Source organism: Euwallacea fornicatus, unplaced genomic scaffold (assembly GCF_040115645.1).
Source record: "Euwallacea fornicatus isolate EFF26 unplaced genomic scaffold, ASM4011564v1 scaffold_47, whole genome shotgun sequence".
NCBI lineage: Eukaryota > Metazoa > Arthropoda > Insecta > Coleoptera > Curculionidae > Euwallacea > Euwallacea fornicatus.
The window spans coordinates 1,092,837-1,164,925 of record NW_027096015.1 but is presented as its reverse complement, the minus strand read 5'-3'; the positions used below and the strand labels follow the sequence as shown (position 1 = coordinate 1,164,925).

The window sequence follows — 72,089 nt, the reverse complement described above, 5'->3', positions numbered from 1 at the left end:
GTGAAAAGTCACAAAACTTGTATGTTTGAGCTCATAAAGTACTATTTTTCGTGGAAACTCAAGATGATACAATCATGATGTGTTACGTCATGTTAAAGATCTCGTCGAGATGGTTCATTTGAGTCTTTGATTAAGAAATTTGGTCCTCATTGACCGAAGTTATCGAGCTTCAACATGTGAAAAGTCACAAAAATTGTATGTTTGAGCTCATAAAGTACTATTTTTCTTTGAAACTCAAGATGATACAATCATGATGTGTTACGTCATGTTAAAGATCTCGTCGAGATGGTTCATTTGAGTCTTTGATTAAGAAATTTGGTCCTCATTGACCGAAGTTATCGAGCTTCAAAATGTGAAAAGTCACAAAACTTGTATGTTTGAGCTGATTAAGTACTATTTTTCGTGGAAACTCAAGATGATACAATCATGATGTGTATCATTATGTAAAAGATCTCGTCGAGATGGTTCATTTGAGTCTTTGATTAAGAAATTTGGTCCTCATGGACCGAAGTTATCGAGCTTCAAAATGTGAAAAGTCACAAAACTTGTATGTTTGAGCTCATTAAGTACTATTTTTCTTTGAAACTCAAGAAGATACAATCATGATGTGTAACGTCATGTTAAAAATCTCGTCGAGATGGTTCATTTGAGTATTTGATTAAGAAATTTGGTCCTCATTGACCGAAGTTATCTTGCTTCAATATGTGAAAAGTCACAAAACTTGTATGTTTGAGCTCATAAAGTACTATTTTTCGTGGAAACTCAAGATGATACAATCATGATATGTATCATTATGTTAAAGATCTCGTCGAGATGGTTCATTTGAGTCTTTGATTAAGAAATTTGGTCCTCATTGACCGAAGTTATAGAGCTTCAAAGTGTGAAAAGTCACAAAACTTGTATGTTTGAGCTCATAAAGTACTATTTTTCTTTGAAACTCAAGATGATACAATCATGATGTGTTACGTCATGTTAAAGATCTCGTCGAGATGGTTCATTTGAGTCTTTGATTAAGAAATTTGGTCCTCATTGACCGAAGTTATCGAGCTTCAAAGTGTGAAAAGTCACAAAACTTGTATGTTTGAGCTCATAAAGTACTATTTTTCGTGGAAACTCAAGATGATACAATCATGATGTGTATCATTATGTTAAAGATCTCGTCGAGATGGTTCATTTGAGTCTTTGATTAAGAAATTTGGTCCTCATTGACCGAAGTTATCGAGCTTCAAAGTGTGAAAAGTCACAAAACTTGTATGTTTGAGCTCATAAAGTACTATTTTTCGTGGAAACTCAAGATGATACAATCATGATGTGTTACGTCATGTTAAAGATCTCGTCGAGATGGTTCATTTGAGTCTTTGATTAAGAAATTTGGTCCTCATTGACCGAAGTTATCGAGCTTCAAAATGTGAAAAGTCACAAAACTTGTATGTTTGAGCTCATTAAGTACTTTTTTCTTTGAAACTCAAGAAGATACAATCATGATGTGTAACGTCATGTTAAAAATCTCGTCGAGATGGTTCATTTGAGTATTTGATTAAGAAATTTGGTCCTCATTGACCGAAGTTATAGAGCTTCAACATGTGAAAAGTCACACAACTTGTATGTTTGAGCTCATAAAGTACTATTTTTCGTGGAAACTCAAGATGATACAATCATGATGTGTTACGTCATGTTAAAGATCTCGTCGAGATGGTTCATTTGAGTCTTTGATTAAGAAATTTGGTCCTCATTGACCGAAGTTATCGAGCTTCAAAGTGTGAAAAGTCACACAACTTGTATGTTTGAGCTCATAAAGTACTATTTTTCGTGGAAACTCAAGATGATACAATCATGATGTGTTACGTCATGTTAAAGATCTCGTCGAGATGGTTCATTTGAGTCTTTGATTAAGAAATTTGGTCCTCATTGACCGAAGTTATCGAGCTTCAAAATATGAAAAGTCACAAAACTTGTATGTTTGAGCTGATTATGTACTATTTTTCGTGGAAACTCAAGATGATACAATCATGATGTGTTACGTCATGTTAAAGATCTCGTCGAGATGGTTCATTTGAGTCTTTGATTAAGAAATTTGGTCCTCATTGACCGAAGTTATCGAGCTTCAAAATGTGAAAAGTCACAAAACTTGTATGTTTGAGCTCATTAAGTACTATTTTTCTTTGAAACTCAAGAAGATACAATCATGATGTGTAACGTCATGTTAAAAATCTCGTCGAGATGGTTCATTTGAGTATTTGATTAAGAAATTTGGTCCTCATTGACCGAAGTTATCGAGCTTCAACATGTGAAAAGTCACAAAAATTTTATGTTTGAGCTCATAAAGTACTATTTTTCGTGAAACTCAAGATGATACAATCATGATATGTATCATTATGTTAAAGATCTCGTCGAGATGGTTCATTTGAGTCTTTGATTAAGAAATTTGGTCCTCATTGACCGAAGTTATCGAGCTTCAACATGTGAAAAGTCACAAAACTTGTATGTTTGAGCTCATAAAGTACTATTTTTCGTGGAAACTCGAGATGATACAATCATGATGTGTAACGTCATGTTAAAGATCTCGTCGAGATGGTTCATTTGAGTCTTTGATTAAGAAATTTGGTCCTCATTGACCGAAGTTATCGAGCTTCAAAATGTGAAAAGTCACAAAACTTGTATGTTTGAGCTCATTAAGTACTTTTTTCTTTGAAACTCAAGAAGATACAATCATGATGTGTAACGTCATGTTAAAAATCTCGTCGAGATGGTTCATTTGAGTATTTGATTAAGAAATTTGGTCCTCATTGACCGAAGTTATAGAGCTTCAACATGTGAAAAGTCACACAACTTGTATGTTTGAGCTCATAAAGTACTATTTTTCTTTGAAACTCAAGATGATACAATCATGATGTGTTACGTCATGTTAAAGATCTCGTCGAGATGGTTCATTTGAGTCTTTGATTAAGAAATTTGGTCCTCATTGACCGAAGTTATCGAGCTTCAAAATGTGAAAAGTCACAAAACTTGTATGTTTGAGCTCATTAAGTACTATTTTTCTTTGAAACTCAAGAAGATACAATCATGATGTGTAACGTCATGTTAAAGATCTCGTCGAGATGGTTCATTTGAGTATTTGATTAAGAAATTTGGTCCTCATTGACCGAAGTTATCGAGCTTCAACATGTGAAAAGTCACAAAAATTTTATGTTTGAGCTCATAAAGTACTATTTTTCGTGGAAACTCAAGATGATACAATCATGATGTGTATCATTATGTTAAAGATCTCGTCGAGATGGTTCATTTGAGTCTTTGATTAAGAAATTTGGTCCTCATTGACCGAAGTTATAGAGCTTCAAAGTGTGAAAAGTCACAAAACTTGTATGTTTGAGCTCATAAAGTACTATTTTTCGTGGAAACTCAAGATGATACAATCATGATGTGTATCATTATGTTAAAGATCTCGTCGAGATGGTTCATTTGAGTCTTTGATTAAGAAATTTGGTCCTCATTGACCGAAGTTATCGAGCTTCAAAGTGTGAAAAGTCACAAAACTTGTATGTTTGAGCTCATAAAGTACTATTTTTCTTTGAAACTCAAGATGATACAATCATGATGTGTTACGTCATGTTAAAGATCTCGTCGAGATGGTTCATTTGAGTCTTTGATTAAGAAATTTGGTCCTCATTGACCGAAGTTATCTTGCTTCAACATGTGAAAAGTCACAAAACTTGTATGTTTGAGCTCATAAAGTACTATTTTTCGTGGAAACTCAAGATGATACAATCATGATGTGTTACGTCATGTTAAAGATCTCGTCGAGATGGTTCATTTGAGTCTTTGATTAAGAAATTTGGTCCTCATTGACCGAAGTTATCGAGCTTCAAAATGTGAAAAGTCACAAAACTTGTATGTTTGAGCTCATTAAGTACTATTTTTCTTTGAATCTCAAGAAGATACAATCATGATGTGTAACGTCATGTTAAAAATCTCGTCGAGATGGTTCATTTGAGTCTTTGATTAAGAAATTTGGTCCTCATTGACCGAAGTTATCGAGCTTCAACATGTGAAAAGTCACAAAAATTGTATGTTTGAGCTCATAAAGTACTATTTTTCTTTGAAACTCAAGATGATACAATCATGATGTGTTACGTCATGTTAAAGATCTCGTCGAGATGGTTCATTTGAGTCTTTGATTAAGAAATTTGGTCCTCATTGACCGAAGTTATCTTGCTTCAACATGTGAAAAGTCACAAAACTTGTATGTTTGAGCTCATAAAGTACTATTTTTCGTGGAAACTCAAGATGATACAATCATGATGTGTTACGTCATGTTAAAGATCTCGTCGAGATGGTTCATTTGAGTCTTTGATTAAGAAATTTGGTCCTCATTGACCGAAGTTATCGAGCTTCAAAATGTGAAAAGTCACAAAACTTGTATGTTTGAGCTCATTAAGTACTATTTTTCTTTGAATCTCAAGAAGATACAATCATGATGTGTAACGTCATGTTAAAAATCTCGTCGAGATGGTTCATTTGAGTCTTTGATTAAAAAATTTGGTCCTCATTGACCGAAGTTATCGAGCTTCAACATGTGAAAAGTCACAAAAATTGTATGTTTGAGCTCATAAAGTACTATTTTTCTTTGAAACTCAAGATGATACAATCATGATGTGTTACGTCATGTTAAAGATCTCGTCGAGATGGTTCATTTGAGTCTTTGATTAAGAAATTTGGTCCTCATTGACCGAAGTTATCGAGCTTCAAAGTGTGAAAAGTCACAAAACTTGTATGTTTGAGCTCATAAAGTACTATTTTTCTTTGAAACTCAAGATGATACAATCATGATGTGTTACGTCATGTTAAAAATCTCTTCGAGATGGTTCATTTGAGTCTTTGATTAAGAAATTTGGTCCTCATTGACCGAAGTTATCTTGCTTCAACATGTGAAAAGTCACAAAACTTGTATGTTTGAGCTCATAAAGTACTATTTTTCGTGGAAACTCAAGATGATACAATCATGATGTGTTACGTCATGTTAAAGATCTCGTCGAGATGGTTCATTTGAGTCTTTGATTAAGAAATTTGGTCCTCATTGACCGAAGTTATCGAGCTTCAACATGTGAAAAGTCACAAAAATTGTATGTTTGAGCTCATAAAGTACTATTTTTCTTTGAAACTCAAGATGATACAATCATGATGTGTTACGTCATGTTAAAGATCTCGTCGAGATGGTTCATTTGAGTCTTTGATTAAGAAATTTGGTCCTCATTGACCGAAGTTATCGAGCTTCAAAATGTGAAAAGTCACAAAAATTTTATGTTTGAGCTCATAAAGTACTATTTTTCTTTGAAACTCAAGATGATACAATCATGATGTGTTACGTCATGTTAAAGATCTCGTCGAGATGGTTCATTTGAGTCTTTGATTAAGAAATTTGGTCCTCATTGACCGAAGTTATCGAGCTTCATCATGTGAAAAGTCACAAAAATTGTATGTTTGAGCTCATAAAGTACTATTTTTCTTTGAAACTCAAGATGATACAATCATGATGTGTTACGTCATGTTAAAGATCTCGTCGAGATGGTTCATTTGAGTCTTTGATTAAGAAATTTGGTCTTCATTGACCGAAGTTATCTTGCTTCAACATGTGAAAAGTCACAAAACTTGTATGTTTGAGCTGATTAAGTACTATTTTTCGTGGAAACCCAAGATGATACAATCATGATGTGTATCATTATGTTAAAGATCTCGTCGAGATGGTTCATTTGAGTCTTTGATTAAGAAATTTGGTCCTCATTGACCGAAGTTATCGAGCTTCAAAATGTGAAAAGTCACAAAACTTGTATGTTTGAGCTCATTAAGTACTATTTTTCTTTGAAACTCAAGAAGATACAATCATGATGTGTAACGTCATGTTAAAGATCTCGTCGAGATGGTTCATTTGAGTATTTGATTAAGAAATTTGGTCCTCATTGACCGAAGTTATCGAGCTTCAACATGTGAAAAGTCACAAAAATTTTATGTTTGAGCTCATAAAGTACTATTTTTCGTGGAAACTCAAGATGATACAATCATGATGTGTATCATTATGTTAAAGATCTCGTCGAGATGGTTCATTTGAGTCTTTGATTAAGAAATTTGGTCCTCATTGACCGAAGTTATAGAGCTTCACAGTGTGAAAAGTCACAAAACTTGTATGTTTGAGCTCATAAAGTACTATTTTTCGTGGAAACTCAAGATGATACAATCATGATGTGTATCATTATGTTAAAGATCTCGTCGAGATGGTTCATTTGAGTCTTTGATTAAGAAATTTGGTCCTCATTGACCGAAGTTATCGAGCTTCAAAGTGTGAAAAGTCACAAAACTTGTATGTTTGAGCTCATAAAGTACTATTTTTCTTTGAAACTCAAGATGACACAATCATGATGTGTTACGTCATGTTAAAGATCTCGTCGAGATGGTTCATTTGAGTCTTTGATTAAGAAATTTGGTCCTCATTGACCGAAGTTATCTTGCTTCAACATGTGAAAAGTCACAAAACTTGTATGTTTGAGCTCATAAAGTACTATTTTTCGTGGAAACTCAAGATGATACAATCATGATGTGTTACGGCATGTTAAAGATCTCGTCGAGATGGTTCATTTGAGTCTTTGATTAAGAAATTTGGTCCTCATTGACCGAAGTTATCGAGCTTCAAAATGTGAAAAGTCACAAAACTTGTATGTTTGAGCTCATTAAGTACTATTTTTCTTTGAAACTCAAGAAGATACAATCATGATGTGTAACGTCATGTTAAAAATCTCGTCGAGATGGTTCATTTGAGTATTTGATTAAGAAATTTGGTCCTCATTGACCGAAGTTATCGAGCTTCAACATGTGAAAAGTCACAAAAATTTTATGTTTGAGCTCATAAAGTACTATTTTTCGTGGAAACTCAAGATGATACAATCATGATATGTATCATTATGTTAAAGATCTCGTCGAGATGGTTCATTTGAGTCTTTGATTAAGAAATTTGGTCCTCATTGACCGAAGTTATCGAGCTTCAACAAGTGAAAAGTCACAAAAATTTTATGTTTGAGCTCATAAAGTACTATTTTTCGTGGAAACTCAAGATGATACAATCATGATGTGTATCATTGTGTTAAAGATCTCGTCGAGATGGTTCATTTGAGTCTTTGATTAAGAAATTTGGTCCTCATTGACCGAAGTTATCGAGCTTCAACATGTGAAAAGTCACAAAAATTGTATGTTTGAGCTCATAAAGTACTATTTTTCTTTGAAACTCAAGATGATACAATCATGATGTGTTACGTCATGTTAAAGATCTCGTCGAGATGGTTCATTTGAGTCTTTGATTAAGAAATTTGGTCCTCATTGACCGAAGTTATCGAGCTTCAAAGTGTGAAAAGTCACAAAACTTGTATGTTTGAGCTCATAAAGTACTATTTTTCTTTGAAACTCAAGATGATACAATCATGATGTGTTACGTCATGTTAAAAATCTCTTCGAGATGGTTCATTTGAGTCTTTGATTAAGAAATTTGGTCCTCATTGACCGAAGTTATCTTGCTTCAACATGTGAAAAGTCACAAAACTTGTATGTTTGAGCTCATAAAGTACTATTTTTCGTGGAAACTCAAGATGATACAATCATGATGTGTTACGTCATGTTAAAGATCTCGTCGAGATGGTTCATTTGAGTCTTTGATTAAGAAATTTGGTCCTCATTGACCGAAGTTATCGAGCTTCAACATGTGAAAAGTCACAAAAATTGTATGTTTGAGCTCATAAAGTACTATTTTTCTTTGAAACTCAAGATGATACAATCATGATGTGTTACGTCATGTTAAAGATCTCGTCGAGATGGTTCATTTGAGTCTTTGATTAAGAAATTTGGTCCTCATTGACCGAAGTTATCGAGCTTCAAAATGTGAAAAGTCACAAAAATTTTATGTTTGAGCTCATAAAGTACTATTTTTCTTTGAAACTCAAGATGATACAATCATGATGTGTTACGTCATGTTAAAGATCTCGTCGAGATGGTTCATTTGAGTTTTTGATTAAGAAATTTGGTCTTCATTGACCGAAGTTATCTTGCTTCAACATGTGAAAAGTCACAAAACTTGTATGTTTGAGCTGATTAAGTACTATTTTTCGTGGAAACCCAAGATGATACAATCATGATGTGTATCATTATGTTAAAGATCTCGTCGAGATGGTTCATTTGAGTCTTTGATTAAGAAATTTGGTCCTCATTGACCGAAGTTATCGAGCTTCAAAATGTGAAAAGTCACAAAACTTGTATGTTTGAGCTCATAAAGTACTATTTTTCGTGGAAACTCAAGAAGATACAATCATGATGTGTAACGTCATGTTAAAGATCTCGTCGAGATGGTTCATTTGAGTATTTGATTAAGAAATTTGGTCCTCATTGACCGAAGTTATCGAGCTTCAACATGTGAAAAGTCACAAAAATTTTATGTTTGAGCTCATAAAGTACTATTTTTCGTGGAAACTCAAGATGATACAATCATGATGTGTATCATTATGTTAAAGATCTCGTCGAGATGGTTCATTTGAGTCTTTGATTAAGAAATTTGGTCCTCATTGACCGAAGTTATAGAGCTTCACAGTGTGAAAAGTCACAAAACTTGTATGTTTGAGCTCATAAAGTACTATTTTTCGTGGAAACTCAAGATGATACAATCATGATGTGTATCATTATGTTAAAGATCTCGTCGAGATGGTTCATTTGAGTCTTTGATTAAGAAATTTGGTCCTCATTGACCGAAGTTATCGAGCTTCAAAGTGTGAAAAGTCACAAAACTTGTATGTTTGAGCTCATAAAGTACTATTTTTCTTTGAAACTCAAGATGATACAATCATGATGTGTTACGTCATGTTAAAGATCTCGTCGAGATGGTTCATTTGAGTCTTTGATTAAGAAATTTGGTCCTCATTGACCGAAGTTATCTTGCTTCAACATGTGAAAAGTCACAAAACTTGTATGTTTGAGCTGATTAAGTACTATTTTTCGTGGAAACCCAAGATGATACAATCATGATATGTATCATTATGTTAAAGATCTCGTCGAGATGGTTCATTTGAGTCTTTGATTAAGAAATTTGGTCCTCATTGACCGAAGTTATCGAGCTTCAAAATGTGAAAAGTCACAAAACTTGTATGTTTGAGCTCATTAAGTACTATTTTTCTTTGAAACTCAAGAAGATACAATCATGATGTGTAACGTCATGTTAAAGATCTCGTCGAGATGGTTCATTTGAGTATTTGATTAAGAAATTTGGTCCTCATTGACCGAAGTTATCGAGCTTCAACATGTGAAAAGTCACAAAAATTTTATGTTTGAGCTCATAAAGTACTATTTTTCGTGGAAACTCAAGATGATACAATCATGATGTGTATCATTATGTTAAAGATCTCGTCGAGATGGTTCATTTGAGTCTTTGATTAAGAAATTTGGTCCTCATTGACCGAAGTTATCGAGCTTCAACAAGTGAAAAGTCACAAAAATTTTATGTTTGAGCTCATAAAGTACTATTTTTCGTGGAAACTCAAGATGATACAATCATGATGTGTATCATTATGTTAAAGATCTCGTCGAGATGGTTCATTTGAGTCTTTGATTAAGAAATTTGGTCCTCATTGACCGAAGTTATCGAGCTTCAACATGTGAAAAGTCACAAAAATTGTATGTTTGAGCTCATAAAGTACTATTTTTCTTTGAAACTCAAGATGATACAATCATGATGTGTTACGTCATGTTAAAGATCTCGTCGAGATGGTTCATTTGAGTCTTTGATTAAGAAATTTGGTCCTCATTGACCGAAGTTATCGAGCTTCAAAGTGTGAAAAGTCACAAAACTTGTATGTTTGAGCTCATAAAGTACTATTTTTCTTTGAAACTCAAGATGATACAATCATGATGTGTTACGTCATGTTAAAGATCTCGTCGAGATGGTTCATTTGAGTCTTTGATTAAGAAATTTGGTCCTCATTGACCGAAGTTATCGAGCTTCAAAATGTGAAAAGTCACAAAACTTGTATGTTTGAGCTCATTAAGTACTTTTTTCTTTGAAACTCAAGAAGATACAATCATGATGTGTAACGTCATGTTAAAAATCTCGTCGAGATGGTTCATTTGAGTATTTGATTAAGAAATTTGGTCCTCATTGACCGAAGTTATAGAGCTTCAACATGTGAAAAGTCACACAACTTGTATGTTTGAGCTCATAAAGTACTATTTTTCTTTGAAACTCAAGATGATACAATCATGATGTGTTACGTCATGTTAAAGATCTCGTCGAGATGGTTCATTTGAGTCTTTGATTAAGAAATTTGGTCCTCATTGACCGAAGTTATCGAGCTTCAAAATGTGAAAAGTCACAAAACTTGTATGTTTGAGCTCATTAAGTACTATTTTTCTTTGAAACTCAAGAAGATACAATCATGATGTGTAACGTCATGTTAAAGATCTCGTCGAGATGGTTCATTTGAGTATTTGATTAAGAAATTTGGTCCTCATTGACCGAAGTTATCGAGCTTCAACATGTGAAAAGTCACAAAAATTTTATGTTTGAGCTCATAAAGTACTATTTTTCGTGGAAACTCAAGATGATACAATCATGATGTGTATCATTATGTTAAAGATCTCGTCGAGATGGTTCATTTGAGTCTTTGATTAAGAAATTTGGTCCTCATTGACCGAAGTTATAGAGCTTCAAAGTGTGAAAAGTCACAAAACTTGTATGTTTGAGCTCATAAAGTACTATTTTTCGTGGAAACTCAAGATGATACAATCATGATGTGTATCATTATGTTAAAGATCTCGTCGAGATGGTTCATTTGAGTCTTTGATTAAGAAATTTGGTCCTCATTGACCGAAGTTATCGAGCTTCAAAGTGTGAAAAGTCACAAAACTTGTATGTTTGAGCTCATAAAGTACTATTTTTCTTTGAAACTCAAGATGATACAATCATGATGTGTTACGTCATGTTAAAGATCTCGTCGAGATGGTTCATTTGAGTCTTTGATTAAGAAATTTGGTCCTCATTGACCGAAGTTATCTTGCTTCAACATGTGAAAAGTCACAAAACTTGTATGTTTGAGCTCATAAAGTACTATTTTTCGTGGAAACTCAAGATGATACAATCATGATGTGTTACGTCATGTTAAAGATCTCGTCGAGATGGTTCATTTGAGTCTTTGATTAAGAAATTTGGTCCTCATTGACCGAAGTTATCGAGCTTCAAAATGTGAAAAGTCACAAAACTTGTATGTTTGAGCTCATTAAGTACTATTTTTCTTTGAATCTCAAGAAGATACAATCATGATGTGTAACGTCATGTTAAAAATCTCGTCGAGATGGTTCATTTGAGTCTTTGATTAAGAAATTTGGTCCTCATTGACCGAAGTTATCGAGCTTCAACATGTGAAAAGTCACAAAAATTGTATGTTTGAGCTCATAAAGTACTATTTTTCTTTGAAACTCAAGATGATACAATCATGATGTGTTACGTCATGTTAAAGATCTCGTCGAGATGGTTCATTTGAGTCTTTGATTAAGAAATTTGGTCCTCATTGACCGAAGTTATCTTGCTTCAACATGTGAAAAGTCACAAAACTTGTATGTTTGAGCTCATAAAGTACTATTTTTCGTGGAAACTCAAGATGATACAATCATGATGTGTTACGTCATGTTAAAGATCTCGTCGAGATGGTTCATTTGAGTCTTTGATTAAGAAATTTGGTCCTCATTGACCGAAGTTATCGAGCTTCAAAATGTGAAAAGTCACAAAACTTGTATGTTTGAGCTCATTAAGTACTATTTTTCTTTGAATCTCAAGAAGATACAATCATGATGTGTAACGTCATGTTAAAAATCTCGTCGAGATGGTTCATTTGAGTCTTTGATTAAAAAATTTGGTCCTCATTGACCGAAGTTATCGAGCTTCAACATGTGAAAAGTCACAAAAATTGTATGTTTGAGCTCATAAAGTACTATTTTTCTTTGAAACTCAAGATGATACAATCATGATGTGTTACGTCATGTTAAAGATCTCGTCGAGATGGTTCATTTGAGTCTTTGATTAAGAAATTTGGTCCTCATTGACCGAAGTTATCGAGCTTCAAAGTGTGAAAAGTCACAAAACTTGTATGTTTGAGCTCATAAAGTACTATTTTTCTTTGAAACTCAAGATGATACAATCATGATGTGTTACGTCATGTTAAAAATCTCTTCGAGATGGTTCATTTGAGTCTTTGATTAAGAAATTTGGTCCTCATTGACCGAAGTTATCTTGCTTCAACATGTGAAAAGTCACAAAACTTGTATGTTTGAGCTCATAAAGTACTATTTTTCGTGGAAACTCAAGATGATACAATCATGATGTGTTACGTCATGTTAAAGATCTCGTCGAGATGGTTCATTTGAGTCTTTGATTAAGAAATTTGGTCCTCATTGACCGAAGTTATCGAGCTTCAACATGTGAAAAGTCACAAAAATTGTATGTTTGAGCTCATAAAGTACTATTTTTCTTTGAAACTCAAGATGATACAATCATGATGTGTTACGTCATGTTAAAGATCTCGTCGAGATGGTTCATTTGAGTCTTTGATTAAGAAATTTGGTCCTCATTGACCGAAGTTATCGAGCTTCAAAATGTGAAAAGTCACAAAAATTTTATGTTTGAGCTCATAAAGTACTATTTTTCTTTGAAACTCAAGATGATACAATCATGATGTGTTACGTCATGTTAAAGATCTCGTCGAGATGGTTCATTTGAGTCTTTGATTAAGAAATTTGGTCCTCATTGACCGAAGTTATCGAGCTTCATCATGTGAAAAGTCACAAAAATTGTATGTTTGAGCTCATAAAGTACTATTTTTCTTTGAAACTCAAGATGATACAATCATGATGTGTTACGTCATGTTAAAGATCTCGTCGAGATGGTTCATTTGAGTCTTTGATTAAGAAATTTGGTCTTCATTGACCGAAGTTATCTTGCTTCAACATGTGAAAAGTCACAAAACTTGTATGTTTGAGCTGATTAAGTACTATTTTTCGTGGAAACCCAAGATGATACAATCATGATGTGTATCATTATGTTAAAGATCTCGTCGAGATGGTTCATTTGAGTCTTTGATTAAGAAATTTGGTCCTCATTGACCGAAGTTATCGAGCTTCAAAATGTGAAAAGTCACAAAACTTGTATGTTTGAGCTCATTAAGTACTATTTTTCTTTGAAACTCAAGAAGATACAATCATGATGTGTAACGTCATGTTAAAGATCTCGTCGAGATGGTTCATTTGAGTATTTGATTAAGAAATTTGGTCCTCATTGACCGAAGTTATCGAGCTTCAACATGTGAAAAGTCACAAAAATTTTATGTTTGAGCTCATAAAGTACTATTTTTCGTGGAAACTCAAGATGATACAATCATGATGTGTATCATTATGTTAAAGATCTCGTCGAGATGGTTCATTTGAGTCTTTGATTAAGAAATTTGGTCCTCATTGACCGAAGTTATAGAGCTTCACAGTGTGAAAAGTCACAAAACTTGTATGTTTGAGCTCATAAAGTACTATTTTTCGTGGAAACTCAAGATGATACAATCATGATGTGTATCATTATGTTAAAGATCTCGTCGAGATGGTTCATTTGAGTCTTTGATTAAGAAATTTGGTCCTCATTGACCGAAGTTATCGAGCTTCAAAGTGTGAAAAGTCACAAAACTTGTATGTTTGAGCTCATAAAGTACTATTTTTCTTTGAAACTCAAGATGACACAATCATGATGTGTTACGTCATGTTAAAGATCTCGTCGAGATGGTTCATTTGAGTCTTTGATTAAGAAATTTGGTCCTCATTGACCGAAGTTATCTTGCTTCAACATGTGAAAAGTCACAAAACTTGTATGTTTGAGCTCATAAAGTACTATTTTTCGTGGAAACTCAAGATGATACAATCATGATGTGTTACGTCATGTTAAAGATCTCGTCGAGATGGTTCATTTGAGTCTTTGATTAAGAAATTTGGTCCTCATTGACCGAAGTTATCGAGCTTCAAAATGTGAAAAGTCACAAAACTTGTATGTTTGAGCTCATTAAGTACTATTTTTCTTTGAAACTCAAGAAGATACAATCATGATGTGTAACGTCATGTTAAAAATCTCGTCGAGATGGTTCATTTGAGTATTTGATTAAGAAATTTGGTCCTCATTGACCGAAGTTATCGAGCTTCAACATGTGAAAAGTCACAAAAATTTTATGTTTGAGCTCATAAAGTACTATTTTTCGTGGAAACTCAAGATGATACAATCATGATATGTATCATTATGTTAAAGATCTCGTCGAGATGGTTCATTTGAGTCTTTGATTAAGAAATTTGGTCCTCATTGACCGAAGTTATCGAGCTTCAACAAGTGAAAAGTCACAAAAATTTTATGTTTGAGCTCATAAAGTACTATTTTTCGTGGAAACTCAAGATGATACAATCATGATGTGTATCATTGTGTTAAAGATCTCGTCGAGATGGTTCATTTGAGTCTTTGATTAAGAAATTTGGTCCTCATTGACCGAAGTTATCGAGCTTCAACATGTGAAAAGTCACAAAAATTGTATGTTTGAGCTCATAAAGTACTATTTTTCTTTGAAACTCAAGATGATACAATCATGATGTGTTACGTCATGTTAAAGATCTCGTCGAGATGGTTCATTTGAGTCTTTGATTAAGAAATTTGGTCCTCATTGACCGAAGTTATCGAGCTTCAAAGTGTGAAAAGTCACAAAACTTGTATGTTTGAGCTCATAAAGTACTATTTTTCTTTGAAACTCAAGATGATACAATCATGATGTGTTACGTCATGTTAAAAATCTCTTCGAGATGGTTCATTTGAGTCTTTGATTAAGAAATTTGGTCCTCATTGACCGAAGTTATCTTGCTTCAACATGTGAAAAGTCACAAAACTTGTATGTTTGAGCTCATAAAGTACTATTTTTCGTGGAAACTCAAGATGATACAATCATGATGTGTTACGTCATGTTAAAGATCTCGTCGAGATGGTTCATTTGAGTCTTTGATTAAGAAATTTGGTCCTCATTGACCGAAGTTATCGAGCTTCAACATGTGAAAAGTCACAAAAATTGTATGTTTGAGCTCATAAAGTACTATTTTTCTTTGAAACTCAAGATGATACAATCATGATGTGTTACGTCATGTTAAAGATCTCGTCGAGATGGTTCATTTGAGTCTTTGATTAAGAAATTTGGTCCTCATTGACCGAAGTTATCGAGCTTCAAAATGTGAAAAGTCACAAAAATTTTATGTTTGAGCTCATAAAGTACTATTTTTCTTTGAAACTCAAGATGATACAATCATGATGTGTTACGTCATGTTAAAGATCTCGTCGAGATGGTTCATTTGAGTTTTTGATTAAGAAATTTGGTCTTCATTGACCGAAGTTATCTTGCTTCAACATGTGAAAAGTCACAAAACTTGTATGTTTGAGCTGATTAAGTACTATTTTTCGTGGAAACCCAAGATGATACAATCATGATGTGTATCATTATGTTAAAGATCTCGTCGAGATGGTTCATTTGAGTCTTTGATTAAGAAATTTGGTCCTCATTGACCGAAGTTATCGAGCTTCAAAATGTGAAAAGTCACAAAACTTGTATGTTTGAGCTCATAAAGTACTATTTTTCGTGGAAACTCAAGAAGATACAATCATGATGTGTAACGTCATGTTAAAGATCTCGTCGAGATGGTTCATTTGAGTATTTGATTAAGAAATTTGGTCCTCATTGACCGAAGTTATCGAGCTTCAACATGTGAAAAGTCACAAAAATTTTATGTTTGAGCTCATAAAGTACTATTTTTCGTGGAAACTCAAGATGATACAATCATGATGTGTATCATTATGTTAAAGATCTCGTCGAGATGGTTCATTTGAGTCTTTGATTAAGAAATTTGGTCCTCATTGACCGAAGTTATAGAGCTTCACAGTGTGAAAAGTCACAAAACTTGTATGTTTGAGCTCATAAAGTACTATTTTTCGTGGAAACTCAAGATGATACAATCATGATGTGTATCATTATGTTAAAGATCTCGTCGAGATGGTTCATTTGAGTCTTTGATTAAGAAATTTGGTCCTCATTGACCGAAGTTATCGAGCTTCAAAGTGTGAAAAGTCACAAAACTTGTATGTTTGAGCTCATAAAGTACTATTTTTCTTTGAAACTCAAGATGATACAATCATGATGTGTTACGTCATGTTAAAGATCTCGTCGAGATGGTTCATTTGAGTCTTTGATTAAGAAATTTGGTCCTCATTGACCGAAGTTATCTTGCTTCAACATGTGAAAAGTCACAAAACTTGTATGTTTGAGCTGATTAAGTACTATTTTTCGTGGAAACCCAAGATGATACAATCATGATATGTATCATTATGTTAAAGATCTCGTCGAGATGGTTCATTTGAGTCTTTGATTAAGAAATTTGGTCCTCATTGACCGAAGTTATCGAGCTTCAAAATGTGAAAAGTCACAAAACTTGTATGTTTGAGCTCATTAAGTACTATTTTTCTTTGAAACTCAAGAAGATACAATCATGATGTGTAACGTCATGTTAAAGATCTCGTCGAGATGGTTCATTTGAGTATTTGATTAAGAAATTTGGTCCTCATTGACCGAAGTTATCGAGCTTCAACATGTGAAAAGTCACAAAAATTTTATGTTTGAGCTCATAAAGTACTATTTTTCGTGGAAACTCAAGATGATACAATCATGATGTGTATCATTATGTTAAAGATCTCGTCGAGATGGTTCATTTGAGTCTTTGATTAAGAAATTTGGTCCTCATTGACCGAAGTTATCGAGCTTCAACAAGTGAAAAGTCACAAAAATTTTATGTTTGAGCTCATAAAGTACTATTTTTCGTGGAAACTCAAGATGATACAATCATGATGTGTATCATTATGTTAAAGATCTCGTCGAGATGGTTCATTTGAGTCTTTGATTAAGAAATTTGGTCCTCATTGACCGAAGTTATCGAGCTTCAACATGTGAAAAGTCACAAAAATTGTATGTTTGAGCTCATAAAGTACTATTTTTCTTTGAAACTCAAGATGATACAATCATGATGTGTTACGTCATGTTAAAGATCTCGTCGAGATGGTTCATTTGAGTCTTTGATTAAGAAATTTGGTCCTCATTGACCGAAGTTATCGAGCTTCAAAGTGTGAAAAGTCACAAAACTTGTATGTTTGAGCTCATAAAGTACTATTTTTCTTTGAAACTCAAGATAATACAATCATGATGTGTTACGTCATGTTAAAAATCTCTTCGAGATGGTTCATTTGAGTCTTTGATTAAGAAATTTGGTCCTCATTGACCGAAGTTATCTTGCTTCAACATGTGAAAAGTCACAAAACTTGTATGTTTGAGCTCATAAAGTACTATTTTTCGTGGAAACTCAAGATGATACAATCATGATGTGTTACGTCATGTTAAAGATCTCGTCGAGATGGTTCATTTGAGTCTTTGATTAAGAAATTTGGTCCTCATTGACCGAAGTTATCGAGCTTCAACATGTGAAAAGTCACAAAAATTGTATGTTTGAGCTCATAAAGTACTATTTTTCTTTGAAACTCAAGATGATACAATCATGATGTGTTACGTCATGTTAAAGATCTCGTCGAGATGGTTCATTTGAGTCTTTGATTAAGAAATTTGGTCCTCATTGACCGAAGGTATCGAGCTTCAAAATGTGAAAAGTCACAAAAATTTTATGTTTGAGCTCATAAAGTACTATTTTTCTTTGAAACTCAAGATGATACAATCATGATGTGTTACGTCATGTTAAAGATCTCGTCGAGATGGTTCATTTGAGTCTTTGATTAAGAAATTTGGTCCTCATTGACCGAAGTTATCGAGCTTCATCATGTGAAAAGTCACAAAAATTGTATGTTTGAGCTCATAAAGTACTATTTTTCTTTGAAACTCAAGATGATACAATCATGATGTGTTACGTCATGTTAAAGATCTCGTCGAGATGGTTCATTTGAGTCTTTGATTAAGAAATTTGGTCCTCATTGACCGAAGTTATCTTGCTTCAACATGTGAAAAGTCACAAAACTTGTATGTTTGAGCTGATTAAGTACTATTTTTCGTGGAAACCCAAGATGATACAATCATGATGTGTTACGTCATGTTAAAGATCTCGTCGAGATGGTTCATTTGAGTCTTTGATTAAGAAATTTGGTCCTCATTGACCGAAGTTATCGAGCTTCAACATGTGAAAAGTCACAAAAATTGTATGTTTGAGCTCATAAAGTACTATTTTTCTTTGAAACTCAAGTTGATACAATCATGATGTGTTACGTCATGTTAAAGATCTCGTCGAGATGGTTCATTTGAGTCTTTGATTAAGAAATTTGGTCCTCATTGACCGAAGTTATCTTGCTTCAACATGTGAAAAGTCACAAAACTTGTATGTTTGAGCTGATTAAGTACTATTTTTCGTGGAAACCCAAGATGATACAATCATGATGTGTATCATTATGTTAAAGATCTCGTCGAGATGGTTCATTTGAGTCTTTGATTAAGAAATTTGGTCCTCATTGACCGAAGTTATCGAGCTTCAAAATGTGAAAAGTCACAAAACTTGTATGTTTGAGCTCATTAAGTACTATTTTTCTTTGAAACTCAAGAAGATACAATCATGATGTGTAACGTCATGTTAAAGATCTCGTCGAGATGGTTCATTTGAGTATTTGATTAAGAAATTTGGTCCTCATTGACCGAAGTTATCGAGCTTCAACATGTGAAAAGTCACAAAAATTTTATGTTTGAGCTCATAAAGTACTATTTTTCGTGGAAACTCAAGATGATACAATCATGATGTGTATCATTATGTTAAAGATCTCGTCGAGATGGTTCATTTGAGTCTTTGATTAAGAAATTTGGTCCTCATTGACCGAAGTTATAGAGCTTCACAGTGTGAAAAGTCACAAAACTTGTATGTTTGAGCTCATAAAGTACTATTTTTCGTGGAAACTCAAGATGATACAATCATGATGTGTATCATTATGTTAAAGATCTCGTCGAGATGGTTCATTTGAGTCTTTGATTAAGAAATTTGGTCCTCATTGACCGAAGTTATCGAGCTTCAAATTGTGAAAAGTCACAAAACTTGTATGTTTGAGCTCATAAAGTACTATTTTTCTTTGAAACTCAAGATGACACAATCATGATGTGTTACGTCATGTTAAAGATCTCGTCGAGATGGTTCATTTGAGTCTTTGATTAAGAAATTTGGTCCTCATTGACCGAAGTTATCTTGCTTCAACATGTGAAAAGTCACAAAACTTGTATGTTTGAGCTCATAAAGTACTATTTTTCGTGGAAACTCAAGATGATACAATCATGATGTGTTACGTCATGTTAAAGATCTCGTCGAGATGGTTCATTTGAGTCTTTGATTAAGAAATTTGGTCTTCATTGACCGAAGTTATCGAGCTTCAAAATGTGAAAAGTCACAAAACTTGTATGTTTGAGCTCATTAAGTACTATTTTTCTTTGAAACTCAAGAAGATACAATCATGATGTGTAACGTCATGTTAAAAATCTCGTCGAGATGGTTCATTTGAGTATTTGATTAAGAAATTTGGTCCTCATTGACCGAAGTTATCGAGCTTCAACATGTGAAAAGTCACAAAAATTTTATGTTTGAGCTCATAAAGTACTATTTTTCGTGGAAACTCAAGATGATACAATCATGATGTGTATCATTATGTTAAAGATCTCGTCGAGATGGTTCATTTGAGTCTTTGATTAAGAAATTTGGTCCTCATTGACCGAAGTTATCGAGCTTCAACATGTGAAAAGTCACAAAAATTTTATGTTTGAGCTCATAAAGTACTATTTTTCGTGGAAACTCAAGATGATACAATCATGATGTGTATCATTATGTTAAAGATCTCGTCGAGATGGTTCATTTGAGTCTTTGATTAAGAAATTTGGTCCTCATTGACCGAAGTTATCGAGCTTCAAAATGTGAAAAGTCACAAAACTTGTATGTTTGAGCTCATTAAGTACTATTTTTCTTTGAAACTCAAGAAGATACAATCATGATGTGTAACGTCATGTTAAAAATCTCGACGAGATGGTTCATTTGAGTCTTTGATTAAGAAATTTGGTCCTCATCGACCGAAGTTATCGAGCTTCAACATGTGAAAAGTCACAAAAATTGTATGTTTGAGCTCATAAAGTACTATTTTTCTTTGAAACTCAAGATGATACAATCATGATGTGTTACGTCATGTTAAAGATCTCGTCGAGATGGTTCATTTGAGTCTTTGATTAAGAAATTTGGTCCTCATTGACCGAAGTTATCGAGCTTCAAAGTGTGAAAAGTCACAAAACTTGTATGTTTGAGCTCATAAAGTACTATTTTTCTTTGAAACTCAAGATGATACAATCATGATGTGTTACGTCATGTTAAAAATCTCTTCGAGATGGTTCATTTGAGTCTTTGATTAAGAAATTTGGTCCTCATTGACCGAAGTTATCTTGCTTCAACATGTGAAAAGTCACAAAACTTGTATGTTTGAGCTCATAAAGTACTATTTTTCGTGGAAACTCAAGATGATACAATCATGATGTGTTACGTCATGTTAAAGATCTCGTCGAGATGGTTCATTTGAGTCTTTGATTAAGAAATTTGGTCCTCATTGACCGAAGTTATCGAGCTTCAACATGTGAAAAGTCACAAAAATTGTATGTTTGAGCTCATAAAGTACTATTTTTCTTTGAAACTCAAGATGATACAATCATGATGTGTTACGTCATGTTAAAGATCTCGTCGAGATGGTTCATTTGAGTCTTTGATTAAGAAATTTGGTCCTCATTGACCGAAGTTATCGAGCTTCAACATGTGAAAAGTCACAAAAATTTTATGTTTGAGCTCATAAAGTACTATTTTTCGTGGAAACTCAAGATGATACAATCATGATATGTATCATTATGTTAAAGATCTCGTCGAGATGGTTCATTTGAGTCTTTGATTAAGAAATTTGGTCCTCATTGACCGAAGTTATCGAGCTTCAAATTGTGAAAAGTCACAAAACTTGTATGTTTGAGCTCATAAAGTACTATTTTTCTTTGAAACTCAAGATGACACAATCATGATGTGTTACGTCATGTTAAAGATCTCGTCGAGATGGTTCATTTGAGTCTTTGATTAAGAAATTTGGTCCTCATTGACCGAAGTTATCTTGCTTCAACATGTGAAAAGTCACAAAACTTGTATGTTTGAGCTCATAAAGTACTATTTTTCGTGGAAACTCAAGATGATACAATCATGATGTGTTACGTCATGTTAAAGATCTCGTCGAGATGGTTCATTTGAGTCTTTGATTAAGAAATTTGGTCCTCATTGACCGAAGTTATCGAGCTTCAAAATGTGAAAAGTCACAAAACTTGTATGTTTGAGCTCATTAAGTACTATTTTTCTTTGAAACTCAAGAAGATACAATCATGATGTGTAACGTCATGTTAAAAATCTCGTCGAGATGGTTCATTTGAGTATTTGATTAAGAAATTTGGTCCTCATTGACCGAAGTTATCGAGCTTCAACATGTGAAAAGTCACAAAAATTTTATGTTTGAGCTCATAAAGTACTATTTTTCGTGGAAACTCAAGATGATACAATCATGATGTGTATCATTATGTTAAAGATCTCGTCGAGATGGTTCATTTGAGTCTTTGATTAAGAAATTTGGTCCTCATTGACCGAAGTTATCGAGCTTCAACATGTGAAAAGTCACAAAAATTTTATGTTTGAGCTCATAAAGTACTATTTTTCGTGGAAACTCAAGATGATACAATCATGATGTGTATCATTATGTTAAAGATCTCGTCGAGATGGTTCATTTGAGTCTTTGATTAAGAAATTTGGTCCTCATTGACCGAAGTTATCGAGCTTCAAAATGTGAAAAGTCACAAAACTTGTATGTTTGAGCTCATTAAGTACTATTTTTCTTTGAAACTCAAGAAGATACAATCATGATGTGTAACGTCATGTTAAAAATCTCGACGAGATGGTTCATTTGAGTCTTTGATTAAGAAATTTGGTCCTCATCGACCGAAGTTATCGAGCTTCAACATGTGAAAAGTCACAAAAATTGTATGTTTGAGCTCATAAAGTACTATTTTTCTTTGAAACTCAAGATGATACAATCATGATGTGTTACGTCATGTTAAAGATCTCGTCGAGATGGTTCATTTGAGTCTTTGATTAAGAAATTTGGTCCTCATTGACCGAAGTTATCGAGCTTCAAAGTGTGAAAAGTCACAAAACTTGTATGTTTGAGCTCATAAAGTACTATTTTTCTTTGAAACTCAAGATGATACAATCATGATGTGTTACGTCATGTTAAAAATCTCTTCGAGATGGTTCATTTGAGTCTTTGATTAAGAAATTTGGTCCTCATTGACCGAAGTTATCTTGCTTCAACATGTGAAAAGTCACAAAACTTGTATGTTTGAGCTCATAAAGTACTATTTTTCGTGGAAACTCAAGATGATACAATCATGATGTGTTACGTCATGTTAAAGATCTCGTCGAGATGGTTCATTTGAGTCTTTGATTAAGAAATTTGGTCCTCATTGACCGAAGTTATCGAGCTTCAACATGTGAAAAGTCACAAAAATTGTATGTTTGAGCTCATAAAGTACTATTTTTCTTTGAAACTCAAGATGATACAATCATGATGTGTTACGTCATGTTAAAGATCTCGTCGAGATGGTTCATTTGAGTCTTTGATTAAGAAATTTGGTCCTCATTGACCGAAGTTATCGAGCTTCAACATGTGAAAAGTCACAAAAATTTTATGTTTGAGCTCATAAAGTACTATTTTTCGTGGAAACTCAAGATGATACAATCATGATATGTATCATTATGTTAAAGATCTCGTCGAGATGGTTCATTTGAGTCTTTGATTAAGAAATTTGGTCCTCATTGACCGAAGTTATCGAGCTTCAACATGTGAAAAGTCACAAAAATTGTATGTTTGAGCTCATAAAGTACTATTTTTCTTTGAAACTCAAGATGATACAATCATGATGTGTTACGTCATGTTAAAGATCTCGTCGAGATGGTTCATTTGAGTCTTTGATTAAGAAAGTTGGTCCTCATTGACCGAAGTTATCGAGCTTCAAAGTGTGAAAAGTCACAAAAATTGTATGTTTGAGCTCATAAAGTACTATTTTTCTTTGAAACTCAAGATGATACAATCATGATGTGTTACGTCATGTTAAAGATCTCGTCGAGATGGTTCATTTGAGTCTTTGATTAAGAAATTTGGTCCTCATTGACCGAAGTTATCGAGCTTCAAAATGTGAAAAGTCACAAAAATTTTATGTTTGAGCTCATAAAGTACTATTTTTCTTTGAAACTCAAGATGATACAATCATGATGTGTTACGTCATGTTAAAGATCTCGTCGAGATGGTTCATTTGAGTCTTTGATTAAGAAATTTGGTCCTCATTGACCGAAGTTATCTTGCTTCAACATGTGAAAAGTCACAAAACTTGTATGTTTGAGCTGATTAAGTACTATTTTTCGTGGAAACCCAAGATGATACAATCATGATGTGTATCATTATGTTAAAGATCTCGTCGAGATGGTTCATTTGAGTCTTTGATTAAGAAATTTGGTCCTCATTGACCGAAGTTATAGAGCTTCAAAGTGTGAAAAGTCACAAAACTTGTATGTTTGAGCTCATAAAGTACTATTTTTCTTTGAAACTCAAGATGATACAATCATGATGTGTTACGTCATGTTAAAGATCTCGTCGAGATGGTTCATTTGAGTCTTTAATTAAGAAATTTGGTCCTCATTGACCGAAGTTATCGAGCTTCAAAGTGTGAAAAGTCACAAAACTTGTATGTTTGAGCTCATAAAGTACTATTTTTCGTGGAAACTCAAGATGATACAATCATGATGTGTATCATTATGTTAAAGATCTCGTCGAGATGGTTCATTTGAGTCTTTGATTAAGAAATTTGGTCCTCATTGACCGAAGTTATCGAGCTTCAAAGTGTGAAAAGTCACAAAACTTGTATGTTTGAGCTCATAAAGTACTATTTTTCGTGGAAACTCAAGATGATACAATCATGATGTGTTACGTCATGTTAAAGATCTCGTCGAGATGGTTCATTTGAGTCTTTGATTAAGAAATTTGGTCCTCATTGACCGAAGTTATCGAGCTTCAACATGTGAAAAGTCACAAAAATTGTATGTTTGAGCTCATTAAGTACTATTTTTCTTTGAAACTCAAGAAGATACAATCATGATGTGTAACGTCATGTTAAAGATCTCGTCGAGATGGTTCATTTGAGTATTTGATTAAGAAATTTGGTCCTCATTGACCGAAGTTATCGAGCTTCAAAGTGTGAAAAGTCACAAAACTTGTATGTTTGAGCTGATTAAGTACTATTTTTCGTGGAAACTCAAGATGATACAATCATGATGTGTATCATTATGTTAAAGATCTCGTCGAGATGGTTCATTTGAGTCTTTGATTAAGAAATTTGGTCCTCATTGACCGAAGTTATCGAGCTTCAACATGTGAAAAGTCACAAAACTTGTATGTTTGAGCTCATTAAGTACTATTTTTCTTTGAAACTCAAGAAGATACAATCATGATGTGTAACGTCATGTTAAAAATCTCGTCGAGATGGTTCATTTGAGTATTTGATTAAGAAATTTGGTCCTCATTGACCGAAGTTATCGAGCTTCAACATGTGAAAAGTCACAAAAATTTTATGTTTGAGCTCATAAAGTACTATTTTTCGTGGAAACTCAAGATGATACAATCATGATGTGTATCATTATGTTAAAGATCTCGTCGAGATGGTTCATTTGAGTCTTTGATTAAGAAATTTGGTCCTCATTGACCGAAGTTATCGAGCTTCAACATGTGAAAAGTCACAAAAATTTTATGTTTGAGCTCATAAAGTACTATTTTTCGTGGAAACTCAAGATGATACAATCATGATGTGTATCATTATGTTAAAGATCTCGTCGAGATGGTTCATTTGAGTCTTTGATTAAGAAATTTGGTCCTCATTGACCGAAGTTATCGAGCTTCAAAATGTGAAAAGTCACAAAACTTGTATGTTTGAGCTCATTAAGTACTATTTTTCTTTGAAACTCAAGAAGATACAATCATGATGTGTAACGTCATGTTAAAAATCTCGACGAGATGGTTCATTTGAGTCTTTGATTAAGAAATTTGGTCCTCATCGACCGAAGTTATCGAGCTTCAACATGTGAAAAGTCACAAAAATTGTATGTTTGAGCTCATAAAGTACTATTTTTCTTTGAAACTCAAGATGATACAATCATGATGTGTTACGTCATGTTAAAGATCTCGTCGAGATGGTTCATTTGAGTCTTTGATTAAGAAATTTGGTCCTCATTGACCGAAGTTATCGAGCTTCAAAGTGTGAAAAGTCACAAAACTTGTATGTTTGAGCTCATAAAGTACTATTTTTCTTTGAAACTCAAGATGATACAATCATGATGTGTTACGTCATGTTAAAAATCTCTTCGAGATGGTTCATTTGAGTCTTTGATTAAGAAATTTGGTCCTCATTGACCGAAGTTATCTTGCTTCAACATGTGAAAAGTCACAAAACTTGTATGTTTGAGCTCATAAAGTACTATTTTTCGTGGAAACTCAAGATGATACAATCATGATGTGTTACGTCATGTTAAAGATCTCGTCGAGATGGTTCATTTGAGTCTTTGATTAAGAAATTTGGTCCTCATTGACCGAAGTTATCGAGCTTCAACATGTGAAAAGTCACAAAAATTGTATGTTTGAGCTCATAAAGTACTATTTTTCTTTGAAACTCAAGATGATACAATCATGATGTGTTACGTCATGTTAAAGATCTCGTCGAGATGGTTCATTTGAGTCTTTGATTAAGAAATTTGGTCCTCATTGACCGAAGTTATCGAGCTTCAACATGTGAAAAGTCACAAAAATTTTATGTTTGAGCTCATAAAGTACTATTTTTCGTGGAAACTCAAGATGATACAATCATGATATGTATCATTATGTTAAAGATCTCGTCGAGATGGTTCATTTGAGTCTTTGATTAAGAAATTTGGTCCTCATTGACCGAAGTTATCGAGCTTCAACATGTGAAAAGTCACAAAAATTTTATGTTTGAGCTCATAAAGTACTATTTTTCGTGGAAACTCAAGATGATACAATCATGATGTGTATCATTATGTTAAAGATCTCGTCGAGATGGTTCATTTGAGTCTTTGATTAAGAAATTTGGTCCTCATTGACCGAAGTTATCGAGCTTCAAAATGTGAAAAGTCACAAAACTTGTATGTTTGAGCTCATTAAGTACTATTTTTCTTTGAAACTCAAGAAGATACAATCATGATGTGTAACGTCATGTTAAAAATCTCGACGAGATGGTTCATTTGAGTCTTTGATTAAGAAATTTGGTCCTCATTGACCGAAGTTATCGAGCTTCAACATGTGAAAAGTCACAAAAATTGTATGTTTGAGCTCATAAAGTACTATTTTTCTTTGAAACTCAAGATGATACAATCATGATGTGTTACGTCATGTTAAAGATCTCGTCGAGATGGTTCATTTGAGTCTTTGATTAAGAAAGTTGGTCCTCATTGACCGAAGTTATCGAGCTTCAAAGTGTGAAAAGTCACAAAAATTGTATGTTTGAGCTCATAAAGTACTATTTTTCTTTGAAACTCAAGATGATACAATCATGATGTGTTACGTCATGTTAAAGATCTCGTCGAGATGGTTCATTTGAGTCTTTGATTAAGAAATTTGGTCCTCATTGACCGAAGTTATCGAGCTTCAAAATGTGAAAAGTCACAAAAATTTTATGTTTGAGCTCATAAAGTACTATTTTTCTTTGAAACTCAAGATGATACAATCATGATGTGTTACGTCATGTTAAAGATCTCGTCGAGATGGTTCATTTGAGTCTTTGATTAAGAAATTTGGTCCTCATTGACCGAAGTTATCTTGCTTCAACATGTGAAAAGTCACAAAACTTGTATGTTTGAGCTGATTAAGTACTATTTTTCGTGGAAACCCAAGATGATACAATCATGATGTGTATCATTATGTTAAAGATCTCGTCGAGATGGTTCATTTGAGTCTTTGATTAAGAAATTTGGTCCTCATTGACCGAAGTTATAGAGCTTCAAAGTGTGAAAAGTCACAAAACTTGTATGTTTGAGCTCATAAAGTACTATTTTTCTTTGAAACTCAAGATGATACAATCATGATGTGTTACGTCATGTTAAAGATCTCGTCGAGATGGTTCATTTGAGTCTTTAATTAAGAAATTTGGTCCTCATTGACCGAAGTTATCGAGCTTCAAAGTGTGAAAAGTCACAAAACTTGTATGTTTGAGCTCATAAAGTACTATTTTTCGTGGAAACTCAAGATGATACAATCATGATGTGTATCATTATGTTAAAGATCTCGTCGAGATGGTTCATTTGAGTCTTTGATTAAGAAATTTGGTCCTCATTGACCGAAGTTATCGAGCTTCAAAGTGTGAAAAGTCACAAAACTTGTATGTTTGAGCTCATAAAGTACTATTTTTCGTGGAAACTCAAGATGATACAATCATGATGTGTTACGTCATGTTAAAGATCTCGTCGAGATGGTTCATTTGAGTCTTTGATTAAGAAATTTGGTCCTCATTGACCGAAGTTATCGAGCTTCAACATGTGAAAAGTCACAAAAATTGTATGTTTGAGCTCATTAAGTACTATTTTTCTTTGAAACTCAAGAAGATACAATCATGATGTGTAACGTCATGTTAAAGATCTCGTCGAGATGGTTCATTTGAGTATTTGATTAAGAAATTTGGTCCTCATTGACCGAAGTTATCGAGCTTCAAAGTGTGAAAAGTCACAAAACTTGTATGTTTGAGCTGATTAAGTACTATTTTTCGTGGAAACTCAAGATGATACAATCATGATGTGTATCATTATGTTAAAGATCTCGTCGAGATGGTTCATTTGAGTCTTTGATTAAGAAATTTGGTCCTCATTGACCGAAGTTATCGAGCTTCAACATGTGAAAAGTCACAAAACTTGTATGTTTGAGCTCATTAAGTACTATTTTTCTTTGAAACTCAAGAAGATACAATCATGATGTGTAACGTCATGTTAAAGATCTCGTCGAGATGGTTCATTTGAGTATTTGATTAAGAAATTTGGTCCTCATTGACCGAAGTTATCGAGCTTCAACATGTGAAAAGTCACAAAAATTTTATGTTTGAGCTCATAAAGTACTATTTTTCGTGGAAACTCAAGATGATACAATCATGATATGTATCATTATGTTAAAGATCTCGTCGAGATGGTTCATTTGAGTCTTTGATTAAGAAATTTGGTCCTCATTGACCGAAGTTATCGAGCTTCAAAATGTGAAAAGTCACAAAACTTGTATGTTTGAGCTGATTAAGTACTATTTTTCGTGGAAACTCAAGATGATACAATCATGATGTGTATCATTATGTTAAAGATCTCGTCGAGATGGTTCATTTGAGTCTTTGATTAAGAAATTTGGTCCTCATTGACCGAAGTTATCGAGCTTCAAAATGTGAAAAGTCACAAAACTTGTATGTTTGAGCTCATTAAGTACTATTTTTCTTTGAAACTCAAGAAGATACAATCATGATGTGTTACGTCATGTTAAAGATCTCGTCGAGATGGTTCATTTGAGTCTTTGATTAAGAAATTTGGTCCTCATTGACCGAAGTTATCGAGCTTCAAAGTGTGAAAAGTCACAAAAATTGTATGTTTGAGCTGATTAAGTACTATTTTTCGTGGAAACCCAAGATGATACAATCATGATGTGTATCATTATGTTAAAGATCTCGTCGAGATGGTTCATTTGAGTCTTTGATTAAGAAATTTGGTCCTCATTGACCGAAGTTATAGAGCTTCAAAGTGTGAAAAGTCACAAAACTTGTATGTTTGAGCTCATAAAGTACTATTTTTCGTGGAAACTCAAGATGATACAATCATGATGTGTTACGTCATGTTAAAGATCTCGTCGAGATGGTTCATTTGAGTCTTTGATTAAGAAATTTGGTCCTCATTGACCGAAGTTATCGAGCTTCAACATGTGAAAAGTCACAAAAATTGTATGTTTGAGCTCATTAAGTACTATTTTTCTTTGAAACTCAAGAAGATACAATCATGATGTGTAACGTCATGTTAAAGATCTCGTCGAGATGGTTCATTTGAGTATTTGATTAAGAAATTTGGTCCTCATTGACCGAAGTTATCGAGCTTCAAAGTGTGAAAAGTCACAAAACTTGTATGTTTGAGCTGATTAAGTACTATTTTTCGTGGAAACTCAAGATGATACAATCATGATGTGTATCATTATGTTAAAGATCTCGTCGAGATGGTTCATTTGAGTCTTTGATTAAGAAATTTGGTCCTCATTGACCGAAGTTATCGAGCTTCAACATGTGAAAAGTCACAAAACTTGTATGTTTGAGCTCATTAAGTACTATTTTTCTTTGAAACTCAAGAAGATACAATCATGATGTGTAACGTCATGTTAAAGATCTCGTCGAGATGGTTCATTTGAGTATTTGATTAAGAAATTTGGTCCTCATTGACCGAAGTTATCGAGCTTCAACATGTGAAAAGTCACAAAAATTTTATGTTTGAGCTCATAAAGTACTATTTTTCGTGGAAACTCAAGATGATACAATCATGATATGTATCATTATGTTAAAGATCTCGTCGAGATGGTTCATTTGAGTCTTTGATTAAGAAATTTGGTCCTCATTGACCGAAGTTATCGAGCTTCAAAATGTGAAAAGTCACAAAACTTGTATGTTTGAGCTGATTAAGTACTATTTTTCGTGGAAACTCAAGATGATACAATCATGATGTGTATCATTATGTTAAAGATCTCGTCGAGATGGTTCATTTGAGTCTTTGATTAAGAAATTTGGTCCTCATTGACCGAAGTTATCGAGCTTCAAAATGTGAAAAGTCACAAAACTTGTATGTTTGAGCTCATTAAGTACTATTTTTCTTTGAAACTCAAGAAGATACAATCATGATGTGTATCATTATGTAAAAGATCTCGTTGAGATGGTTCATTTGAGTCTTTGATTAAGAAATTTGGTCCTCATTGACCGAAGTTATCGAGCTTCAAAATGTGAAAAGTCACAAAACTTGTATGTTTGAGCTCATTAAGTACTTTTTTCTTTGAAACTCAAGAAGATACAATCATGATGTGTTACGTCATGTTAAAGATCTCGTCGAGATGGTTCATTTGAGTCTTTGATTAAGAAATTTGGTCCTCATTGACCGAAGTTATCGAGCTTCAAAGTGTGAAAAGTCACAAAAATTGTATGTTTGAGCTCATAAAGTACTATTTTTCTTTGAAACTCAAGATGATACAATCATGATGTGTTACGTCATGTTAAAGATCTCGTCGAGATGGTTCATTTGAGTCTTTGATTAAGAAATTTGGTCCTCATTGACCGAAGTTATCGAGCTTCAAAATGTGAAAAGTCACAAAAATTTTATGTTTGAGCTCATAAAGTACTATTTTTCTTTGAAACTCAAGATGATACAATCATGATGTGTTACGTCATGTTAAAGATCTCGTCGAGATGGTTCATTTGAGTCTTTGATTAAGAAATTTGGTCCTCATTGACCGAAGTTATCTTGCTTCAACATGTGAAAAGTCACAAAACTTGTATGTTTGAGCTGATTAAGTACTATTTTTCGTGGAAACCCAAGATGATACAATCATGATGTGTATCATTATGTTAAAGATCTCGTCGAGATGGTTCATTTGAGTCTTTGATTAAGAAATTTGGTCCTCATTGACCGAAGTTATAGAGCTTCAAAGTGTGAAAAGTCACAAAACTTGTATGTTTGAGCTCATAAAGTACTATTTTTCTTTGAAACTCAAGATGATACAATCATGATGTGTTACGTCATGTTAAAGATCTCGTCGAGATGGTTCATTTGAGTCTTTAATTAAGAAATTTGGTCCTCATTGACCGAAGTTATCGAGCTTCAAAGTGTGAAAAGTCACAAAAATTTTATGTTTGAGCTCATAAAGTACTATTTTTCGTGGAAACTCAAGATGATACAATCATGATGTGTATCATTATGTTAAAGATCTCGTCGAGATGGTTCATTTGAGTCTTTGATTAAGAAATTTGGTCCTCATTGACCGAAGTTATCGAGCTTCAAAATGTGAAAAGTCACAAAACTTGTATGTTTGAGCTCATTAAGTACTATTTTTCTTTGAAACTCAAGAAGATACAATCATGATGTGTATCATTATGTAAAAGATCTCGTTGAGATGGTTCATTTGAGTCTTTGATTAAGAAATTTGGTCCTCATTGACCGAAGTTATCGAGCTTCAAAATGTGAAAAGTCACAAAACTTGTATGTTTGAGCTCATTAAGTACTTTTTTCTTTGAAACTCAAGAAGATACAATCATGATGTGTTACGTCATGTTAAAGATCTCGTCGAGATGGTTCATTTGAGTCTTTGATTAAGAAATTTGGTCCTCATTGACCGAAGTTATCGAGCTTCAAAGTGTGAAAAGTCACAAAAATTGTATGTTTGAGCTGATTAAGTACTATTTTTCGTGGAAACCCAAGATGATACAATCATGATGTGTATCATTATGTTAAAGATCTCGTCGAGATGGTTCATTTGAGTCTTTGATTAAGAAATTTGGTCCTCATTGACCGAAGTTATAGAGCTTCAAAGTGTGAAAAGTCACAAAACTTGTATGTTTGAGCTCATAAAGTACTATTTTTCTTTGAAACTCAAGATGATACAATCATGATGTGTTACGTCATGTTAAAGATCTCGTCGAGATGGTTCATTTGAGTCTTTAATTAAGAAATTTGGTCCTCATTGACCGAAGTTATCGAGCTTCAAAGTGTGAAAAGTCACAAAACTTGTATGTTTGAGCTCATAAAGTACTATTTTTCGTGGAAACTCAAGATGATACAATCATGATGTGTATCATTATGTTAAAGATCTCGTCGAGATGGTTCATTTGAGTCTTTGATTAAGAAATTTGGTCCTCATTGACCGAAGTTATCGAGCTTCAAAGTGTGAAAAGTCACAAAACTTGTATGTTTGAGCTCATAAAGTACTATTTTTCGTGGAAACTCAAGATGATACAATCATGATGTGTTACGTCATGTTAAAGATCTCGTCGAGATGGTTCATTTGAGTCTTTGATTAAGAAATTTGGTCCTCATTGACCGAAGTTATCGAGCTTCAACATGTGAAAAGTCACAAAAATTGTATGTTTGAGCTCATTAAGTACTATTTTTCTTTGAAACTCAAGAAGATACAATCATGATGTGTAACGTCATGTTAAAGATCTCGTCGAGATGGTTCATTTGAGTATTTGATTAAGAAATTTGGTCCTCATTGACCGAAGTTATCGAGCTTCAAAGTGTGAAAAGTCACAAAACTTGTATGTTTGAGCTGATTAAGTACTATTTTTCGTGGAAACTCAAGATGATACAATCATGATGTGTATCATTATGTTAAAGATCTCGTCGAGATGGTTCATTTGAGTCTTTGATTAAGAAATTTGGTCCTCATTGACCGAAGTTATCGAGCTTCAACATGTGAAAAGTCACAAAACTTGTATGTTTGAGCTCATTAAGTACTATTTTTCTTTGAAACTCAAGAAGATACAATCATGATGTGTAACGTCATGTTAAAGATCTCGTCGAGATGGTTCATTTGAGTATTTGATTAAGAAATTTGGTCCTCATTGACCGAAGTTATCGAGCTTCAACATGTGAAAAGTCACAAAAATTTTATGTTTGAGCTCATAAAGTACTATTTTTCGTGGAAACTCAAGATGATACAATCATGATATGTATCATTATGTTAAAGATCTCGTCGAGATGGTTCATTTGAGTCTTTGATTAAGAAATTTGGTCCTCATTGACCGAAGTTATCGAGCTTCAAAATGTGAAAAGTCACAAAACTTGTATGTTTGAGCTGATTAAGTACTATTTTTCGTGGAAACTCAAGATGATACAATCATGATGTGTATCATTATGTTAAAGATCTCGTCGAGATGGTTCATTTGAGTCTTTGATTAAGAAATTTGGTCCTCATTGACCGAAGTTATCGAGCTTCAAAATGTGAAAAGTCACAAAACTTGTATGTTTGAGCTCATTAAGTACTATTTTTCTTTGAAACTCAAGAAGATACAATCATGATGTGTATCATTATGTAAAAGATCTCGTTGAGATGGTTCATTTGAGTCTTTGATTAAGAAATTTGGTCCTCATTGACCGAAGTTATCGAGCTTCAAAATGTGAAAAGTCACAAAACTTGTATGTTTGAGCTCATTAAGTACTTTTTTCTTTGAAACTCAAGAAGATACAATCATGATGTGTTACGTCATGTTAAAGATCTCGTCGAGATGGTTCATTTGAGTCTTTGATTAAGAAATTTGGTCCTCATTGACCGAAGTTATCGAGCTTCAAAGTGTGAAAAGTCACAAAAATTGTATGTTTGAGCTCATAAAGTACTATTTTTCTTTGAAACTCAAGATGATACAATCATGATGTGTTACGTCATGTTAAAGATCTCGTCGAGATGGTTCATTTGAGTCTTTGATTAAGAAATTTGGTCCTCATTGACCGAAGTTATCGAGCTTCAAAATGTGAAAAGTCACAAAAATTTTATGTTTGAGCTCATAAAGTACTATTTTTCTTTGAAACTCAAGATGATACAATCATGATGTGTTACGTCATGTTAAAGATCTCGTCGAGATGGTTCATTTGAGTCTTTGATTAAGAAATTTGGTCCTCATTGACCGAAGTTATCTTGCTTCAACATGTGAAAAGTCACAAAACTTGTATGTTTGAGCTGATTAAGTACTATTTTTCGTGGAAACCCAAGATGATACAATCATGATGTGTATCATTATGTTAAAGATCTCGTCGAGATGGTTCATTTGAGTCTTTGATTAAGAAATTTGGTCCTCATTGACCGAAGTTATAGAGCTTCAAAGTGTGAAAAGTCACAAAACTTGTATGTTTGAGCTCATAAAGTACTATTTTTCTTTGAAACTCAAGATGATACAATCATGATGTGTTACGTCATGTTAAAGATCTCGTCGAGATGGTTCATTTGAGTCTTTAATTAAGAAATTTGGTCCTCATTGACCGAAGTTATCGAGCTTCAAAGTGTGAAAAGTCACAAAAATTTTATGTTTGAGCTCATAAAGTACTATTTTTCGTGGAAACTCAAGATGATACAATCATGATGTGTATCATTATGTTAAAGATCTCGTCGAGATGGTTCATTTGAGTCTTTGATTAAGAAATTTGGTCCTCATTGACCGAAGTTATCGAGCTTCAAAATGTGAAAAGTCACAAAACTTGTATGTTTGAGCTGATTAAGTACTATTTTTCGTGGAAACTCAAGATGATACAATCATGATGTGTATCATTATGTTAAAGATCTCGTCGAGATGGTTCATTTGAGTCTTTGATTAAGAAATTTGGTCCTCATTGACCGAAGTTATCGAGCTTCAAAATGTGAAAAGTCACAAAACTTGTATGTTTGAGCTCATTAAGTACTATTTTTCTTTGAAACTCAAGAAGATACAATCATGATGTGTAACGTCATGTTAAAGATCTCGTCGAGATGGTTCATTTGAGTATTTGATTAAGAAATTTGGTCCTCATTGACCGAAGTTATCGAGCTTCAACATGTGAAAAGTCACAAAAATTTTATGTTTGAGCTCATAAAGTACTATTTTTCGTGGAAACTCAAGATGATACAATCATGATATGTATCATTATGTTAAAGATCTCGTCGAGATGGTTCATTTGAGTCTTTGATTAAGAAATTTGGTCCTCATTGACCGAAGTTATAGAGCTTCAAAGTGTGAAAAGTCACAAAACTTGTATGTTTGAGCTCATAAAGTACTATTTTTCGTGGAAACTCAAGATGATACAATCATGATGTGTATCATTATGTTAAAGATCTCGTCGAGATGGTTCATTTGAGTCTTTGATTAAGAAATTTGGTCCTCATTGACCGAAGTTATAGAGCTTCAAAGTGTGAAAAGTCACAAAACTTGTATGTTTGAGCTCATAAAGTACTATTTTTCTTTGAAACTCAAGATGATACAATCATGATGTGTTACGTCATGTTAAAGATCTCGTCGAGATGGTTCATTTGAGTCTTCAATTAAGAAATTTGGTCCTCATTGACCGAAGTTATCGAGCTTCAAAGTGTGAAAAGTCACAAAACTTGTATGTTTGAGCTCATAAAGTACTATTTTTCGTGGAAACTCAAGATGATACAATCATGATGTGTATCATTATGTTAAAGATCTCGTCGAGATGGTTCATTTGAGTCTTTGATTAAGAAATTTGGTCCTCATTGACCGAAGTTATCGAGCTTCAAAGTGTGAAAAGTCACAAAACTTGTATGTTTGAGCTCATAAAGTACTATTTTTCTTTGAAACTCAAGATGATACAATCATGATGTGTTACGTCATGTTAAAGATCTCGTCGAGATAGTTCATTTGAGTCTTTGATTAAGAAATTTGGTCCTCATTGACCGAAGTTATCTTGCTTCAACATGTGAAAAGTCACAAAACTTGTAAGTTTGAGCTCATTAAGTACTATTTTTCTTTGAAACTCAAGAAGATACAATCATGATGTGTAACGTCATGTTAAAAATCTCGTCGAGATGGTTCATTTGAGTATTTGATTAAGAAATTTGGTCCTCATTGACCGAAGTTATCGAGCTTCAACATGTGAAAAGTCACAAAAATTTTATGTTTGAGCTCATAAAGTACTATTTTTCGTGGAAACTCAAGATGATACAATCATGATATGTATCATTATGTTAAAGATCTCGTCGAGATGGTTCATTTGAGTCTTTGATTAAGAAATTTGGTCCTCATTGACCGAAGTTATCGAGCTTCAAAGTGTGAAAAGTCACAAAACTTGTATGTTTGAGCTGATTAAGTACTATTTTTCGTGGAAACTCAAGACGATACAATCATGATGTGTATCATTATGTTAAAGATCTCGTCGAGATGGTTCATTTGAGTCTTTGATTAAGAAATTTGGTCCTCATTGACCGAAGTTATAGAGCTTCAAAGTGTGAAAAGTCACAAAACTTGTATGTTTGAGCTCATAAAGTACTATTTTTCTTTGAAACTCAAGATGATACAATCATGATGTGTTACGTCATGTTAAAGATCTCGTCGAGATGGTTCATTTGAGTCTTTAATTAAGAAATTTGGTCCTCATTGACCGAAGTTATCGAGCTTCAAAGTGTGAAAAGTCACAAAACTTGTATGTTTGAGCTCATAAAGTACTATTTTTCGTGGAAACTCAAGATGATACAATCATGATGTGTATCATTATGTTAAAGATCTCGTCGAGATGGTTCATTTGAGTCTTTGATTAAGAAATTTGGTCCTCATTGACCGAAGTTATCGAGCTTCAAAGTGTGAAAAGTCACAAAACTTGTATGTTTGAGCTCATAAAGTACTATTTTTCGTGGAAACTCAAGATGATACAATCATGATGTGTTTTTTTTTTTTTTTTTTTTTTTTTTTTTTGTGCCCGAGGAGGTGGAAATCTTCAAAAAGACACCCGACCGCTCGGGGTCGGGTAGTGTGGGATTCGAGCCTGAGCCCGCCTACCCACTAAAACCACCCCCTCTCTTCTTATGGCCCCGGTATCGCCTGGTAGGCATTCCTTCGGGGCGCCAAGTCGTAAGAGCTTCTCGCTATGCGTCCGTCCTTCTTCTTCTGTACCGTTCCCGCACAATCTTCTTCCGCATGATCTTCTTGACCATGCACTCAAACGCTCTCCACTTACATTCACTCTCTACGAGTTCAGCGCCGATCGTTCCACGGTCCAGGTTGAGCCCCGCCCCCCTGGCCTCAGTCCGATCGGTCTCCCACTCCGGACATCCCCAGATTGTGTGCTCTGGGGAGTCCGCAACTCCTGGCTCCTCGCAGAACCAGCAGCCGTCACTCTCTTCAACCTTTATTTTGTGCAAGTATTTCCCGAACACTCCGTGTCCGGTAAACACCTGCGTTAGTTCGTACCCGGTCCTCGTCCATTCGCATTCGACCCATCGTCTAATGCTCGGAACGAAGACCTTCACCCATCCATCATACACACCCCACTCACTCTCCCACTCACTCATCACTCTCTCTGCGGCCTCCCTCCTAAAACCTTTACCTCTCTCCCACACCATTCTCCTCTCTTCCACTCGCAGTCTGATGGGAGGAATCTTGGCCAGCGCCAAGACCGCTGCGCACGGGACCGTTCTGTATGCGCAGGCCACCCTGATCGCGAGCCTTCTGTTTGCCCGCTCCAGGACGGCCCTACACATCTTGGTCCTCAACACTCCGTGCCACACCGGCACAGCATACAGAAGCGCCGACGACGCCGCCATGACCATCACCCTTCTCCTCTCAAATCCCATGCCGTTGACTCTGGGTAGGATGCCCTCCAGCTTTTGGATTATTCCTCCCACTTTGTCGGCAGTCCTTCGAGCGTGTTCGGCGAACCTCGCGTCTTTGCCGAACCATACCCCCAGATATTTAATGCTTGTAGTCGTCTCGTACCTGAAACGATCTACAACTAAACTCATATTAGTGAGCTTACGTCTCCCAGCGAGTAGCACCATTTCGGTCTTCTCGGACGCCATACAGAGCCCTTTAGCTCTGAATGTGTCAATGACCATCTCCATGGCTTCCTTGGTCCTCAACTCCAGTGTGTTTCTGCACCCGGCAGTAACCACCAGCGCCAGATCATCCGCGTACGCCACTGGTGTGACGCCCCTCGGATAATCCAGCTTCAGCAGCTCGTCGTAATAGAGGTTCCACAATACGGGGCCTAACACCGACCCCTGCGGGACCCCACACGACATTTCCCTTACATCCCCGTTAGGCAGCTGCACTGTCCTTTCGTCCAGGTACGATTGCACCACACCTACAACATAGCTGCTAACCTGGGACCTCTTAAGTGTTTCAACTATGAGATCCCATGGCGCAGAATTGAACGCATTCTTAACGTCAATCGTTACCATCACACACAATCCTGCATGAGTGGTTCTCGTTTCCTTAATTCTCTCCACGACCTTCATTACGGCCCGCATTGCGTCGATAGTGCTCCTACCCTTCACGAAACCGAACTGGTTTTGATCAATCATTCCACGCTCAATGGCCTCCGCCATCAGCCTGGTTTTGATCACTTTCTCCGCGACCTTCCCGAGCCCGTCGATGAGACAGATGGGACGATACGACGCCTCCGCTGTCGGGTCTTTCTTCGGCTTCTCCGCCAGAACTAACCGGGCCCTCTTCCATATTTTCGGGAATTGCCCTGTCACCAGGATGTTCGTGACACAGTCTGCCATCCCTTGGGGCTTAATCTCAAGGTAGGTCTTAATGACCTCATTGGGAATTCCGTCCAACCCTGGGGCCTTTCGGCTCCCTAGTTCCCTGGCCGCCTGTCGAATCTCCTCTGCCGAGACCCGTTCCACGTCCTCGGCACCTACAACAATTCTGTCCCATCTTACTTTGTCTTTTCTCGGGAAGAGTTCGTCCACGCGCTTTAGCATGTCGGTCTCCGCCAAGTGGCTCGGTTTCAGGCGCCCGAGCTTCTCTGCCACAATCCTGTAGCCGAGACCCCAGACGTTCGTCTCCAAGTCATCGCACAGCTTTTTCCATGCGTTCCTCTTGGCATTCCGAATGGAATCCTTGAGGATCTTCTTGGCTCTTCCATATTCGTCTTCTGCTGCACTTCTCTCCTCGTTCGTTTCTCTGGCTCCCTTTATCCTCGTCATCCTTCGTCTGGCCTGCAAACATTCCTTCCTGTGCGTACCTACTGTTTCGTTCCACCAGTAGACCGCCTTTTTGCCCCCTGTTTTTGCACTCTTCTTGAGTAGGCACTGGTCGCAGGCTTCCCCAATTTCCTCGACTATTTGGTCAGGTTCGGTTCCGCCCCACCCTAAAACACGCTCGTTAACGTATTTAATCAACTTACCAATTCCTTTCTCGGTCACGATCCATCCTTTCTTATTTCTCTCATCTTTCACTCCTAGAGTTTCGGTTCCATTCCCTACAATTCTGTAGGTTATGTACCTGTGTCCACTTCCACTCAGCACGTCCCGCTCGACCTGCCATTGACTCACCATGCGCGCTACGATAGCGCCACTCATAGTTACGTCTATGACAGATCTTCCATTCTTGTTGCCGAACGTCCACTCTCCCCCGTTGTTGTGCGGGGTGAGCTCTCTCGCTTCAACGAACTCCTCCAGGACTCTCCCGTAGGCATTCCTGACGCCAGAACCAAATATCTGGCATTTCGCATTGAAGTCCCCAGCTATGAGGACTCTCCTGCCGTCCATGCCTCCTACAAAATTATCTAACCGATTAATCATGGCCTCGAACTCACCTGTGGTCTTATTCGGCGAGAAGTATACCGAGACCAGCGTAAATCGGCCCAGTTCCACCGCCACGAACCCCCGGTCCCTGTGGATCGACTTCGCTCTCATCCCGCTTTTAAGCCAAATGAACGCTCCATCGTCATTATCCCTGATGACATTCTTCAGGGCTTGGTTAGGCTCCTGCCCCAGAACGACATCAATGTCCTGTTCTCTGATCGTCTGGTACAGCAAGTCGGTAGCAACCCGCCTTCTGTCCAGATTGATCTGTAGACATCTGAGTTCCTTAAATACCGCCATCGTGCCATTTACACTCTCCACATTCACTCCCGCTCCTAAAACACGCATACCGATTATACTATTTAATCTACTTACTAGATTTGTTCCGTGCTCCTCTCCTCGGTAGCCTTCCCAATCTCGTCCTTATTTTTGGACATCCCTGGTTGCGGCTCAGTTGTTTTTTCCGGGTCAGTACCCCTACCGCCTGCAAATGCCTTTACTGGCCCCTTGCAGTTGGGTCCGCCCGCGCTGTGGCCCTCCGCTTTACAGAGGGGGCAGTAGCGAGGATCTTTACAATCCTTCGCCCTGTGCCCCTCCTTCCCACAACGGGCGCACAGTCGGGTCCTATCTACGCCTTTACATGCCTGTGCCCGATGTCCCAGTTCCCAGCACCGGTAGCATCTTCCCGAGTCCTTCCTCTCCTTAAGCCGGCACATATTAATGCCGACTCTCAAATCGGTGACTACTCGAAGATTCTCGGCGTCCCCCTCTCTAACGAGGAACGTGGCGGTTTGGCAGCTTCCATAGCTTGCCTTAAGCCCCTTGAGCCGGAGCTTCTTGGAGTCCAGACCGGTCGCGGTGGCCACCGTACTAGTGGCTTCTTCCCCTGTAGTGACTCCATCCAGTCCCGTAAGCTGGAACACTACAATTTTACTATTCGCCCCCGACCTTACGTTACCTTCCCCCATTCCTTTTCCCAGGATGTTTTTCAGCTCCTCTCCCTGTTCGCCTCCTTTAGGGAGCGTGATTAGCACCTCACCTTTTTTCGTCTCCCTGACTGTCCCGATGTCAACCTTGGTTTGGCTGTTGGCAACCAGTTGTCGGACTTTACGGAGGGTGTCGCTGTAACTTACCCCCTCCTGTTTAGCCACGAAGACTACCTCTTCTTCTGATCTTTTAGGACCAGGTCCCTGTGCTGCCTCCCTCCCGGAGGATGTCCCTCCAGGTAAGTACAGCTTTACCCTGATGTTCTCTTTCAGGGTCCAGCATGCTAGTTCGCAGACCTTCCGAAGTTGCCACGGGTTGGCATCCGGAACCAATGGGATGGACACGCTGTCTCTCCCCTCTTCCAGCATTGTTCCCGCGAGGACCTTGAGGGCTTCAAAAACCCCTACCGGCCCTGTACTCTCCAACTCCTGAAAGTAGACGTGCTTGGTTTTCGTAACTACCTTACCTCCTTTCCTAAGGTTGCACGTCTGCACGAGGCTGGCCATCCTCCCTTCTTCAGCCTCGAGCTCCCTCAGCTCTGGGAGAAGCTGCAGAAATCGCTCCTTCAGCGCGCTATCTCCCTTACCTACCAGGACCGCGAGGTCCATCCTAAAACCCTCACTGATAGGGTCTCCACGAGCTATCTCAGTAGCTTCAAAGATCCCATCGTCCCATCTCTCCTTGATGGCCTCCAAGATCTTTCCCTCCCTAGCTAAAGTTGTTAGCCTCATTTTAACCTCACCATTTTTTCTCTTCTCCTCAGTTTCCGTCTGGCATTCAACAGACACTCCCTCCCGCTTGCCAGCCCTTAGTCGAGCGACCTCGTCCCTTAGTCTTTTATTCTCCTCCTCGAGTTTCCTGTTCTCCTGCCCCTTCCCCTCTTTCTCCAGCACCATGCTCCTAATCGTGCTTTTCAGCACAGAGACAGCGTCCACTAGTTCCTGTTTGGGGTGGTAAGACTCCTTCAGGATTCTATCGACATCGCCTACCTGTTCCCTGGCTACTTCCAAGAGAGCCCTGGGACCTTCTTCCTCTCCTCCCACAATGGATTCATCCATCCTCTTCCTCTTCCCTTTTGGTGCACTGTTTGGCACCTCTTCTACGGAGAATACCGGACAATGCACTTCCACGTTTTGCCCACTTACCACATTTTCTTCTGTTTCCCCTCCTTTGTCCTTGGGCGGAGTCCTCTGCACCTTACCTCTCTTTGCGAATCCTATCTCAGCTCCTTCTACCTCCTCTTTCCTCATCAAGCTCTCCGGAACACTTCCCTTCCTTACGAGCGGCATAGTCACTCTCCCAGTTACATCCCTCCTTTCCTTCAAAATTGTTTTGGCTACAGCACCTTTTTTTCCCGAAGGAACCCCAAGTTTAGAGTCCTGGATCTCCATGGAGTTGCCGGGGGTTTCAGAGGCTCCGAGTGCCTCAGCGATGTTAACCACACCCCAGTAAGGCCTTACTCCGCACAACCTCACCTCTAACCGCTTAAAAAAAAAAAAGAAAAATTTAAATAACGCTAACGGTGTAAATTAACGTAACGTTGAAGACACGGCACGCGAAAAGACACCGATCTAATAATGTCCATGCAAAAAGTCACCGAAGTATCTTATCAATCACGTCGTCAGCGTGCAGGGCAAAAATTAGTTTTCGCACTGCCAAAACCGCTGTTTCTTCGGCTTAGCGTTGAAAAACACTGCTTTACGTCGACGATGCGAAAACTAAAACCGATTTATATCGGAGCACACTTCCACACGTCCGCCTTCGACCGTGGTCCGCCTTCTACTCAATCATGATGTGTTACGTCATGTTAAAGATCTCGTCGAGATGGTTCATTTGAGTATTTGATTAAGAAATTTGGTCCTCATTGACCGAAGTTATCGAGCTTCAAAGTGTGAAAAGTCACAAAACTTGTATGTTTGAGCTGATTAAGTACTATTTTTCGTGGAAACTCAAGATGATACAATCATGATGTGTATCATTATGTTAAAGATCTCGTCGAGATGGTTCATTTGAGTCTTTGATTAAGAAATTTGGTCCTCATTGACCGAAGTTATCGAGCTTCAACATGTGAAAAGTCACAAAACTTGTATGTTTGAGCTCATTAAGTACTATTTTTCTTTGAAACTCAAGAAGATACAATCATGATGTGTAACGTCATGTTAAAGATCTCGTCGAGATGGTTCATTTGAGTATTTGATTAAGAAATTTGGTCCTCATTGACCGAAGTTATCGAGCTTCAACATGTGAAAAGTCACAAAAATTTTATGTTTGAGCTCATAAAGTACTATTTTTCGTGGAAACTCAAGATGATACAATCATGATATGTATCATTATGTTAAAGATCTCGTCGAGATGGTTCATTTGAGTCTTTGATTAAGAAATTTGGTCCTCATTGACCGAAGTTATCGAGCTTCAAAATGTGAAAAGTTACAAAACTTGTATGTTTGAGCTGATTAAGTACTATTTTTCGTGGAAACTCAAGATGATACAATCATGATGTGTATCATTATGTTAAAGATCTCGTCGAGATGGTTCATTTGAGTCTTTGATTAAGAAATTTGGTCCTCATTGACCGAAGTTATCGAGCTTCAAAATGTGAAAAGTCACAAAACTTGTATGTTTGAGCTCATTAAGTACTATTTTTCTTTGAAACTCAAGAAGATACAATCATGATGTGTAACGTCATGTTAAAGATCTCGTCGAGATGGTTCATTTGAGTATTTGATTAAGAAATTTGGTCCTCATTGACCGAAGTTATCGAGCTTCAACATGTGAAAAGTCACAAAAATTTTATGTTTGAGCTCATAAAGTACTATTTTTCGTGGAAACTCAAGATGATACAATCATGATATGTATCATTATGTTAAAGATCTCGTCGAGATGGTTCATTTGAGTCTTTGATTAAGAAATTTGGTCCTCATTGACCGAAGTTATAGAGCTTCAAAGTGTGAAAAGTCACAAAACTTGTATGTTTGAGCTCATAAAGTACTATTTTTCGTGGAAACTCAAGATGATACAATCATGATGTGTTACGTCATGTTAAAGATCTCGTCGAGATGGTTCATTTGAGTCTTTGATTAAGAAATTTGGTCCTCATTGACCTAAGTTATCGAGCTTCAAAGTGTGAAAAGTCACAAAAATTTTATGTTTGAGCTCATAAAGTACTATTTTTCGTGGAAACTCAAGATGATACAATCATGATATGTATCATTATGTTAAAGATCTCGTCGAGATGGTTCATTTGAGTCTTTGATTAAGAAATTTGGTCCTCATTGACCGAAGTTATAGAGCTTCAAAGTGTGAAAAGTCACAAAACTTGTATGTTTGAGCTCATAAAGTACTATTTTTCGTGGAAACTCAAGATGATACAATCATGATGTGTATCATTATGTTAAAGATCTCGTCGAGATGGTTCATTTGAGTCTTTGATTAAGAAATTTGGTCCTCATTGACCGATGTTATCGAGCTTCAAAGTGTGAAAAGTCACAAAACTTGTATGTTTGAGCTCATAAAGTACTATTTTTCTTTGAAACTCAAGATGATACAATCATGATGTGTTACGTCATGTTAAAGATCTCGTCGAGATAGTTCATTTGAGTCTTTGATTAAGAAATTTGGTCCTCATTGACCGAAGTTATCTTGCTTCAACATGTGAAAAGTCACAAAACTTGTAAGTTTGAGCTCATTAAGTACTATTTTTCTTTGAAACTCAAGAAGATACAATCATGATGTGTAACGTCATGTTAAAAATCTCGTCGAGATGGTTCATTTGAGTATTTGATTAAGAAATTTGGTCCTCATTGACCGAAGTTATCGAGCTTCAACATGTGAAAAGTCACAAAAATTTTATGTTTGAGCTCATAAAGTACTATTTTTCGTGGAAACTCAAGATGATACAATCATGATATGTATCATTATGTTAAAGATCTCGTCGAGATGGTTCATTTGAGTCTTTGATTAAGAAATTTGGTCCTCATTGACCGAAGTTATCGAGCTTCAAAGTGTGAAAAGTCACAAAACTTGTATGTTTGAGCTGATTAAGTACTATTTTTCGTGGAAACTCAAGACGATACAATCATGATGTGTATCATTATGTTAAAGATCTCGTCGAGATGGTTCATTTGAGTCTTTGATTAAGAAATTTGGTCCTCATTGACCGAAGTTATAGAGCTTCAAAGTGTGAAAAGTCACAAAACTTGTATGTTTGAGCTCATAAAGTACTATTTTTCTTTGAAACTCAAGATGATACAATCATGATGTGTTACGTCATGTTAAAGATCTCGTCGAGATGGTTCATTTGAGTCTTTAATTAAGAAATTTGGTCCTCATTGACCGAAGTTATCGAGCTTCAAAGTGTGAAAAGTCACAAAACTTGTATGTTTGAGCTCATAAAGTACTATTTTTCGTGGAAACTCAAGATGATACAATCATGATGTGTATCATTATGTTAAAGATCTCGTCGAGATGGTTCATTTGAGTCTTTGATTAAGAAATTTGGTCCTCATTGACCGAAGTTATCGAGCTTCAAAGTGTGAAAAGTCACAAAACTTGTATGTTTGAGCTCATAAAGTACTATTTTTCGTGGAAACTCAAGATGATACAATCATGATGTGTTACGTCATGTTAAAGATCTCGTCGAGATGGTTCATTTGAGTATTTGATTAAGAAATTTGGTCCTCATTGACCGAAGTTATCGAGCTTCAAAGTGTGAAAAGTCACAAAACTTGTATGTTTGAGCTGATTAAGTACTATTTTTCGTGGAAACTCAAGATGATACAATCATGATGTGTATCATTATGTTAAAGATCTCGTCGAGATGGTTCATTTGAGTCTTTGATTAAGAAATTTGGTCCTCATTGACCGAAGTTATCGAGCTTCAACATGTGAAAAGTCACAAAACTTGTATGTTTGAGCTCATTAAGTACTATTTTTCTTTGAAACTCAAGAAGATACAATCATGATGTGTAACGTCATGTTAAAGATCTCGTCGAGATGGTTCATTTGAGTATTTGATTAAGAAATTTGGTCCTCATTGACCGAAGTTATCGAGCTTCAACATGTGAAAAGTCACAAAAATTTTATGTTTGAGCTCATAAAGTACTATTTTTCGTGGAAACTCAAGATGATACAATCATGATAAGTATCATTATGTTAAAGATCTCGTCGAGATGGTTCATTTGAGTCTTTGATTAAGAAATTTGGTCCTCATTGACCGAAGTTATCGAGCTTCAAAATGTGAAAAGTTACAAAACTTGTATGTTTGAGCTGATTAAGTACTATTTTTCGTGGAAACTCAAGATGATACAATCATGATGTGTATCATTATGTTAAAGATCTCGTCGAGATGGTTCATTTGAGTCTTTGATTAAGAAATTTGGTCCTCATTGACCGAAGTTATCGAGCTTCAAAATGTGAAAAGTCACAAAACTTGTATGTTTGAGCTCATTAAGTACTATTTTTCTTTGAAACTCAAGAAGATACAATCATGATGTGTAACGTCATGTTAAAGATCTCGTCGAGATGGTTCATTTGAGTATTTGATTAAGAAATTTGGTCCTCATTGACCGAAGTTATAGAGCTTCAAAGTGTGAAAAGTCACAAAACTTGTATGTTTGAGCTCATAAAGTACTATTTTTCGTGGAAACTCAAGATGATACAATCATGATATGTATCATTATGTTAAAGATCTCGTCGAGATGGTTCATTTGAGTCTTTGATTAAGAAATTTGGTCCTCATTGACCGAAGTTATAGAGCTTCAAAGTGTGAAAAGTCACAAAACTTGTATGTTTGAGCTCATAAAGTACTATTTTTCGTGGAAACTCAAGATGATACAATCATGATGTGTTACGTCATGTTAAAGATCTCGTCGAGATGGTTCATTTGAGTCTTTGATTAAGAAATTTGGTCCTCATTGACCTAAGTTATCGAGCTTCAAAGTGTGAAAAGTCACAAAACTTGTATGTTTGAGCTCATAAAGTACTATTTTTCTTTGAAACTCAAGATGATACAATCATGATGTGTTACGTCATGTTAAAGATCTCGTCGAGATGGTTCATTTGAGTCTTTGATTAAGAAATTTGGTCCTCATTGACCGAAGTTATCTTGCTTCAACATGTGAAAAGTCACAAAACTTGTATGTTTGAGCTCATAAAGTACTATTTTTCGTGGAAACTCAAGATGATACAATCATGATGTGTTACGTCATGTTAAAGATCTCGTCGAGATGGTTCATTTGAGTCTTTGATTAAGAAATTTGGTCCTCATTGACCGAAGTTATCGAGCTTCAACATGTGAAAAGTCACAAAAATTGTATGTTTGAGCTCATAAAGTACTATTTTTCTTTGAAACTCAAGATGATACAATCATGATGTGTTACGTCATGTTAAAGATCTCGTCGAGATGGTTCATTTGAGTCTTTGATTAAGAAATTTGGTCCTCATTGACCGAAGTTATCGAGCTTCAAAATGTGAAAAGTCACAAAAATTTTATGTTTGAGCTCATAAAGTACTATTTTTCTTTGAAACTCAAGATGATACAATCATGATGTGTTACGTCATGTTAAAGATCTCGTCGAGATGGTTCATTTGAGTCTTTGATTAAGAAATTTGGTCCTCATTGACCGAAGTTATCGAGCTTCAACATGTGAAAAGTCACAAAAATTTTATGTTTGAGCTCATAAAGTACTATTTTTCGTGGAAACTCAAGATGATACAATCATGATATGTATCATTATGTTAAAGATCTCGTCGAGATGGTTCATTTGAGTCTTTGATTAAGAAATTTGGTCCTCATTGACCGAAGTTATAGAGCTTCAAAGTGTGAAAAGTCACAAAACTTGTATGTTTGAGCTCATAAAGTACTATTTTTCGTGGAAACTCAAGATGATACAATCATGATGTGTATCATTATGTTAAAGATCTCGTCGAGATGGTTCATTTGAGTCTTTGATTAAGAAATTTGGTCCTCATTGACCGAAGTTATAGAGCTTCAAAGTGTGAAAAGTCACAAAACTTGTATGTTTGAGCTCATAAAGTACTATTTTTCTTTGAAACTCAAGATGATACAATCATGATGTGTTACGTCATGTTAAAGATCTCGTCGAGATGGTTCATTTGAGTCTTTAATTAAGAAATTTGGTCCTCATTGACCGAAGTTATCGAGCTTCAAAGTGTGAAAAGTCACAAAACTTGTATGTTTGAGCTCATAAAGTACTATTTTTCGTGGAAACTCAAGATGATACAATCATGATGTGTATCATTATGTTAAAGATCTCGTCGAGATGGTTCATTTGAGTCTTTGATTAAGAAATTTGGTCCTCATTGACCGAAGTTATCGAGCTTCAAAGTGTGAAAAGTCACAAAACTTGTATGTTTGAGCTCATAAAGTACTATTTTTCTTTGAAACTCAAGATGATACAATCATGATGTGTTACGTCATGTTAAAGATCTCGTCGAGATAGTTCATTTGAGTCTTTGATTAAGAAATTTGGTCCTCATTGACCGAAGTTATCTTGCTTCAACATGTGAAAAGTCACAAAACTTGTAAGTTTGAGCTCATTAAGTACTATTTTTCTTTGAAACTCAAGAAGATACAATCATGATGTGTAACGTCATGTTAAAAATCTCGTCGAGATGGTTCATTTGAGTATTTGATTAAGAAATTTGGTCCTCATTGACCGAAGTTATCGAGCTTCAACATGTGAAAAGTCACAAAAATTTTATGTTTGAGCTCATAAAGTACTATTTTTCGTGGAAACTCAAGATGATACAATCATGATATGTATCATTATGTTAAAGATCTCGTCGAGATGGTTCATTTGAGTCTTTGATTAAGAAATTTGGTCCTCATTGACCGAAGTTATCGAGCTTCAAAGTGTGAAAAGTCACAAAACTTGTATGTTTGAGCTGATTAAGTACTATTTTTCGTGGAAACTCAAGACGATACAATCATGATGTGTATCATTATGTTAAAGATCTCGTCGAGATGGTTCATTTGAGTCTTTGATTAAGAAATTTGGTCCTCATTGACCGAAGTTATAGAGCTTCAAAGTGTGAAAAGTCACAAAACTTGTATGTTTGAGCTCATAAAGTACTATTTTTCTTTGAAACTCAAGATGATACAATCATGATGTGTTACGTCATGTTAAAGATCTCGTCGAGATGGTTCATTTGAGTCTTTAATTAAGAAATTTGGTCCTCATTGACCGAAGTTATCGAGCTTCAAAGTGTGAAAAGTCACAAAACTTGTATGTTTGAGCTCATAAAGTACTATTTTTCGTGGAAACTCAAGATGATACAATCATGATGTGTATCATTATGTTAAAGATCTCGTCGAGATGGTTCATTTGAGTCTTTGATTAAGAAATTTGGTCCTCATTGACCGAAGTTATCGAGCTTCAAAGTGTGAAAAGTCACAAAACTTGTATGTTTGAGCTCATAAAGTACTATTTTTCGTGGAAACTCAAGATGATACAATCATGATGTGTATCATTATGTTAAAGATCTCGTCGAGATGGTTCATTTGAGTCTTTGATTAAGAAATTTGGTCCTCATTGACCGAAGTTATCGAGCTTCAAAGTGTGAAAAGTCACAAAACTTGTATGTTTGAGCTCATAAAGTACTATTTTTCTTTGAAACTCAAGATGATACAATCATGATGTGTTACGTCATGTTAAAGATCTCGTCGAGATGGTTCATTTGAGTCTTTGAGTAAGAAATTTGGTCCTCATTGACCGAAGTTATCGAGCTTCAACATGTGAAAAGTCACAAAACTTGTATGTTTGAGCTCATTAAGTACTATTTTTCTTTGAAACTCAAGAAGATACAATCATGATGTGTAACGTCATGTTAAAGATCTCGTCGAGATGGTTCATTTGAGTATTTGATTAAGAAATTTGGTCCTCATTGACCGAAGTTATCGAGCTTCAACATGTGAAAAGTCACAAAAATTTTATGTTTGAGCTCATAAAGTACTATTTTTCGTGGAAACTCAAGATGATACAATCATGATATGTATCATTATGTTAAAGATCTCGTCGAGATGGTTCATTTGAGTCTTTGATTAAGAAATTTGGTCCTCATTGACCGAAGTTATCGAGCTTCAAAATGTGAAAAGTTACAAAACTTGTATGTTTGAGCTGATTAAGTACTATTTTTCGTGGAAACTCAAGATGATACAATCATGATGTGTATCATTATGTTAAAGATCTCGTCGAGATGGTTCATTTGAGTCTTTGATTAAGAAATTTGGTCCTCATTGACCGAAGTTATCGAGCTTCAAAATGTGAAAAGTCACAAAACTTGTATGTTTGAGCTCATTAAGTACTATTTTTCTTTGAAACTCAAGAAGATACAATCATGATGTGTAACGTCATGTTAAAGATCTCGTCGAGATGGTTCATTTGAGTATTTGATTAAGAAATTTGGTCCTCATTGACCGAAGTTATCGAGCTTCAACATGTGAAAAGTCACAAAAATTTTATGTTTGAGCTCATAAAGTACTATTTTTCGTGGAAACTCAAGATGATACAATCATGATATGTATCATTATGTTAAAGATCTCGTCGAGATGGTTCATTTGAGTCTTTGATTAAGAAATTTGGTCCTCATTGACCGAAGTTATAGAGCTTCAAAGTGTGAAAAGTCACAAAACTTGTATGTTTGAGCTCATAAAGTACTATTTTTCGTGGAAACTCAAGATGATACAATCATGATGTGTTACGTCATGTTAAAGATCTCGTCGAGATGGTTCATTTGAGTCTTTGATTAAGAAATTTGGTCCTCATTGACCTAAGTTATCGAGCTTCAAAGTGTGAAAAGTCACAAAACTTGTATGTTTGAGCTCATAAAGTACTATTTTTCTTTGAAACTCAAGATGATACAATCATGATGTGTTACGTCATGTTAAAGATCTCGTCGAGATGGTTCATTTGAGTCTTTGATTAAGAAATTTGGTCCTCATTGACCGAAGTTATCTTGCTTCAACATGTGAAAAGTCACAAAACTTGTATGTTTGAGCTCATAAAGTACTATTTTTCGTGGAAACTCAAGATGATACAATCATGATGTGTTACGTCATGTTAAAGATCTCGTCGAGATGGTTCATTTGAGTCTTTGATTAAGAAATTTGGTCCTCATTGACCGAAGTTATCGAGCTTCAAAATGTGAAAAGTCACAAAACTTGTATGTTTGAGCTCATTAAGTACTATTTTTCTTTGAAACTCAAGAAGATACAATCATGATGTGTAACGTCATGTTAAAAATCTCGTCGAGATGGTTCATTTGAGTATTTGATTAAGAAATTTGGTCCTCATTGACCGAAGTTATCGAGCTTCAACATGTGAAAAGTCACAAAAATTTTATGTTTGAGCTCATAAAGTACTATTTTTCGTGGAAACTCAAGATGATACAATCATGATATGTATCATTATGTTAAAGATCTCGTCGAGATGGTTCATTTGAGTCTTTGATTAAGAAATTTGGTCCTCATTGACCGAAGTTATCGAGCTTCAAAATGTGAAAAGTCACAAAACTTGTATGTTTGAGCTGATTAAGTACTATTTTTCGTGGAAACTCAAGATGATACAATCATGATGTGTATCATTATGTTAAAGATCTCGTCGAGATGGTTCATTTGAGTCTTTGATTAAGAAATTTGGTCCTCATTGACCGAAGTTATCGAGCTTCAAAATGTGAAAAGTCACAAAACTTGTATGTTTGAGCTCATTAAGTACTATTTTTCGTGGAAACTCAAGATGATACAATCATGATGTGTTACGTCATGTTAAAGATCTCGTCGAGATGGTTCATTTGAGTCTTTGATTAAGAAATTTGGTCCTCATTGACCGAAGTTATCGAGCTTCAACATGTGAAAAGTCACAAAAATTGTATGTTTGAGCTCATAAAGTACTATTTTTCTTTGAAACTCAAGATGATACAATCATGATGTGTTACGTCATGTTAAAGATCTCGTCGAGATGGTTCATTTGAGTATTTGATTAAGAAATTTGGTCCTCATTGACCGAAGTTATCGAGCTTCAAAACGTGAAAAGTCACAAAACTTGTATGTTTGAGCTCATTAAGTACTATTTTTCTTTGAAACTCAAGAAGATACAATCATGATGTGTAATGTCATGTTAAAGATCTCGTCGAGATGGTTCATTTGAGTATTTGATTAAGAAATTTGGTCCTCATTGACCGAAGTTATCGAGCTTCAACATGTGAAAAGTCACAAAAATTTTATGATTGAGCTCATAAAGTACTATTTTTCTTTGAAACTCAAGATGATACAATCATGATGTGTTACGTTATGTTAAAGATCTCGTCGAGATGGTTCATTTGAGTCTTTGATTAAGAAATTTGGTCCTCATTGACCGAAGTTATCGAGCTTCAAAGTGTGAAAAGTCACAAAACTTGTATGTTTGAGCTCATAAAGTACTATTTTTCTTTGAAACTCAAGATGATACAATCATGATGTGTTACGTCATGTTAAAGATCTCGTCGAGATGGTTCATTTGAGTCTTTGATTAAGAAATTTGGTCCTCATTGACCGAAGTTATCTTGCTTCAACATGTGAAAAGTCACAAAACTTGTATGTTTGAGCTCATAAAGTACTATTTTTCGTGGAAACTCAAGATGATACAATCATGATGTGTTACGTCATGTTAAAGATCTCGTCGAGATGGTTCATTTGAGTCTTTGATTAAGAAATTTGGTCCTCATTGACCGAAGTTATCGAGCTTCAAAATGTGAAAAGTCACAAAACTTGTATGTTTGAGCTCATTAAGTACTATTTTTCTTTGAAACTCAAGAAGATACAATCATGATGTGTAACGTCATGTTAAAAATCTCGTCGAGATGGTTCATTTGAGTATTTGATTAAGAAATTTGGTCCTCATTGACCGAAGTTATCGAGCTTCAACATGTGAAAAGTCACAAAAATTTTATGTTTGAGCTCATAAAGTACTATTTTTCGTGGAAACTCAAGATGATACAATCATGATATGTATCATTATGTTAAAGATCTCGTCGAGATGGTTCATTTGAGTCTTTGATTTAGAAATTTGGTCCTCATTGACCGAAGTTATAGAGCTTCAAAGTGTGAAAAGTCACAAAACTTGTATGTTTGAGCTCATAAAGTACTATTTTTCGTGGAAACTCAAGATGATACAATCATGATGTGTTACGTCATGTTAAAGATCACGTCGAGATGGTTCATTTGAGTCTTTGATTAAGAAATTTGGTCCTCATTGACCGAAGTTATCGAGCTTCAAAATGTGAAAAGTCACAAAACTTGTATGTTTGAGCTCATTAAGTACTATTTTTCTTTGAAACTCAAGAAGATACAATCATGATGTGTAACGTCATGTTAAAGATCTCGTCGAGATGGTTCATTTGAGTATTTGATTAAGAAATTTGGTCCTCATTGACCGAAGTTATCGAGCTTCAACATGTGAAAAGTCACAAAAATTTTATGTTTGAGCTCATAAAGTACTATTTTTCGTGGAAACTCAAGATGATACAATCATGATATGTATCATTATGTTAAAGATCTCGTCGAGATGGTTCATTTGAGTCTTTGATTAAGAAATTTGGTCCTCATTGACCGAAGTTATCGAGCTTCAAAATGTGAAAAGTCACAAAACTTGTATGTTTGAGCTCATAAAGTACTATTTTTCGTGGAAACTCAAGATGATACAATCATGATGTGTTACGTCATGTTAAAGATCTCGTCGAGATGGTTCATTTGAGTCTTTGATTAAGAAATTTGGTCCTCATTGACCGAAGTTATCTTGCTTCAACATGTGAAAAGTCACAAAACTTGTATGTTTGAGCTCATAAAGTACTATTTTTCGTGGAAACTCAAGATGATACAATCATGATGTGTTACGTCATGTTAAAGATCTCGTCGAGATGGTTCATTTGAGTCTTTGATTAAGAAATTTGGTCCTCATTGACCGAAGTTATCGAGCTTCAAAATGTGAAAAGTCACAAAACTTGTATGTTTGAGCTCATTAAGTACTATTTTTCTTTGAAACTCAAGAAGATACAATCATGATGTGTAACGTCATGTTAAAAATCTCGTCGAGATGGTTCATTTGAGTATTTGATTAAGAAATTTGGTCCTCATTGACCGAAGTTATCGAGCTTCAACATGTGAAAAGTCACAAAACTTGTATGTTTGAGCTGATTAAGTACTATTTTTCGTGGAAACTCAAGATGATAAAATCATGATGTGTATCATTATGTTAAAGATCTCGTCGAGATGGTTCATTTGAGTCTTTGATTAAGAAATTTGGTCCTCATTGACCGAAGTTATCGAGCTTCAAAGTGTGAAAAGTCACAAAACTTGTATGTTTGAGCTGATTAAGTACTATTTTTCGTGGAAACTCAAGATGATACAATCATGATGTGTATCATTATGTTAAAGATCTCGTCGAGATGGTTCATTTGAGTCTTTGATTAAGAAATTTGGTCCTCATTGACCGAAGTTATCGAGCTTCAAAATGTGAAAAGTCACAAAACTTGTATGTTTGAGCTCATTAAGTACTATTTTTCTTTGAAACTCAAGAAGATACAATCATGATGTGTAACGTCATGTTAAAGATCTCGTCGAGATGGTTCATTTGAGTATTTGATTAAGAAATTTGGTCCTCATTGACCGAAGTTATCGAGCTTCAACATGTGAAAAGTCACAAAAATTTTATGTTTGAGCTCATAAAGTACTATTTTTCGTGGAAACTCAAGATGATACAATCATGATATGTATCATTATGTTAAAGATCTCGTCGAGATGGTTCATTTGAGTCTTTGATTAAGAAATTTGGTCCTCATTGACCTAAGTTATCGAGCTTCAAAGTGTGAAAAGTCACAAAACTTGTATGTTTGAGCTCATAAAGTACTATTTTTCGTGGAAACTCAAGATGATACAATCATGATGTGTATCATTATGTTAAAGATCTCGTCGAGATGGTTCATTTGAGTATTTGATTAAGAAATTTGGTCCTCATTGACCGAAGTTATCGAGCTTCAACATGTGAAAAGTCACAAAAATTTTATGTTTGAGCTCATAAAGTACTATTTATCGTGGAAACTCAAGATGATACAATCATGATATGTATCATTATGTTAAAGATCTCGTCGAGATGGTTCATTTGAGTCTTTGATTAAGAAATTTGGTCCTCATTGACCGAAGTTATCGAGCTTCAACATGTGAAAAGTCACAAAAATTTTATGTTTGAGCTCATAAAGTACTATTTTTCGTGGAAACTCAAGATGATACAATCATGATGTGTATCATTATGATAAAGATCTCGTCGAGATGGTTCATTTGAGTCTTTGATTAAGAAATTTGGTCCTCATTGACCGAAGTTATCGAGCTTCAAAATGTGAAAAGTCACAAAACTTGTATGTTTGAGCTCATTAAGTACTATTTTTCTTTGAAACTCAAGAAGATACAATCATGATGTGTAACGTCATGTTAAAAATCTCGTCGAGATGGTTCATTTGAGTCTTTGATTAAGAAATTTGGTCCTCATTGACCTAAGTTATCGAGCTTCAAAGTGTGAAAAGTCACAAAACTTGTATGTTTGAGCTCATAAAGTACTATTTTTCTTTGAAACTCAAGATGATACAATCATGATGTGTTACGTCATGTTAAAGATCTCGTCGAGATGGTTCATTTGAGTCTTTGATTAAGAAATTTGGTCCTCATTGACCGAAGTTATCTTGCTTCAACATGTGAAAAGTCACAAAACTTGTATGTTTGAGCTCATAAAGTACTATTTTTCGTGGAAACTCAAGATGATACAATCATGATGTGTTACGTCATGTTAAAGATCTCGTCGAGATGGTTCATTTGAGTCTTTGATTAAGAAATTTGGTCCTCATTGACCGAAGTTATCGAGCTTCAAAATGTGAAAAGTCACAAAAATTTTATGTTTGAGCTCATAAAGTACTATTTTTCGTGGAAACTCAAGATGATACAATCATGATATGTATCATTATGTTAAAGATCTCGTCGAGATGGTTCATTTGAGTCTTTGATTAAGAAATTTGGTCCTCATTGACCTAAGTTATCGAGCTTCAAAGTGTGAAAAGTCACAAAACTTGTATGTTTGAGCTCATAAAGTACTATTTTTCGTGGAAACTCAAGATGATACAATCATGATGTGTATCATTATGTTAAAGATCTCGTCGAGATGGTTCATTTGAGTATTTGATTAAGAAATTTGGTCCTCATTGACCGAAGTTATCGAGCTTCAACATGTGAAAAGTCACAAAAATTTTATGTTTGAGCTCATAAAGTACTATTTATCGTGGAAACTCAAGATGATACAATCATGATATGTATCATTATGTTAAAGATCTCGTCGAGATGGTTCATTTGAGTCTTTGATTAAGAAATTTGGTCCTCATTGACCGAAGTTATCGAGCTTCAACATGTGAAAAGTCACAAAAATTTTATGTTTGAGCTCATAAAGTACTATTTTTCGTGGAAACTCAAGATGATACAATCATGATGTGTATCATTATGATAAAGATCTCGTCGAGATGGTTCATTTGAGTCTTTGATTAAGAAATTTGGTCCTCATTGACCGAAGTTATCGAGCTTCAAAATGTGAAAAGTCACAAAACTTGTATGTTTGAGCTCATTAAGTACTATTTTTCTTTGAAACTCAAGAAGATACAATCATGATGTGTAACGTCATGTTAAAAATCTCGTCGAGATGGTTCATTTGAGTCTTTGATTAAGAAATTTGGTCCTCATTGACCTAAGTTATCGAGCTTCAAAGTGTGAAAAGTCACAAAACTTGTATGTTTGAGCTCATAAAGTACTATTTTTCTTTGAAACTCAAGATGATACAATCATGATGTGTTACGTCATGTTAAAGATCTCGTCGAGATGGTTCATTTGAGTCTTTGATTAAGAAATTTGGTCCTCATTGACCGAAGTTATCTTGCTTCAACATGTGAAAAGTCACAAAACTTGTATGTTTGAGCTCATAAAGTACTATTTTTCGTGGAAACTCAAGATGATACAATCATGATGTGTATCATTATGTTAAAGATCTCGTCGAGATGGTTCATTTGAGTATTTGATTAAGAAATTTGGTCCTCATTGACCGAAGTTATCGAGCTTCAACATGTGAAAAGTCACAAAACTTGTATGTTTGAGCTCATAAAGTACTATTTATCGTGGAAACTCAAGATGATACAATCATGATATGTATCATTATGTTAAAGATCTCGTCGAGATGGTTCATTTGAGTCTTTGATTAAGAAATTTGGTCCTCATTGACCGAAGTTATCGAGCTTCAACATGTGAAAAGTCACAAAAATTTTATGTTTGAGCTCATAAAGTACTATTTTTCGTGGAAACTCAAGATGATACAATCATGATATGTATCATTATGTTAAAGATCTCGTCGAGATGGTTCATTTGAGTCTTTGATTAAGAAATTTGGTCCTCATTGACCGAAGTTATAGAGCTTCAAAGTGTGAAAAGTCACAAAACTTGTATGTTTGAGCTCATAAAGTACTATTTTTCGTGGAAACTCAAGATGATACAATCATGATGTGTTACGTCATGTTAAAGATCTCGTCGAGATGGTTCATTTGAGTCTTTGATTAAGAAATTTGGTCCTCATTGACCTAAGTTATCGAGCTTCAAAGTGTGAAAAGTCACAAAACTTGTATGTTTGAGCTCATAAAGTACTATTTTTCTTTGAAACTCAAGATGATACAATCATGATGTGTTACGTCATGTTAAAGATCTCGTCGAGATGGTTCATTTGAGTCTTTGATTAAGAAATTTGGTCCTCATTGACCGAAGTTATCTTGCTTCAACATGTGAAAAGTCACAAAACTTGTATGTTTGAGCTCATAAAGTACTATTTTTCGTGGAAACTCAAGATGATACAATCATGATGTGTTACGTCATGTTAAAGATCTCGTCGAGATGGTTCATTTGAGTCTTTGATTAAGAAATTTGGTCCTCATTGACCGAAGTTATCGAGCTTCAAAATGTGAAAAGTCACAAAACTTGTATGTTTGAGCTCATTAAGTACTATTTTTCTTTGAAACTCAAGAAGATACAATCATGATGTGTAACGTCATGTTAAAGATCTCGTCGAGATGGTTCATTTGAGTATTTGATTAAGAAATTTGGTCCTCATTGACCGAAGTTATCGAGCTTCAACATGTGAAAAGTCACAAAAATTTTATGTTTGAGCTCATAAAGTACTATTTTTCGTGGAAACTCAAGATGATACAATCATGATATGTATCATTATGTTAAAGATCTCGTCGAGATGGTTCATTTGAGTCTTTGATTAAGAAATTTGGTCCTCATTGACCGAAGTTATCGAGCTTCAAAATGTGAAAAGTCACAAAACTTGTATGTTTGAGCTGATTAAGTACTATTTTTCGTGGAAACTCAAGATGATACAATCATGATGTGTATCATTATGTTAAAGATCTCGTCGAGATGGTTCATTTGAGTCTTTGATTAAGAAATTTGGTCCTCATTGACCGAAGTTATCGAGCTTCAAAATGTGAAAAGTCACAAAACTTGTATGTTTGAGCTCATTAAGTACTATTTTTCGTGGAAACTCAAGATGATACAATCATGATGTGTTACGTCATGTTAAAGATCTCGTCGAGATGGTTCATTTGAGTCTTTGATTAAGAAATTTGGTCCTCATTGACCGAAGTTATCGAGCTTCAACATGTGAAAAGTCACAAAAATTGTATGTTTGAGCTCATAAAGTACTATTTTTCTTTGAAACTCAAGATGATACAATCATGATGTGTTACGTCATGTTAAAGATCTCGTCGAGATGGTTCATTTGAGTATTTGATTAAGAAATTTGGTCCTCATTGACCGAAGTTATCGAGCTTCAAAACGTGAAAAGTCACAAAACTTGTATGTTTGAGCTCATAAAGTACTATTTTTCTTTGAAACTCAAGATGATACAATCATGATGTGTTACGTCATGTTAAAGATCTCGTCGAGATGGTTCATTTGAGTCTTTGATTAAGAAATTTGGTCCTCATTGACCGAAGTTATCTTGCTTCAACATGTGAAAAGTCACAAAACTTGTATGTTTGAGCTCATAAAGTACTATTTTTCGTGGAAACTCAAGATGATACAATCATGATGTGTTACGTCATGTTAAAGATCTCGTCGAGATGGTTCATTTGAGTCTTTGATTAAGAAATTTGGTCCTCATTGACCGAAGTTATCTTGCTTCAACATGTGAAAAGTCACAAAACTTGTATGTTTGAGCTCATTAAGTACTATTTTTCTTTGAAACTCAAGAAGATACAATCATGATGTGTAACGTCATGTTAAAAATCTCGTCGAGATGGTTCATTTGAGTATTTGATTAAGAAATTTGGTCCTCATTGACCGAAGTTATCGAGCTTCAACATGTGAAAAGTCACAAAAATTTTATGTTTGAGCTCATAAAGTACTATTTTTCGTGGAAACTCAAGATGATACAATCATGATATGTATCATTATGTTAAAGATCTTGTCGAGATGGTTCATTTGAGTCTTTGATTAAGAAATTTGGTCCTCATTGACCGAAGTTATAGAGCTTCAAAGTGTGAAAAGTCACAAAACTTGTATGTTTGAGCTCATAAAGTACTATTTTTCTTTGAAACTCAAGATGATACAATCATGATGTGTTACGTCATGTTAAAGATCTCGTCGAGATGGTTCATTTGAGTCTTTGATTAAGAAATTTGGTCCTCATTGACCGAAGTTATCGAGCTTCAACATGTGAAAAGTCACAAAAATTGTATGTTTGAGCTCATAAAGTACTATTTTTCTTTGAAACTCAAGATGATACAATCATGATGTGTTACGTCATGTTAAAGATCTCGTCGAGATGGTTCATTTGAGTATTTGATTAAGAAATTTGGTCCTCATTGACCGAAGTTATCGAGCTTCAAAACGTGAAAAGTCACAAAACTTGTATGTTTGAGCTCATAAAGTACTATTTTTCTTTGAAACTCAAGATGATACAATCATGATGTGTTACGTCATGTTAAAGATCTCGTCGAGATGGTTCATTTGAGTCTTTGATTAAGAAATTTGGTCCTCATTGACCGAAGTTATCTTGCTTCAACATGTGAAAAGTCACAAAACTTGTATGTTTGAGCTCATAAAGTACTATTTTTCGTGGAAACTCAAGATGATACAATCATGATGTGTTACGTCATGTTAAAGATCTCGTCGAGATGGTTCATTTGAGTCTTTGATTAAGAAATTTGGTCCTCATTGACCGAAGTTATCTTGCTTCAACATGTGAAAAGTCACAAAACTTGTATGTTTGAGCTCATTAAGTACTATTTTTCTTTGAAACTCAAGAAGATACAATCATGATGTGTAACGTCATGTTAAAAATCTCGTCGAGATGGTTCATTTGAGTATTTGATTAAGAAATTTGGTCCTCATTGACCGAAGTTATCGAGCTTCAACATGTGAAAAGTCACAAAAATTTTATGTTTGAGCTCATAAAGTACTATTTTTCGTGGAAACTCAAGATGATACAATCATGATATGTATCATTATGTTAAAGATCTTGTCGAGATGGTTCATTTGAGTCTTTGATTAAGAAATTTGGTCCTCATTGACCGAAGTTATAGAGCTTCAAAGTGTGAAAAGTCACAAAACTTGTATGTTTGAGCTCATAAAGTACTATTTTTCTTTGAAACTCAAGATGATACAATCATGATGTGTTACGTCATGTTAAAGATCTCGTCGAGATGGTTCATTTGAGTCTTTGATTAAGAAATTTGGTCCTCATTGACCGAAGTTATCGAGCTTCAAAGTATGAAAAGTCACAAAACTTGTATGTTTGAGCTCATAAAGTACTATTTTTCTTTGAAACTCAAGATGATACAATCATGATGTGTTACGTCATGTTAAAGATCTCGTCGAGATGGTTCATTTGAGTCTTTGATTAAGAAATTTGGTCCTCATTGACCGAAGTTATCGAGCTTCAAAGTATGAAAAGTCACAAAACTTGTATGTTTGAGCTCATAAAGTACTATTTTTCTTTGAAACTCAAGATGATACAATCATGATGTGTTACGTCATGTTAAAGATCTCGTCGAGATGGTTCATTTGAGTCTTTGATTAAGAAATTTGGTCCTCATTGACCGAAGTTATCGAGCTTCAAAATGTGAAAAGTCACAAAACTTGTATGTTTGAGCTCATTAAGTACTATTTTTCTTTGAAACTCAAGAAGATACAATCATCATGTGTAACGTCATGTTAAAAATCTCGTCGAGATGGTTCATTTGAGTATTTGATTAAGAAATTTGGTCCTCATTGACCGAAGTTATCGAGCTTCAACATGTGAAAAGTCACAAAACTTGTATGTTTGAGCTCATTAAGTACTATTTTTCTTTGAAACTCAAGATGATACAATCATGATGTGTTACGTCATGTTAAAGATCTCGTCGAGATGGTTCATTTGAGTCTTTGATTAAGAAATTTGGTCCTCATTGACCGAAGTTATCGAGCTTCAAAGTGTGAAAAGTCACAAAACTTGTATGTTTGAGCTGATTAAGTACTATTTTTCGTGGAAACTCAAGATGATACAATCATGATGTGTATCATTATGTTAAAGATCTCGTCGAGATGGTTCATTTGAGTCTTTGATTAAGAAATTTGGTCCTCATTGACCGAAGTTATCGAGCTTCAAAACGTGAAAAGTCACAAAACTTGTATGTTTGAGCTCATTAAGTACTATTTTTCTTTGAAACTCAAGAAGATACAATCATGATGTGTAATGTCATGTTAAAGATCTCGTCGAGATGGTTCATTTGAGTATTTGATTAAGAAATTTGGTCCTCATTGACCGAAGTTATCGAGCTTCAACATGTGAAAAGTCACAAAAATTTTATGATTGAGCTCATAAAGTACTATTTTTCTTTGAAACTCAAGATGATACAATCATGATGTGTTACGTTATGTTAAAGATCTCGTCGAGATGGTTCATTTGAGTCTTTGATTAAGAAATTTGGTCCTCATTGACCGAAGTTATCGAGCTTCAAAGTGTGAAAAGTCACAAAACTTGTATGTTTGAGCTCATAAAGTACTATTTTTCTTTGAAACTCAAGATGATACAATCATGATGTGTTACGTCATGTTAAAGATCTCGTCGAGATGGTTCATTTGAGTCTTTGATTAAGAAATTTGGTCCTCATTGACCGAAGTTATCGAGCTTCAACATGTGAAAAGTCACAAAAATTTTATGTTTGAGCTCATAAAGTACTATTTTTCTTTGAAACTCAAGATGATACAATCATGATGTGTTACGTCATGTTAAAGATCTCGTCGAGATGGTTCATTTGAGTATTTGATTAAGAAATTTGGTCCTCATTGACCGAAGTTATCGAGCTTCAACATGTGAAAAGTCACAAAAATTTTATGTTTGAGCTCATAAAGTACTATTTTTCGTGGAAACTCAAGATGATACAATCATGATATGTATCATTATGTTAAAGATCTCGTCGAGATGGTTCATTTGAGTCTTTGATTAAGAAATTTGGTCCTCATTGACCGAAGTTATCGAGCTTCAACATGTGAAAAGTCACAAAAATTTTATGTTTGAGCTCATAAAGTACTATTTTTCGTGGAAACTCAAGATGATACAATCATGATGTGTTACGTCATGTTAAAGATCTCGTCGAGATGGTTCATTTGAGTCTTTGATTAAGAAATTTGGTCCTCATTGACCGAAGTTATCGAGCTTCAAAATGTGAAAAGTCACAAAACTTGTATGTTTGAGCTCATAAAGTACTATTTTTCGTTGAAACTCAAGATGATACAATCATGATGTGTTACGTCATGTTAAAGATCTCGTCGAGATGGTTCATTTGAGTCTTTGATTAAGAAATTTGGTCCTCATTGACCGAAGTTATCGAGCTTCAAAATGTGAAAAGTCACAAAACTTGTATGTTTGAGCTGATTAAGTACTATTTTTCGTGGAAACTCAAGATGATACAATCATGATGTGTATCATTATGTAAAAGATCTCGTCGAGATGGTTCATTTGAGTCTTTGATTAAGAAATTTGGTCCTCATTGACCGAAGTTATCGAGCTTCAAAATGTGAAAAGTCACAAAACTTGTATGTTTGAGCTGATTAAGTACTATTTTTCTTTGAAACTCAAGATGATACAATCATGATGTGTTACGTTATGTTAAAGATCTCGTCGAGATGGTTCATTTGAGTCTTTGATTAAGAAATTTGGTCCTCATTGACCGAAGTTATCGAGCTTCAACATGTGAAAAGTCACAAAAATTGTATGTTTGAGCTCATTAAGTACTATTTTTCTTTGAAACTCAAGAAGATACAATCATGATGTGTAACGTCATGTTAAAAATCTCGTCGAGATGGTTCATTTGAGTATTTGATTAAGAAATTTGGTCCTCATTGACCGAAGTTATCTTGCTTCAACATGTGAAAAGTCACAAAACTTGTATGTTTGAGCTCATAAAGTACTATTTTTCGTGGAAACTCAAGATAATACAATCATGATGTGTAACGTCATGTTAAAAATCTCGTCGAGATGGTTTATTTGAGTCTTTGATTAAGAAATTTGGTCCTCATTGACCGAAGTTATCGAGCTTCAAAATGTGAAAAGTCACAAAACTTGTATGTTTGAGCTCATTAAGTACTATTTTTCTTTGAAACTCAAGAAGATACAATCATGATGTGTAACGTCATGTTAAAGATCTCGTCGAGTTGGTTCATTTGAGTATTTGATTAAGAAATTTGGTCCTCATTGACCGAAGTTATCGAGCTTCAACATGTGAAAAGTCACAAAAATTTTATGTTTGAGCTCATAAAGTACTATTTTTCGTGGAAACTCAAGATGATACAATCATGATATGTACCATTATGTTAAAGATCTCGTCGAGATGGTTCATTTGAGTCTTTGATTAAGAAATTTGGTCCTCATTGACCGAAGTTATAGAGCTTCAAAGTGTGAAAAGTCACAAAACTTGTATGTTTGAGCTCATAAAGTACTATTTTTCTTTGAAACTCAAGATGATACAATCATGATGTGTTACGTCATGTTAAAGATCTCGTCGAGATGGTTCATTTGAGTCTTTGATTAAGAAATTTGGTCCTCATTGACCGAAGTTATCGAGCTTCAAAGTATGAAAAGTCACAAAACTTGTATGTTTGAGCTCATAAAGTACTATTTTTCTTTGAAACTCAAGATGATACAATCATGATGTGTTACGTCATGTTAAAGATCTCGTCGAGATGGTTCATTTGAGTCTTTGATTAAGAAATTTGGTCCTCATTGACCGAAGTTATCGAGCTTCAAAATGTGAAAAGTCACAAAACTTGTATGTTTGAGCTGATTAAGTACTATTTTTCGTGGAAACTCAAGATGATACAATCATGATGTGTATCATTATGTAAAAGATCTCGTCGAGATGGTTCATTTGAGTCTTTGATTAAGAAATTTGGTCCTCATTGACCGAAGTTATCGAGCTTCAAAATGTGAAAAGTCACAAAACTTGTATGTTTGAGCTCATTAAGTACTATTTTTCGTGGAAACCCAAGATGATACAATCATGATGTGTATCATTATGTTAAAGATCTCGTCGAGATGGTTCATTTGAGTCTTTGATTAAGAAATTTGGTCCTCATTGACCGAAGTTATCGAGCTTCAAAACGTGAAAAGTCACAAAACTTGTATGTTTGAGCTCATTAAGTACTATTTTTCTTTGAAACTCAAGATGATACAATCATGATGTGTTACGTCATGTTAAAGATCTCGTCGAGATGGTTCATTTGAGTCTTTGATTAGGAAATTTGGTCCTCAGTGACCGAAGTTATCGAGCTTCAAAGTGTGAAAAGTCACAAAACTTGTATGTTTGAGCTGATTAAGTACTATTTTTCGTGGAAACTCAAGATGATACAATCATGATGTGTATCATTATGTTAAAGATCTCGTCGAGATGGTTCATTTGAGTCTTTGATTAAGAAATTTGGTCCTCATTGACCGAAGTTATCGAGCTTCAAAACGTGAAAAGTCACAAAACTTGTATGTTTGAGCTCATTAAGTACTATTTTTCTTTGAAACTCAAGAAGATACAATCATGATGTGTAATGTCATGTTAAAGATCTCGTCGAGATGGTTCATTTGAGTATTTGATTAAGAAATTTGGTCCTCATTGACCGAAGTTATCGAGCTTCAACATGTGAAAAGTCACAAAAATTTTATGATTGAGCTCATAAAGTACTATTTTTCTTTGAAACTCAAGATGATACAATCATGATGTTTTACGTTATGTTAAAGATCTCGTCGAGATGGTTCATTTGAGTCTTTGATTAAGAAATTTGGTCCTCATTGACCGAAGTTATCGAGCTTCAAAGTGTGAAAAGTCACAAAACTTGTATGTTTGAGCTCATAAAGTACTATTTTTCTTTGAAACTCAAGATGATACAATCATGATGTGTTACGTCATGTTAAAGATCTCGTCGAGATGGTTCTTTTGAGTCTTTGATTAAGAAATTTGGTCCTCATTGACCGAAGTTATCGAGCTTCAACATGTGAAAAGTCACAAAAATTTTATGTTTGAGCTCATAAAGTACTATTTTTCTTTGAAACTCAAGATGATACAATCATGATGTGTTACGTCATGTTAAAGATCTCGTCGAGATGGTTCATTTGAGTATTTGATTAAGAAATTTGGTCCTCATTGACCGAAGTTATCGAGCTTCAACATGTGAAAAGTCACAAAAATTTTATGTTTGAGCTCATAAAGTACTATTTTTCGTGGAAACTCAAGATGATACAATCATGATATGTATCATTATGTTAAAGATCTCGTCGAGATGGTTCATTTGAGTCTTTGATTAAGAAATTTGGTCCTCATTGACCGAAGTTATCGAGCTTCAACATGTGAAAAGTCACAAAAATTTTATGTTTGAGCTCATAAAGTACTATTTTTCGTGGAAACTCAAGATGATACAATCATGATGTGTTACGTCATGTTAAAGATCTCGTCGAGATGGTTCATTTGAGTCTTTGATTAAGAAATTTGGTCCTCATTGACCGAAGTTATCGAGCTTCAAAATGTGAAAAGTCACAAAACTTGTATGTTTGAGCTCATAAAGTACTATTTTTCGTTGAAACTCAAGATGATACAATCATGATGTGTTACGTCATGTTAAAGATCTCGTCGAGATGGTTCATTTGAGTCTTTGATTAAGAAATTTGGTCCTCATTGACCGAAGTTATCGAGCTTCAAAATGTGAAAAGTCACAAAACTTGTATGTTTGAGCTGATTAAGTACTATTTTTCGTGGAAACTCAAGATGATACAATCATGATGTGTATCATTATGTAAAAGATCTCGTCGAGATGGTTCATTTGAGTCTTTGATTAAGAAATTTGGTCCTCATTGACCGAAGTTATCGAGCTTCAAAATGTGAAAAGTCACAAAACTTGTATGTTTGAGCTGATTAAGTACTATTTTTCTTTGAAACTCAAGATGATACAATCATGATGTGTTACGTTATGTTAAAGATCTCGTCGAGATGGTTCATTTGAGTCTTTGATTAAGAAATTTGGTCCTCATTGACCGAAGTTATCGAGCTTCAACATGTGAAAAGTCACAAAAATTGTATGTTTGAGCTCATTAAGTACTATTTTTCTTTGAAACTCAAGAAGATACAATCATGATGTGTAACGTCATGTTAAAAATCTCGTCGAGATGGTTCATTTGAGTATTTGATTAAGAAATTTGGTCCTCATTGACCGAAGTTATCTTGCTTCAACATGTGAAAAGTCACAAAACTTGTATGTTTGAGCTCATAAAGTACTATTTTTCGTGGAAACTCAAGATAATACAATCATGATGTGTAACGTCATGTTAAAAATCTCGTCGAGATGGTTCATTTGAGTCTTTGATTAAGAAATTTGGTCCTCATTGACCGAAGTTATCGAGCTTCAAAATGTGAAAAGTCACAAAACTTGTATGTTTGAGCTCATTAAGTACTATTTTTCTTTGAAACTCAAGAAGATACAATCATGATGTGTAACGTCATGTTAAAGATCTCGTCGAGTTGGTTCATTTGAGTATTTGATTAAGAAATTTGGTCCTCATTGACCGAAGTTATCGAGCTTCAACATGTGAAAAGTCACAAAAATTTTATGTTTGAGCTCATAAAGTACTATTTTTCGTGGAAACTCAAGATGATACAATCATGATATGTACCATTATGTTAAAGATCTCGTCGAGATGGTTCATTTGAGTCTTTGATTAAGAAATTTGGTCCTCATTGACCGAAGTTATAGAGCTTCAAAGTGTGAAAAGTCACAAAACTTGTATGTTTGAGCTCATAAAGTACTATTTTTCTTTGAAACTCAAGATGATACAATCATGATGTGTTACGTCATGTTAAAGATCTCGTCGAGATGGTTCATTTGAGTCTTTGATTAAGAAATTTGGTCCTCATTGACCGAAGTTATCTTGCTTCAACATGTGAAAAGTCACAAAACTTGTATGTTTGAGCTCATAAAGTACTATTTTTCGTGGAAACACAAGATGATACAATCATGATGTGTTACGTCATGTTAAAGATCTCGTCGAGATGGTTCATTTGAGTCTTTGATTAAGAAATTTGGTCCTCATTGACCGAAGTTATCGAGCTTCAACATGTGAAAAGTCACAAAAATTTTATGATTGAGCTCATAAAGTACTATTTTTCTTTGAATCTCAAGATGATACAATCATGATGTATTACGTCATGTTAAAGATCTCGTCGAGATGGTTCATTTGAGTCTTTGATTAAGAAATTTGGTCCTCATTGACCGAAGTTATCGAGCTTCAAAGTGTGAAAAGTCACAAAACTTGTATGTTTGAGCAGATTAAGTACTATTTTTCGTGGAAACTCAAGATGATACAATCATGATGTGTATCATTATGTAAAAGATCTCGTCGAGATGGTTCATTTGAGTCTTTGAAGAAGAAATTTGGTCCTCATTGACCGAAGTTATCGAGCTTCAACATGTGAAAAGTCACAAAAATTGTATGTTTGAGCTCATAAAGTACTATTTTTCTTTGAAACTCAAGATGATACAATCATGATGTGTTACGTCATGTTAAAGATCTCGTCGAGATGGTTCATTTGAGTCTTTGATTAAGAAATTTGGTCCTCATTGACCGAAGTTATCGAGCTTCAAAGTGTGAAAAGTCACAAAACTTGTATGTTTGAGCTGATTAAGTACTATTTTTCGTGGAAACTCAAGATGATACAATCATGATGTGTATCATTATGTTAAAGATCTCGTCGAGATGGTTCATTTGAGTCTTTGATTAAGAAATTTGGTCCTCATTGACCGAAGTTATCCAGCTTCAACATGTGAAAAGTCACAAAAATTTTATGTTTGAGCTCATAAAGTACTATTTTTCGTGGAAACTCAAGATGATACAATCATGATGTGTTACGTCATGTTAAAGATCTCGTCGAGATGGTTCATTTGAGTCTTTGATTAAGAAATTTGGTCCTCATTGACCGAAGTTATCGAGCTTCAAAATGTGAAAAGTCACAAAACTTGTATGTTTGAGCTCATAAAGTACTATTTTTCGTTGAAACTCAAGATGATACAATCATGATGTGTTACGTCATGTTAAAGATCTCGTCGAGATGGTTCATTTGAGTCTTTGATTAAGAAATTTGGTCCTCATTGACCGAAGTTATCGAGCTTCAAAATGTGAAAAGTCACAAAACTTGTATGTTTGAGCTGATTAAGTACTATTTTTCGTGGAAACTCAAGATGATACAATCATGATGTGTATCATTATGTAAAAGATCTCGTCGAGATGGTTCATTTGAGTCTTTGATTAAGAAATTTGGTCCTCATTGACCGAAGTTATCGAGCTTCAAAATGTGAAAAGTCACAAAACTTGTATGTTTGAGCTGATTAAGTACTATTTTTCTTTGAAACTCAAGATGATACAATCATGATGTGTTACGTTATGTTAAAGATCTCGTCGAGATGGTTCATTTGAGTCTTTGATTAAGAAATTTGGTCCTCATTGACCGAAGTTATCGAGCTTCAACATGTGAAAAGTCACAAAAATTGTATGTTTGAGCTCATTAAGTACTATTTTTCTTTGAAACTCAAGAAGATACAATCATGATGTGTAACGTCATGTTAAAAATCTCGTCGAGATGGTTCATTTGAGTATTTGATTAAGAAATTTGGTCCTCATTGACCGAAGTTATCTTGCTTCAACATGTGAAAAGTCACAAAACTTGTATGTTTGAGCTCATAAAGTACTATTTTTCGTGGAAACTCAAGATAATACAATCATGATGTGTAACGTCATGTTAAAAATCTCGTCGAGATGGTTCATTTGAGTCTTTGATTAAGAAATTTGGTCCTCATTGACCGAAGTTATCGAGCTTCAAAATGTGAAAAGTCACAAAACTTGTATGTTTGAGCTCATTAAGTACTATTTTTCTTTGAAACTCAAGAAGATACAATCATGATGTGTAACGTCATGTTAAAGATCTCGTCGAGTTGGTTCATTTGAGTATTTGATTAAGAAATTTGGTCCTCATTGACCGAAGTTATCGAGCTTCAACATGTGAAAAGTCACAAAAATTTTATGTTTGAGCTCATAAAGTACTATTTTTCGTGGAAACTCAAGATGATACAATCATGATATGTACCATTATGTTAAAGATCTCGTCGAGATGGTTCATTTGAGTCTTTGATTAAGAAATTTGGTCCTCATTGACCGAAGTTATAGAGCTTCAAAGTGTGAAAAGTCACAAAACTTGTATGTTTGAGCTCATAAAGTACTATTTTTCTTTGAAACTCAAGATGATACAATCATGATGTGTTACGTCATGTTAAAGATCTCGTCGAGATGGTTCATTTGAGTCTTTGATTAAGAAATTTGGTCCTCATTGACCGAAGTTATCTTGCTTCAACATGTGAAAAGTCACAAAACTTGTATGTTTGAGCTCATAAAGTACTATTTTTCGTGGAAACTCAAGATGATACAATCATGATGTGTTACGTCATGTTAAAGATCTCGTCGAGATGGTTCATTTGAGTCTTTGATTAAGAAATTTGGTCCTCATTGACCGAAGTTATCGAGCTTCAACATGTGAAAAGTCACAAAAATTTTATGATTGAGCTCATAAAGTACTATTTTTCTTTGAATCTCAAGATGATACAATCATGATGTATTACGTCATGTTAAAGATCTCGTCGAGATGGTTCATTTGAGTCTTTGATTAAGAAATTTGGTCCTCATTGACCGAAGTTATCGAGCTTCAAAGTGTGAAAAGTCACAAAACTTGTATGTTTGAGCAGATTAAGTACTATTTTTCGTGGAAACTCAAGATGATACAATCATGATGTGTATCATTATGTAAAAGATCTCGTCGAGATGGTTCATTTGAGTCTTTGAAGAAGAAATTTGGTCCTCATTGACCGAAGTTATCGAGCTTCAACATGTGAAAAGTCACAAAACTTGTATGTTTGAGCTGATTAAGTACTATTTTTCTTTGAAACTCAAGATGATACAATCATGATGTGTTACGTTATGTTAAAGATCTCGTCGAGATGGTTCATTTGAGTCTTTGATTAAGAAATTTGGTCCTCATTGACCGAAGTTATCGAGCTTCAAAGTGTGAAAAGTCACAAAACTTGTATGTTTGAGCTGATTAAGTACTATTTTTCGTGGAAACTCAAGATGATACAATCATGATGTGTATCATTATGTTAAAGATCTCGTCGAGATGGTTCATTTGAGTCTTTGATTAAGAAATTTGGTCCTCATTGACCGAAGTTATCGAGCTTCAAAACGTGAAAAGTCACAAAACTTGTATGTTTGAGCTCATTAAGTACTATTTTTCTTTGAAACTCAAGAAGATACAATCATGATGTGTAATGTCATGTTAAAGATCTCGTCGAGATGGTTCATTTGAGTATTTGATTAAGAAATTTGGTCCTCATTGACCGAAGTTATCGAGCTTCAACATGTGAAAAGTCACAAAAATTTTATGATTGAGCTCATAAAGTACTATTTTTCTTTGAAACTCAAGATGATACAATCATGATGTGTTACGTTATGTTAAAGATCTCGTCGAGATGGTTCATTTGAGTCTTTGATTAAGAAATTTGGTCCTCATTGACCGAAGTTATCGAGCTTCAAAGTGTGAAAAGTCACAAAACTTGTATGTTTGAGCTCATAAAGTACTATTTTTCTTTGAAACTCAAGATGATACAATCATGATGTGTTACGTCATGTTAAAGATCTCGTCGAGATGGTTCATTTGAGTCTTTGATTAAGAAATTTGGTCCTCATTGACCGAAGTTATCGAGCTTCAACATGTGAAAAGTCACAAAAATTTTATGTTTGAGCTCATAAAGTACTATTTTTCTTTGAAACTCAAGATGATACAATCATGATGTGTTACGTCATGTTAAAGATCTCGTCGAGATGGTTCATTTGAGTATTTGATTAAGAAATTTGGTCCTCATTGACCGAAGTTATCGAGCTTCAACATGTGAAAAGTCACAAAAATTTTATGTTTGAGCTCATAAAGTACTATTTTTCGTGGAAACTCAAGATGATACAATCATGATATGTATCATTATGTTAAAGATCTCGTCGAGATGGTTCATTTGAGTCTTTGATTAAGAAATTTGGTCCTCATTGACCGAAGTTATCGAGCTTCAACATGTGAAAAGTCACAAAAATTTTATGTTTGAGCTCATAAAGTACTATTTTTCGTGGAAACTCAAGATGATACAATCATGATGTGTTACGTCATGTTAAAGATCTCGTCGAGATGGTTCATTTGAGTCTTTGATTAAGAAATTTGGTCCTCATTGACCGAAGTTATCGAGCTTCAAAATGTGAAAAGTCACAAAACTTGTATGTTTGAGCTCATAAAGTACTATTTTTCGTTGAAACTCAAGATGATACAATCATGATGTGTTACGTCATGTTAAAGATCTCGTCGAGATGGTTCATTTGAGTCTTTGATTAAGAAATTTGGTCCTCATTGACCGAAGTTATCGAGCTTCAAAATGTGAAAAGTCACAAAACTTGTATGTTTGAGCTGATTAAGTACTATTTTTCGTGGAAACTCAAGATGATACAATCATGATGTGTATCATTATGTAAAAGATCTCGTCGAGATGGTTCATTTGAGTCTTTGATTAAGAAATTTGGTCCTCATTGACCGAAGTTATCGAGCTTCAAAATGTGAAAAGTCACAAAACTTGTATGTTTGAGCTGATTAAGTACTATTTTTCTTTGAAACTCAAGATGATACAATCATGATGTGTTACGTTATGTTAAAGATCTCGTCGAGATGGTTCATTTGAGTCTTTGATTAAGAAATTTGGTCCTCATTGACCGAAGTTATCGAGCTTCAACATGTGAAAAGTCACAAAAATTGTATGTTTGAGCTCATTAAGTACTATTTTTCGTGGAAACTCAAGATAATACAATCATGATGTGTAACGTCA

General features: G+C 34.9%; 1 protein-coding gene across 1 annotated transcript; it reads right to left on the bottom strand.

The window, feature by feature from the left end:
• Window positions 1-39,759: 39,759 nt before the first annotated feature.
• On the bottom strand, window positions 39,760-42,029 carry LOC136349731 (uncharacterized). The gene is made up of 3 exons (XM_066301455.1): window positions 41,742-42,029; window positions 39,929-41,639; window positions 39,760-39,838 (listed from the first exon to the last, which is right to left on the bottom strand). Coding segments are annotated over exons 1-3 (1,902 nt in total). The 5' UTR covers window positions 41,932-42,029; the 3' UTR covers window positions 39,760-39,837.
• Window positions 42,030-72,089: the final 30,060 nt, after the last annotated feature.

Excerpts from the sequence above, each read along its gene's own strand:
- LOC136349731 (XM_066301455.1), bottom strand. The coding sequence starts at position 41,931 with ATGGAGATCCAGGACTCTAAACTTGGGGTTCCTTCGGGAAAAAAAGGT. Across the intron at positions 41,640-41,741 it reads GATAGGATTCGCAAAGAGAG|AAGAGGTGCCAAACAGTGCA; the intron begins GTAAGGTGCAGA and ends TATTCTCCGTAG.